Here is a 67,585-nt window from a genome sequence, read left to right as displayed (position 1 = left end):
ATGTAATCGCTAAAGTAGATGGTTAGATGTGACATGATCTCAATGAATTAGGGTATTTTGTTAAACTTTCATCTTCTTTTAAGGGTCACAATTTATTTTTCAGGGAATTTTTTTTGTCGATATCAAAATCTTTTATACACCATTTTGATTATATATAATTTCGTTTTGATATACGAGTGTAAACTAAATTTGTATGTATATTCAACTACGTAATATCATGTCAACAAAAATAATTATTATTTTTTATCGTGTGAATAGTCATTTAAAAAAAATATAATTGAATAAATATATAAAATATTTTATATTGTCCGTAAACTAAAATTAAACATATATATTGTGTATTGTTATATTTTATTCCTAAGGCATATTTGTGGAGAGGATCACGAGAGTTGAACTAAAAAAATACAACATTCTAGACTTGAATAAAATGTGTCATTCACATAGAATTATATAAATTATTACCTTATTTAATTGAGTACATTATTATTATTGATAATTCAAACTATTTGGATAGGAAAAAATAAATTTTCATCACTTCTTTTAGGCTCGTCTTTTAATATTTTTTATTAAGTAAAAAGTGTTACGTTTTTTATTAACTAAATAAATTTTAGTTTTTTTATTATATTTTATATGATCGGTTGAAATTGAAATAGTAACCTACTAATAAGATGAACTGTATATTTTTTTAAATGGACTGTACATATTGTTTTACAAAAAAAAAAAAAAAACACTAAAATGTTTAACATACCATATATTTATTATCTCTAATAATATATTATTTTTTAAAAAAAATATTGTATTCGTTACTTTAATTTACGCGAAGCATATTAATATTTGCCATCATCATATCTTATATTGTATTACATAAAGGGTTAAACACCATCTTAAATTAGTGAAAACCATTGTTAAAAATGTGATTTTAACAACCTTTTATATATTTCTTTTATTTTTTAAAGTATGTTATATATACAAAGTGTTTTATATAAATATGCGTAGGCTTTAATAATACACATTGTAGCATGAAAAAATGCAATGTCATAGGTATATAATGAATATTCCCTTCCATAAGAATGAAACAAATGCATGGAGGTTCAAACAGTAGAAACTAGAAAGCCACTTTTCAAGGCTTTAATTTTCCATATAATGAGTGTGTTATACGTTTTAGAATGCATCCAAAACTCGTTTCATTTTGTCACAATCAATTAAAGTGGATAGTAGTCTTTCAACGTGGAAAATTTTTTTTCTAGTGTAATAATGACATTCTCAATAATTTGACATTTTATTTTAAATGCAATTATTATGTGTGTTATTCAAATTCAATGGTAGTTGGCTAGTTGCAATTGCATTCGAAGCAGAGGGGCCTTTGGTAATGTATTTCATATAACATTAAGTTTCTTAATCAATAATCATACATATATACCTTAATTAGCTTCTTTTTATACGTGAAGAATTAGGGTATTATATTAAATTCAAGAAATAGATTAATTCATTTGAAGGGGGGGGGGGGGGGATAATTGTTAAATACGAAATCTAATTTTTAAAGAGAGAAATAATGTCGAACATTAAATTAAATTTCTAACCTCATCTGTCATCATACTTTATTATATATTTTGTCATACATTATTATTATTATTATTATTATTATTATTATTATTATTATTATTATTATTATTATTATTAAATATGTAAAAAACTAAAAATATATGATTAGTTAAAATAGTAAATACCTAACATTCTAATTCAAAAGTCTTAAATAAATCTTAATATTTTAAAAATATTTTTTACAAATATATATAATAAATAGTACTTTAAAAATAAAAATTTGAATACCAAATTAAATAAATTTTTATCGCAAGTCATATTATAAAAACATATAAAATAAAAGCGTAAGAGATAATTTAAATATCACTCTCTTTTTATAATTGTTAATGATGGAGTAATTTCATATGCCATAGTCACCAAAAGAAAAGTTCTATATATACCGTAATAGTAAAGAAAAAAGATTTACTAAAACTGAAGAATTGGAAATAGAAGGAAAAAAAATCCATCCGTTAGAATAGATATATTATAACCTTAAGACATTTTAGATTAAAATATTCACCTTCTTAGTATTATAACATCCCTTTTCTATTTATATTATTTTCAATAATATGTATATTATCTAGTTCTATTTTTAATACTTAGACTTAGTCAAATAATGATACTCAGTTACTCACTACATCAATACTTATCTCTATTTATAATATTCTTTATAGTAGCTATTATTTAACTTCGTTATCCATTTCTATTCCTATATATTGGCTTAACTAAATTATACTCGTTACATATACCCTACTATAGTATAGTGGATACTCTAATAAAAATTATATACTATTTTTATGTGAGTATACTTTTTTATTTTTAGTTATTAGATAATAAATTATAAAATTTGATTTTAATAGATTATAAAAATATTATTTTTATTTAAAGTGTGGCTAAAATAAATAAATTATATTTTTATAAAAAATATTTTGGACAACTTTATTAGAATAAATAATTTATTTTCCTAAAAAAACGTGATTTATGGTATTTGATAAATTTAAAGGCTATTGAAGAGTCGTACGCATTTGTCAATCTTAGGTGTGACAATAACGAGGTTTTTGCAAAGGATAAAGTTTGCATTTTCCTACTACTCTCACTGAATCTGCCACGTTTGGTTGTACCACAAATCTTATCTTTTTAAAAAATGTTATGTAGTATATATTTCCGTGCCCAAATTTGATTATATTTTTATTTGTGCACTTCAATTCCATCCACATAGTTAAGGACATATGTTAAAAGGAGGAAATGACTTTGAAATCCGAAGTCTTTGTGATACATATTATGGGTTAATGTTCAAATTCGTCCCTGAAAGATCACGCGATCTTCATTTTCGTCTCCGAATGATTTTTTTAATCAAATTAGTCCCTGAAAGATAAGCTGTTAGTCAAATTAGTCCTTCCGTCAATTGGATGATGACGTATCACGTTAAGTGCCACATGGCATGATGACGTGACACGCCACGTGGCAGGTCAGTAACACGTGGCACGCCACGTTACAGGTCAGTGACACGTGGCATGCCACGTGTCACTTGACATATAAAAAAGTTTTTTATTAGTCAAAATAGTTCTTGAAAGTTCAGACGTAAGTCATTTTCATCCCTCAAATTTCAAAAATTAGTCAAACCAGTCCTTATATAATTTTTTTTTATTTTTTCTTCATAAAAATATCCCTCTCTTTAATTCTTCTCAAAATCTCTCTTATTCTAAAATATTTTTCTTACATTACTACATTTTGCTGGAATATATATATATACTCAAAATTGAAATGTATGTATTTATTAACCTAAACAAAATTATATGCTCAAAATCAAAATTTATGTATGTTAACCTAAACAAAGTTATACCACTATTTTTTTTTACTACATCTTTTTTTTTTCATTACAATATTACTTATATATAGGATGTAATGGTAGTGATACTTAGAGTCAAAATTCAAGAAGATCCAGAAATTTTGCTTCAATTCCAAACTTTACAAAATATTGAAAATTTGTTGGTTAATTATTATTATTATTATTATTATTATTATTATTATTATTATTATTATTATTATTATTATTATTATTATTATTAGAAACGAATTGCTTCTTAAGAGTAATACATGTAAACATCATAATAAATTTTTGTGTGTTTCATATGTTTGAGATAGATTATATAATTTTTCTTTTAATTTCACAAATCAATGAGATAAAATGAAATAGGAAATATTATACCTATGCATAACACAGCTACTCCGCACTAGTACATTATATAAATAGATATGCTTCGTATTAAAATAAAATTCCTTTTGTTTTAAATGAAATATTTAAAAAATTATATTAGAATATTAAGATTTAAAAAGTGATTCCATAAACCCTTTTTTTCAATTATTGAGTTTTACTATATAAATTAAATAATAATAAAAGTTATAATTTTAAAAAATTTAAAAAATTTAAAATTTAAAATAATTACTATATTATTTAGTAAAATTTAAAATATTAAATTTTTAAATATATAATCAACAATAATTTGATAAACTCATTTAAATAAAAAAATTCACATAAAAAATTACAATTTGAAAATGTAAAATTTTAAAATACAAATGACAAAATAATTTTATAAAAATTTAATTATTTTTATTATTTTATGTAAAGAGAATTTTGTTTATTAAGGTTTAAAAAATAATATTAAAATTAGTAGTATAAAAAATATTATAAATTCAATATTATAAAAAATTATATAAGGACTAGTTTGACTAATTTTTAAAATTTGAGGGATGAAAATGACTTACGTCTGGACTTTTAAGAACTATTTTGACTAATAAAAAACTTTTTTATATGTCAAGTGACACGTGGCATGCCACGTGTCACTGACCTGTTACCTAGCGTGCCACATGTTACTGACCTGCCACGTGGCGTGTCACGTCATCATGCCACGTGGCACTTAACGTGACACGTCATCATCCAATTGACGGAAGGACTAATTTGACTAACAGCTTATCTTTCAGGGACTAATTTGATTAAAAAAATCATTCGGGGACGAAAATGAAGATCGCGTGATCTTTCAGGGACGAATTTGAACATTAACCCTACATATTATATTAACTCATACTCTTGTAGTCTTGTTCTTAGCTTTAACCTAACGACACAAAAATTCCTCTGATCTTTATTAGGACATTAATATTATTTATCATAGCTAATAATAATAACAATATAGTGGCACGAAGCTCGCTAGCAAAAAATTCTTACTAATCGTTCTATTTCATATTAAGTATTTATTTTTATTTTTATTACAAATTAGGTATTGTTTTTGTTAAAAATAAGAAATTAAATTGGAGAAAGGATTTGTATATTATTGAGTGTATTCAAATTGTTTATTCAAGTTGTCTATTCAAGTTGTCTGAAATGATACAATATAAAAGAGTATTTATAGGTACTAAGAGAATCGAAATAATAAAGACGTAATCTCCTATAATAAATATTCAAATATACTAAATAATACTAATTGATCATAATTATATTCTAACATCCCACTCAAATTGAAACTTATTTAAAACAACGAAATAAAGAGGAAAAAAAACTGCATAAACTCTCTAAAACGGGTGCCCGAAAGGAAACGCAGACGGAACTGCCGCTTATCTTAAGGAAGCGCAGACGAAACTGCCGCTAGTCTGAAGGAAGCGCAGACGGAACTGCTACTTGTATGAAGGAAGTGCAGACGAAACTGCTAGAAAGAAACACAGACGGAACTGCCACAAGGAAACACAGACAAAACGCAGACGGAACTGCCACGAGAAAACACAGACGGAACTGCCACGAGAAAACGCAAACGGAACTGCTACGAGAGAACACAAACGGAACTACCACGAGAGAACGCAGACGGAACTGCCGAAAGAGAGCGAAAACTATATGATTTCTTCATGAAAATAGGTAAGCAGCGGATGACAATGTTGTTTGATCATTCGACTCGGAAGAAAACACAAGATAGAGAAGATAGGCTAGTCGGTGACGTAAAAAAAGCATCAAAGGAGTGACAAAAGAGAAATAAGAATGACATAGAAAAAAAATGCAAAAACTACGGTGATTTCACCGCAAGGAAAACAACATATCCTCTTCAAGGAGAATACCATGACTCTGATACCATGTTAGAAACAAGAGACTAAATTGGAGAATGGATTTGTGTATTATTAAGTATATTTAAATTGTCTATTCAAGTTGTCTATTTAAGTTGTCTAAAATGATACAATATAAAAGGATATTTATAGGTAGTAAGGCAGCGTTTGGTTTGAAAGACATAGTCACTGAGACATATAGACACAGTAGTACACGTTCATTGTTTGTTTACTGAGACATGGATTCTTAGTAGACACGGAAGGACACGCAAATACACAAATACACAAAATTTGTGTACTGGACCAAATGGTGGAACACAAATTTTTAGACACGGACACAATTTTTTTCCATTTTTTTTTAGTTTTGTCCTTTACAGATCTTCTTTCTCCTTCTTCCATTTTTCACGTTATCCCTCTCTCTGCATCAGTTCTTCTTCCTTTTCTTCCTCGTACCCAAACCACCATCTTCACCTTTCTCCTCCCTTTCTCCAACCAAACAACCATTGTCTTTCTTCCTTCCCTCCTTCTTCTCTCTTTTTTCTTTTATTCTTCGCTTCTATTCCATCACCGCTGTCGTCGCCTTTTGCCATGGTTGCCTTTAGATCTGTTTTTCATGTTATCCCCAGATTCATTATTATTCTTCTCCCTCTTTGAGTCTGCCACTTTCGCTTCTCCCGTGCATCCTCTCCATTGCCGCATCTCTCCTACTCTTCCTTTTTGTCCACTCTTTTTTTGATTTGTTTTAATTTTTCTTCTTAAAGAAAATCAATTGTTGAGTTAATTATCAAATAGAGTTCTTGCTGCCATTAATGATTAAATTTATGGTTAAAATTATTGAAATTTTTTGTTATTTATTTTTTTGGGTTGACGAAGAATCTGGTAAGCAGTAATGGTGGTGGTGAAGGTAGATGATGAGGATATTATAGTCTTTTCAATAATTTCTGTGTCTTATGTGTTTGTGTTCCAAACATAAAATATGTATGAAAAAATATAGGGAGCCAATTGAGTATCTATACAATGTGTACAACGGGTGTATAGGGATGTTCGATTCAGTAGGATATCAGATGTTTATTATCCCTGGTACCCGAATGGTTATTCTGGATAGTATGGATGTATTGTGTTTGAGAAATTAGTAGTATTTTACCTTGGATGTTCATTTTTTAATTCATATTGGGCCAAATAAATAGCCCATTATACACATTATACAAATACTCCATTGGCTCCCTAGCGGGATTCAATATATATACATGTATTTTGTGTCTATGTCTTTTTTATTTATGTCTCCGTATCTATGTTCTTTGATATACACTAACCAAACGCAGTCTAAGAGAATCGAAATAATAAAGACGTAATCTCCTATAATAAATATTTAGATATACTAAATAATACTAATCGATCCTAATTATATTTTAACAGTTTTTTTTATTTTAAAAAGTTATTAATTAATTTTTTATTATGCCTTCTATTACTAAATATAAAAAAAAAGTTAGAAGATTAAATAATTGATGAAAAGAGAAAATAATTGAAATATTTTTGTTTTGTCTCTTTTATTAATTATATTTTCAATAAAATTTAATGTTTGTGTTAATACTTGTGTAAATCAAGAGACATGGAAGTATTACAGTGTGTTTGATTTATATTTATATTTTTTATTTTTTAAATTTATAAAAAATAAAATTAAGAAATAAGATTTTGTTATTGTTATTATTTTTATTTTTTTTATAAAATTTAAAAAATAAAAAATATTAAAAATAAAAACAAAAAATAAAAATACAAACCAAACCCATTCTAAATATTTTCAATATATAAAAGGTTTCAACTATAAACTATTATTCACTTTATTTTATGATTAAATGACTAATGACTAATATCTAAAGTTTTTTAAACTTTAATTCACTAATAAAATAATTTTATTAGGGTTGATATAATATGAAGATAAATTAAAGCTTTTCCTTATAGTAATTTAAAAGGTAGCACTATTCAAATAAAATGTGAGAGTATAGCATTACTAGAAGTTTTCTATAGACATGCATATACATAATTACATATACAAATAGTCTTTTTCATGTAGTTGCAAAACACATACTAATTTTTCAGTAGGATTGCACTATTTTAATTAACTAACATGTTCGGTTTAGGAAGATTTTTTTTTTTTTACCTTTTAAAATAATAAACATTTCATAAAATTGAATCATTTTACCATGATTAACCAGCTTTTCTGAATATAAATAAGCATCTAAAAATAAAATAATAATTTGATATAGTTAAGAATTATTACCAATATTATTATTATTATTAAAACCAGTAGCGTAGAAACAAAAATTTTATAAAGAGACCGAACTAAATACAAAATAAATTAAAATATAATTTATGACACATATATCAAATAAATAATTGCATTATATAAAAGTCAACATTCTATTACATATTTAAGATTTTGATATTTTAAATTTGTTCAACAATATTTAATAAAACTAAAATCATCAAGTATAATTTTATTTTGTTTGGGCCACCTTAATCTATAAATAGACTAGCTAGTTTATTATTTTTATTTTAGTCCAACCCACATAAATTACAAATTTAGTACATATTCAATTATTCATATTTATACTCTTTTATTTATTTATTTTTTTAAAAACACTAGCTACTTGCTGCTATTATACATAATACACATTAAGTTATTCACATATAGTTTTCTTTTTGTCTAATATACTAAGTTACTAACATATATATTTAATCCGTAATACACATTATATATAATAATACTACTACTACTAGTTTACTACTAAATTATTTTTAAAAAAATTAGAGAAAATCATAGTCACCTTAGGCCTCTGTATATAAATCTGCCATTCATTAAAACCATGATAATTAAATTTAGGGATAAATACTGTTTTGGTCCTTAACGTTGAGGGTCATAATCGAAACTGTCCCTGATATAATTTTTGACTTAAAATCGTCCTTTCTAATAAAATTTTTTAATTTATCCCTGCTCTAATAAAAAAAATTATAAAATTTATAAAAAAAAAAGAAAACGCGTTGGGGGAGAGGAAAAGGGTATACGAAGGGGGAGGGGAGGGAAAGGGGGGGAAGGGGAAGGGGGAGGGGGACGGCGCCGGCGACGAAGAGAGGGAGGAGGGGAAGTGAAAGAAGCCGGAGAAGAAAAGGAAGAAAATGAAAGGGACGCGGGTTAGTTCGAGGTGGGGGGAAGGGGAAAGGACGCGGGGTGGGGTGGGGGAAAAGGACGCGGGGTGTGGGTGGGGGGAAGGGGAGAGGGGGAGGGGGAGGGGGAGGGAGATGGGGAAAGGGGGGAGGGGGACGGCGGCGGCGGCAAAGCTTGGAGCCGCCATCGCCGTCGTCGTGGCCGTCGCTGTTGGGGATCGCAAGGGAGAGAGGAGATGTGAGTCACTGTCGCCGCCTCGCAACCTCGCCACCTCGCCGCCTCATTTGCATTGCTTTCTGCTTCTTTATCTTGCTTTTGCTTTCTTGCTTTCTGTTTCTACTTCTTGGTTTGTTGTTGTTTGGTGTTGTTGCTGTTGTTTGGTATTTTTGTTAGTGTTGGTGTTGGTGGTGGTGGTGGTCTTGCTTTTTGTTTCTGCTTTTTGGTTTGATGTTGTTGCTGATGTTTGGTGTTCTTGGTGGTGGTGGTGGTGGTGTTGGTGCTGGTTGTGGTGGTGGTGGTGATCTTGCTTTCTGTTTCTGCTTCTTGGTTTGGTGTTGTTTGGTGTTGTTGCTGATGTTTGGTGTTCTTAGTGGTGGTGGTGGTGGTGGTGTTGGTGTTGGTGTTGGTTGTGGTGGTGGTGCTGGTGTTGGTGCTGGTGTTGGTGGTAGTGTTGGTGTTGGTGGTGGTGGTGGTGGAGGAGGTAATTGTGCTGGTAGTAGTAAGGGTATTTTTGTCCAAAAAAAATTAAAAGGACGATTTAATACGAAAAAAACGTTAAGGATAATTCTAAATCGAAAATTACGTTGGGATGGTTTCAATTCTGACCCTCAACGTTAGGGACCAAAACAATACTTATCCCTTAAATTTACTTTCAATATACTGAATGTAAGATATTTCACATAATTATTTAATTATATTTTTATTTTTTTAGATAATTATAGGTGTAAAAAATAATTATTTTTATTTATATGAAAATACATAATCTAATAAAATAATATTATATATCTAAGTATTTTTGTTACTTAAATTTAATTAAATTAGTCTAACATAATAAACTAATATTATTTTAAGTCTTATTGTTTAATTTAATTAAATTTAATTCATAAAAAATTTAAATATGTAATATTACTCGATTTAATATACTCGTAATTTTTGTTATACAAAAAATATACCAAAAATAAATATAATTATTATCACCGTTATTCCATTTCTTTGCGTCAAAATTTTATGTTAATATCTCACATAATAAAAGTAAATATAAAAAAATAAAACTTTATGTACAGTTATTCATTAAAAATTATTAAATAATTTAATAAATTTAATTAAATTATAATTTTATTATTTTTAATTATTAATTTTATATAAATATAATTTTTAATTACTAAAAATAATAATAATAATAATAAAAAGGTTGATAGAAAGGAAAAAAGGCGCGTGACTTGACCATTATATTGTTAGTGCGCGTCAATGTCTGTAGTAAACGTCGTCGCTTGGACACATGTTGTGTTTTTCCTATGCTGACGTGGCCCATCTGCATTGGGACCCATACCGACACGTGGCTCCACTTGGACCACATTGTACGTTGTATTGTACCATCATAGTCATTGAATGATGAATTCCATGGCTCCAACCAATAACCAAAAAATTGTTCCTGTATTGTTCGTTTAGCAATCAATAACATCATCTCATCATATATCCAGTTATCCACCATAGTACTATGGACTACTATCTATACCTTATTTAATGGATAAATATAGCATAAATTATAGTATCTTACATTTCATTTCTCTGATTGAATTTACAATACTACTAATCTTTAGTTAATAATTTAAGGTAGTGTTTGTTTTGAGGTATTGAAATAGAGAATGAAAGATTGAAATTTAATATTATGTTTGTTGGTGTAAAAATTGGTATTAAATTTTTTGTATTTATCTCTAAAATTTCAGTATTTCAGTACTTCCAGAAAGCAGGGACATAGGAGACTAAAATTTTTAGAGATAAAGACTGAAACTTTAATAACATTTTATACCTAAAATATCCTCATTTCAATTAATTAATTCTAATTTTATCCTTTGTACAAATTAAATTAGAATTTTATTCTTATTTTAATTTCTGTCTTCCACTTTACACCAAACAGAATACTAAGATTTATTTCAATCTCTGTCTCTTAGTCTCAGTCTTTCAGTCTCAGTCTTTCCGTATCTGTCTCTCCACCAAACGCTACCTAAGTGCAATGTTTTTAAGTACTACATACATTTAATGTTGTTAATTTTTTTTAAATAAATATAAAAAAATAGATTTTAAATGTGTGATTTTTTTCAAATGTTAGAAGTGTAAGAAATTGTGTAAAATTTTCGTCGATTGATTTCTGTTCAGCAATAACTACCTAAATTGATATTGGGAGGACAAAAACAAATATACATGCAAAGAATTCTAACGATAAAATTAGTCATTATCCAAGAGGTATTAATATTAGCATAAATAACATTTTTTTTATAAGTATTTCTACCTTGTATATATATACGTGGCATATTTTGCTGAAGTTAACGAGATATCAATCTTTAAATACTTTGTGATCCAATTATGTTGCCATGTATATTTGGGTCGAATGGGTGCTTCAGATTCAAAATATTTTTTTTTAATTGGTTAAGACATTTTACTTCTACATGCCTATAAATACATTTAAAAACACTCATTTTTATACAAGATTTAAAATACACCAATGCACTAAGTAGTTAACTAATAATATTGTTGTGGCCTGTGATCCATTCATTAATTTCGGTAGCAAATGTTCATGACCACACGTTTTCACATTTAGACTTTAGAGATAATAATCATTTATTTTAGATGCAACTCAAAGGGACCCTAAGTATGCCCTAAGAAAAGAAAAGGTGTTTTTGAGTGTAGAAATTAGAGAAGTGATGAAGGCGACAGTGTGGACAATAAGAGCAAAAGATATCTACCAGCAATGAATGTGGGAAGAGTTAGAAGCACCACTATGAAAGTGACTTTTCTAAGTCTAATGTTTGATTCCATCCAAACCTAAACGAACTTCCCTCTTATACCCACCATGCATATCCACATTCCTTTTCCATCATCATCACCCATGGTTATGTTTCTTCATCCATATATGTAATAAACATATTTCATCTCATCAGTTTGATGAATTTATTATTAGGTTTAATTACAATATCGATCAGTTAGTTTTATCAAAATTTCAATTAAATTTTTAGTATAAATCCAAAGTTTTGTTTAGATAGAGATATAATTACAAAATTTGATATAATATATGAACCTAATTAAAAAAGAAAAAAAAAACATAAAGACCTACTTAAAAATTCGATAAAACTATAGATGTCGACAAAATAATTAAATCTTATTATTGTTGTTGAAGTTGATATATTTTATAACAAACTAACAATATGTAAGATTACAACAATAAAAAAGACAATATTAGATCTTATATAGTTACTATTATAGTTAAAATCCAATAAAAGTTCTCAGTTTAATTAAATAACTAAAAAAATATATATATTTTTATTGATTAAATTTTTAAAGTGATTTTTTAGATTCGATATGTGTACCAATTTAACTCCTGAAATTCAAATTGCATTAATTTAAACATCGAGATTGAACTCCAGACGACATACTAGTTCCTTAGTCTATTTTTTATGTGAGTCAATAGTCGGACTACTGATGTGGCATCATCACTCATCCCACATCGTCATCATCCTTTTTCTCATCCCTATCTCCATCCCTCTCTCCCTATTCTTCCCCCACCCCCCATCACCTCTCCTTCTTCTACCACTTTCTCTCTCATTCCCACCTTCCACCACCTCCTGCTGCAAGTCCCTTTGTCGCTGCACTATCCCCTCCAATCTCCTCCCCTTCCACCGACTCTGTCATCTCTTGAACCCCACACTGCCACACCTTTCTCGTCTCCGATATCACCTATTTCTCCCAAATTACTTCAAGCACAAACAACTTCTCTAGCTTCATCCGCCAGCTCAACATCTATGTATGTATCTCTTTAATTTGCTTTCAATTTATATTTGTTTTTTCTATTTTATTCGGTAATAGATAATTGTCAAATACGCATCGGAGATTCAGAAAAATTGATACAGACCGCTGAGAATTCACCAATGACAACTTTGTCAATGGTCAAAATAATTTGTTGGTCAATATTAAGAAAAAGAAACATCCGCATGGTGTAGATCATCAAAAACCACTGACCATGAAAAACAATTCTGATGAAGCACCAGCAAATGATAGCCTTTGGAAGGAAGTGGAGAATCTAAAATCTAACAAAAATTTTCTCATGCAGAAGTTGGTTAAACTCAAGCAGCATCAAGAATATGTCGAGAATAAGCTGCTACTCCTCACTTATCGCCTTCAAGGAATGGAGAAGCACCACCAGCAGTTGTTATCATTTTTTGTCATGGTTGCTCAAAGTCCCGGCTTCAAGGTTCAACTCCTTCAACCTAACAAAAACATTGTTGGAGGAAATGGGAGTGGCGACAGGTGTTATGGCAGTGGAAGGGGAGGAAGAGGGGAGAAAATTAGAGGAGATAGTATGGTGGTAGAAAGACTTGCAGCAGGAGGTGGTGGAGGGTGGGAAGGAGAGAGAAAGGAAAAGGAAAGGGAGAGGTGACGGAGGGCGGGGATGATAAACCGCTATTTTATGGTTTATTTTGTCTTGAATTGAGCAAATTTTATCAATTATTCTCACACTTATTTATTTAATTCGCATGTTTTACATTTTCCTTCCTAATTCCGTGCTTTGATTGAAAACATGTTTTTTGGCCTTAAATTACTAATTTTTAATCTTCTTTTATTACCATTCGATGCCGTGATATATTTGTTAAGTGATTTCAGGTTTTCCAGAGCAGGAATGGCTTAGAGGATGGAAAGGAAGCATGCAAAAGTGAAAAGAACACAAGAAATTGAAGTTTGGAGAAGCTGGTAGCGACGCGCACGCGTGGACGACGCGTACGCGTGATCAGCGCATCAGGAAATCGACGCGTACGCGTGATCAGGATTTTGTCAAGCGACAGGCTGTGCGTACGCGTGACAGAGCGTCACGTGCTGCAGATATCAGAAAACGCTGGGGGCGATTTCTGAGCTGTTTTTGGCCCAGTTCCAAGCCCGAAAACACAGATTAGAGGTTGTATAGATTCAATTTCCTTTTTAATGCAATTTGAGGTATTTCATGTTTATTGCTTCTTCTTTTATTTGTTATCATTGATTCCTTGCAATTGTTGGTTGTAGATTTTACATTCTCTTATTATTTTTCTATGCTTTTATTTTGTGCCTACCAAGTGTTTGATAAAATATTTGGTTGGATTTTAAATTAGATTTTTATGTTCTTAACTTGGATTGATCAATTAGAGACTCTTGAGTTATCAGAATTCTTTTGTTGATTGGTGATTGAGACTTGCTAGTTGGCTTAGGTTTCACTAAATCTAGTCTTTGATTAGGACTTGTGTACTTAAATTGATTTTTGCTCACTTGACTTTCCTTCATTGTTAGAGATTAACTAAGTGAAAGCAAAAGGCAATTACCATCGCAATTGATGGTGATAATAAGGATAGGAATTCCAATTCTCAATTCTTGTTAGGATTGTTCTTAGTTGTTATTTTATTTTCTTGTTATTTATATTACTTGTCTCTTATTACAAAATCCAAAAAGATACCTTTCCATAACCAATAGTAAAAAACACTTCCCTGCAATTCCTTGAGAGACGACCCGAGGTTTGAATACTTCAGTTTATTTTTATTGGATTTGCTTTAGTGACAAACAAATTAAATTTTGATTGAGATTTAATTGTTGGTTTAGACTATACTTGCAACGCGATAATTTTTGTGAAATCTTTACCGACATTTTTCCTCCGTCAGGGGAAGAAGAGGGATGGAGATAGGGATGAGAAAGAGGATGATGATGTGGGGTGAGTGATAATGCCACGTGGTAGTAGTGGTGCCACATCAATAGTCCCGCTGTTAACTCACATTGGAAATAGGCCGAGGGATTAATATGTCGCTCAGAGTTCAATTTCAAGGTTCAAATTAGTGCAATTAAAATTTTAAGGGTCAAATTGGTGCATGGATAAAATCTAGAAAGACCACTTTAGGGATTTAGTAAACTTTTATTATGGCTAGCTGACTAGCTCACTATGAATGGACTAGGGCCGCACCATGACCTAGTAAAGATTATGCTTCAAATACTAGAATCATGCAGCAAAGATATAAACTAAGTGATAAATAAGATTGCCTTTTAAACAAGCTGCACTAGGTTCAAATTTAAGTTAAGACTGAGATGAGGTATAAAAATTTCCAAAATATGAATGTATAAATGTGTGAGTAGTATAATGACAAAAAAAAAACTGTATTCTACTAAATTATAAAAAGATCTATTATAAGAGAATTTTCAGACTAAATCCCCATTTTGGTATCTGAGATTCACGCGATTATCTATTTTGGTCCCCGAAATTCAAAATTACCTATACTGGTCTTCCAGATTCAGATCCGGTCATCAAAGTGGTGCCTCGACTCTTTCCAGCGATGACTAGGCAAATGGAGTGCTGAGATGGCATCCTCCTTACCATGCTGGACGCTGCAACGGCTAGCTGACGTGGCGAGAGTTGTATTTATACCCAATTTAGTCCTTGAAACCCTAATTATCTTATTATTTATCTGAGTTAGATTCTTCTTCAAGCTTCTCCTCCTTCCTCTTGTCATTTTATTCCTCTTTATGTTCTTGTTATTGTTGCTCTTCTCCTTGTTAAAGATTTGTCATTCGTCGCTATTAGTTGAGGCACCATGATGGGTGGTCGAAGTACCGCATATAGAAGCTCGGTTCGCTCTCCTTCGAACAGTAACTAGGTCAGGTCGCAAAGACAGAACAAAAGTGCGAAGGTGCTGGAATGGTGTGGGTGTGGCAGCCGTCCAGTTCTGCAATGGTCTAGAACATAATCAAATCCAAACAAGCCATTTTTTGGATGTCTCAATTATAATGTAAGTTAAACATATGTGAATTTTGTTTGTTTGTTCGTTTGTTTCATTTCATCTTTGGTCGGTTGATTTCAGACAAGAGAAAAGACTCGGTGTGGTATGTTTGTTTGGGCTGATATTAGACAAGATGAAGGTGTTGAGATAGCAAATTCTAACAAAGTCAATGGTGAAATGAAGATGAACCTAGCAATGAGGGTTGGAAGTTTGAAAGCTAATGTAAGGAGTCAAAAATTCATGATCCATTTGTTGCTGGTAGCTGTGTTCATGATGGTGGTGTTTTTGTCATTGATTTGTTACAGATTTTGAAGTAAAAATGATGGAGAAGATTCATGTATAATGTGATGTAATGGAAGGTGTATTGTGTAATAAATATTTGAATTGAATTAATAGTTTAATTTGTATAACTTTTGTCACTCACACATGATTCAACAACAAAAAAGATACATAAACTAACAAAGCTAACCTATGTTTAAATAGGGTTGCATAAAGCAACTTAAACCAACCATCCTGAGTCATATTAAAGTAATTATTATAGTTGAACAAAAGAGATGCAAAAATAAGCATCATGAGTATTAGCATCAAAAGATCTAGTTAGATAACAAAACAACCATATCTTAAGAGGGCTAATCTAAGTAGCCATTGTCTAAATTGTCTAAATTTTAACAAAATACCAAAGATCTAGTGCCACATACTAATGTTCATAACTTTTCTAAATATATTTAATTAATTTCTTCAAATTTTCTTTCTCGGTGCCTTGAAACTGAGAGTAGGCACAAACTTCATGATACTTGTCATTCTTGATGTTGTTCCTGAGCTAGCACCCTGCAATGGATTGACTGTGGCAGAATTTGCTGGTGGAGAACTTCTTCTTATTGCCGGTAACTTTGCAGGCTTTATATTTCTAGTAACCTATATGATGTAAAAATATTCAGGTTTCGAAGTCAGCTTACAGTAACATGTTATGATATAATAATGTCATTTATATATTTACATGCTGAGAGTTCTATTGTTCAGAATAGGTGGGTTGAGACAATTGAATTTCGACTGGTTGGATATCACTGGCTGCTTCAGCAATAGGTGTTGCATCAGTAGGTGGCACATTTCCTTCTTCAGCTTCTTGGTTGGTTCCATCAGGGGCAGCAGCACATGTTTGATCAGCTGGTGGATCACTTTTTCCTTCCCCTTTTTTATTTTTTTCAGCAGTCTTAACCGTAGCAGCAGCAGCTGTAGTAACTGCATCAACCAATTTCTTCTTTTTGCAGTCTCTCTTGATGTGACCTTTATCACTAGTAACTGCAACTAAATTTTTTAAGCTGCCTTTTCAAATGAGTATTATCATTTTTCTTAGTGTCAAGTCTTGATCTCTTTCCACCTCCATATTTTTCATCAGAGTCCATTCTTCTTTTCATCTCCAATTTTCCTGGTAGCCTCTTAACCTTTGGTGTAAGTGGCTTATTGAACTCTAAAACTTTTCACAAAGGTTTTCCATGTATTGGATTTATGTGGTAGTTATATGTTGTCTTGTATGATTCCATTGTCACCAATGTATAACAAAAATCTTCTGGTGGCATGTTCACCCTAGAATGGCAGCACATGCATGTACACAAGAAATTCCTATAATAATCCAGCAAATATGAAAATATTGAGATAACAATACTAAAAGAAAAAGTAGTCCAAACACTATAAATATTACCTGTCAGCATCCAAAATTGGCATATACATAATTTTCTTTTCCAGATCAACAACATGGTTTGTGGGATATCCATGAACCTCAAATTTTTCATATCCATCATCTCCTGTCCATATAGGGTGCCAATCTTAGATTCCTTTCTCACTTTCTCCAACCTACTCTTGATAACTGGTGGTAGTTTTTCAATATGGTTGCTCAATTTGATTTTATTCCTTGCGATGGTTCTCATGACAAATATTCGGACCTCCTCCAAAAAAGTAATGATAGGCTTTGCTCTACTTCCTTAATTTTGGAGTTGAACACCTCACATGCATTGTTGCATATGCTGTTCAACTTTGGGTTATGACTAAATTGGCACTTAGTCCATGACTCTCTTAGCCACTTGTCTAGATATTTCCAAGCATCCTCATTAATCCTTTTGATCTTGTCTATGGTATCCCTAAACTTTTAGAATGTGGTAGCCCAAGCACATTCCCATAGTAAACCCCTTAATTTCATATCTTTCCAGTTCTTGTTGAAGTTTCTCCACAAATGCCAGACATAAAATCGATGATGCACTCCAGGCATCACCTCCTGCAATACAGGAATCAGACCCTGCCACAAAAATGAACAATGTAATCTCATATGCATAAGACTCGCCATTAGAAAAGTCCCTAATTAATATTATCGATCCCTATAACAGTCCCTCACTTTCAGTTATGGCTCAGACATTGAAATTATGGTTGAAAAGCTTATGTAAATGTTACCTTCTGCATGTCGGATATGAAGCATCATCTGTTGTCTTTGTAGTATCCTAAGCCTTGGTGAAGTAATGCGAGAAACTATTTCCAATTTTCTTTGTTTTCTACATCAACAACTGCCCAGGCTATCACATATATACGATGATTGGCATCCTGCCCAACCGCGGATAGAATTTGGCCACCAAATTGAGTCTTGAGGAAGGCACCATCCAACTCAATTAATGGCCTACATCTAGCTTTGAACCCATCCTTACAGCCACTTAAACATACCTACATTTTATCAAATATAACGGTTCCATCTGGTTGAGGAATGGTGCCAATCTGAATAGTTGATCCAGGATTGGCTTTTAGTAATGTCAGACCATAGTCTCGCACCATTATGTACTGTTTCTTTTCATCACCATACACGATACCTCTCGCATCATACAATGCCCTAGAAATTAAATTTTTATTCAAAGTAAGATCAAATCTTGTCTTGAAATATGTCATTGCCTCACAATGCTTGAAATTTGGGTACATTCTAACATTTTCACCAATTTACTACACACCCAATTATTATTGGCAGCCCTATTTCTATCCTCTCTAGCACAAGTGTGATCATTGTTGAATGTTTTTATTTGCCAACAAGTATCCTTAAGGTTTCTTGAGACATATACCGGCCATGGACATTCCTTTACTTTACACATAACCCTCACTCTTTTGCTATTATTTTTTTTTTAATCTAATCCTCTTTTCTTCCTGAATTGTGTGCTCTTTAACAGCCTCTTTGAACTCTCATTTGGTGGTAAATTTCATACCAACCTACAGCACTAACTCTCCAAACCTACCTTCCTCTCTAAACAATGAACAACCATCATCTAAGTCAACATCTGTTAGCTCCTCATCAGAGTTGGAAGGGGTCTTCATCTCTTCAGAATGTCACAAATTAGCCCCATCAGAATCAGCACCAGGATCAAGTCCAAAGTCTGCACCATCACTCGTATTACCAACAAAATCAATGTCAATTTTACCATCTGAGACATCTTCCACTATTCCATCATCTTCAATAACAATCTTTTCCTTAAATTTTGCAAATGTAGAGGCAGGAGCATGTTTATACTTAAGAGAATTTTTCTTACCTGTGACAGGCACAAACCCTTCATCTGAAGATGAAGAACTATCCTCCAAACTTGGCCTATATAATTCATCTTCTGCACTTTTATAAGAGTCAAAAGAATCATCATCATGAACTGAGGCTTGAGGAACATGTGCTACTCCTCTCTTGGAAGCAGACCTTGTGCAAGGCTTTCTGACTTGGGTGGACTTGGTGGAATTTTTTGCCCTTGTGGAGTTGGTGGACTTTTTTGGGTTAGAGGGCTTGGAGGATATTTTTGGGTTAGTGGACTTGGTGTATTTAGTTAGGCTTGTGAATTTGGTGATGTTGATAAGCATGGTGATCATGGAAGGTATAAGGGACTTGGTAGTGCTGTTGGATTTATTAAAAATATTGGTAGGCTTAGATGGTTGTGGTTTAGGTTTGGAGTTAGACTCTTGTTCATTTAGCTTAGAATTTGGAAAGGGAGCATCAACTAAAGTGAGTTTAGAATTGGAAATTGGAGCCTCATTTGGTCCTGTCCAACATCTTCGTCCAAGTAGATAACACTGGTATTACCTTCTAATACCTCAGGAAGTGAGACACTATACTCATAATATACTTCAACCAACCCTTTGTTTCTCTGAGCATGGTAACATATTTCCATAAGTTCATTATCGTTATCTAGATTCCTCAAACCAACTTCTAGGTTCCTCCTAGGCACAAGCCACCAGCACTTTTGTATCTCACCATAATCAAGTTCTTTATAGTAGTTTCTCACATAAAATATGTCCAGAGTGTCCACATCAAAATCACCCAAACAAGCTTTGTTATCTGGAGAATAAACCAGTCTGTCATCTTCATTTTTTTAGAAATTATCCCCGTGATGTATCATGATATCAATAAATTCAGTCATCTATACAATAAAAAAAGAGAGAATATAACCTTAGATTAAAATTATGTAACATTAACATCATGAGTCACAGACAAATAGTATACATTATACACTATTTTTTGCATACTTCTAAAAACTAAAATCCAAAACTCAGTTTAAAATTGCAGAACTCTAAAAAACAGAAAAAAATAAATAAAAATAAATAGAGATTTATATTTTCTTATAAAGTATCAAGTTCTCCACAAAGGTTTTAACATTTTAAGTACTCATTTGTATACTCATTTGTTGAAAATTGAATGTAATGTAATTAAGGTTTACATAAAATTGTAGATAAAATTTTATCCGACTTTTTTTAAGTACTTATTTGATACTCTTATTTTAAAAAAGTAAAATGCTTTAGAAATATAAATAATACAATTAAAACTTTTAAATTTTTGGACAAAATTAAATTTTAGATGAACATTGAAAACATCTAATATAATTTTCTAATATATATTGGTACAATTTCTATAGATTATTGCACATTAGTACTTAAAAAAATAAAATATTACTAAAATTCTAACATAAATTTGTACATAACTGTATTACTATCTCAATTTTCATCGTTCTTGGTATACACATAGTTTTCACTACTTAAAATATTTTTTTTTTCTTTTTCAGCATACATTTAGTTATTTTTTCTTAGTAGAACTGCCTCAAGTAGAAGAAGATACATATAATTTCAATTGGACAATATAGTAACATGCTTAGTTATGGATAAAATTATAGTAAAAATTTTTATAGATGAGTACATGCAGATTTTGGTTTTTTATCAAAATTTACTCCACCGAAGTATTACTACAGTAGTAACTGATCACAATAATCAATAATAATTTTCTTTTAAGATTTCAATTGCAATTATTTTCTTCAAAATGTCAGAGCATTTTTCAGTTTCTATTTTATAGACTTTTGTTAATAAATGCTCTCAGCAACATGTATATTCAGTGTAAGTTTTAAAACAACTCAAAGATGAAAACCAAAATTCAAAAACTAGTTTAAAATTGCATAGCACTAACCCCATCAATATCATCCCATGTTTCATTCATAAAAAATAGAGCACCCCTAATAACCCAACCCAACGTATAAGCAATTAAAGAAACCTTAGAAAAAATAGTAGCAACAAAACATAAAGGTTTTCTATTGACAAGAACACTAACAATATAGAATACAATCATACATGCATTTCAAAAATAAATTTAAAAAAATAAAATCACTAAACTCCAGCATTAACGATTATCTTGGTTAAGAACGAGAGGAGAGCAACCTCCTATTCCTTTGAAACACTGTGATTTTCACTCTAACCTAGCCATGCGTTAATTCAACCTGGATGATAAATGATTTTAGAAATCCTTCACTGACGCCATTGATTAGAGATAAAGAAGAATGATGGAAGTAGAGAAAATGATGAATACTTTATTTGGGTCAAAACCGTTTTTCTCCCTTCATATGCATTAACGACGACATTTTCTACTTATTTGGGCGCCAAAAGGTAAACGACGCCGTTTCTTCATCGTCTAGTGTGGTAGGAAGAGTGCCATCTCAGCACTCTGTTTGCCTAGTCATCGCCGGAAAGAATTGATGGACCATTTTGATATCCGGATCTAAATCTAGAGGATCAGTATAAATAATTTTAAATTTCAAAAACCAAAATAAATAATCGTGTAAATCTCAGGAACCAAAAGAAAAATTTAGTCAAATTTTCAATTGAAAAAAATGAAGAAAATTTATACTCCTACTATAAATACCAAACACGACTTACAAATATTTTTCTAACATAACAAAAATCTTAGAATTTTTTATTCTTGTATTAACTTGTTTGTCGAAATTCCTTGAAAATATAATTTTCCATCAGAAGGAGAGGCAACAACTGACGTAATTAAGATTCACATTCTTCTTTCCCCACATTCTCATTAGATATAATTCTACAGTTGAGCAACTTTTAAGTTTGTTAATAGAAGCCATAAAATCCTTATTTTGAGAATAATAGGTCGAGAATAAAGTTAAATTATTCAAAAATTTATTTTTTCATCTAAATTTTTTTTAAATTAATTCGTGATAACACACTTTCAATATATAATTATTAATAAATATGTTTGCTTTAATCATGTATTTTCTTAGATTTGATCTCAAAAAAATAATTTGAAATAAGTATTGTTCCGATGATTACTTAAAATTAGGTTATTTTTGGAACTGAATGTGAGGTTTAGACTTTTTTGGACAGCGTCTAACTTTTGTTGGTTCCGAGATTCTGCCGTCCAAGTTCTTCGTAAGAAGGAGAAGATGGTACCTACAAGGGATTCTAATTCTTAAATTAGCAAAAATTTTAAGTAGGTTTTTAGTAGATTGGGTTCTGAATATATCTAAGGGTGTCAGTGTATTATTTATAATAGAATCAATAACTACTTTTTAGAGTAGTTTTAATTTTTTATGGTGGATAACCGTTCCTTTTTGTTAGAGAAGTTGTTAAAATCTCATTTCTAGATTACTAGGAAATATCTTAGGAGTCAGTTACTTATTTAGATAAATAGGGCTAGTTCCATGTCGTCGTGTCCGACCTCCATGAGGTTGGGTAAATTTTTTTAAATTGAGTTTTATTCATTTTAGGGTTGGCTGTATTTTTTGGCCAAAATATGAACAAGTACTACATTTGATGTTATTATATATAGGGATAAGTATTATTTTGGTCCCTAACGTTGAGGGTCAGAATTGAAATCGTCTCCATCGTAATTTTTTATTTAAAATCATCCTTAATGTTTTTTTTCGTATTAAAATCGTTCTTTTAATTTTTTCTGGACAAAAATACCCTCCACCACTACCGGCACCTTTACCTCCACCACCAGCACCAGCACCAACACCAACAAGAATAACAATATCAGGCACAAAGCAGAAACAAATGCAGAAGCAGAAATTCAACAAATCAAAGAATCAGAAATTCAACAAATCAACACAAATTCAACAAATTCAATAACTAAATCAACACAAGTAGAAGCAAAAAGCAGAAAAAATCAACACAAACAAAAACAGATACAGAAAAAGAAGCAGATGCAGAAGAAGAAGCAGATGCAGAAGTCGAAGCAGGACCACCGGCAGCTCATGGACGACGGAGCGACGACATAGGTAGTACAGCAGTGGCAGGAGCATGCATGAACGGCGGCGACGCACTCCACGGCTGGGTAGATCGGCAGCTAGAGCTCCCCTTCCCGGCGACGGCAGAAGCATGCATGAACGGCGGCGACGTCTTCCTCTGTTCGCGGTTCTGGCTGCGGCTCGTGGGCGGACCGGCGACGATGCAAGTGTCGGATGGTGGCGGCGGCTATGACAACGGCCTCCTCCCCTCCACTGGTGCTCCCTCTCTCTTTCTCAGATCTCCTCTCTCGCTGCTCGTGCTCGATGGCAAAGGACCCAAAGGTGGCGGCAATGGCAAGAAACGACAGTGGAGACCTGCGATGAAGGCGATGGCCTCCTCCCCTCCCTCCTTCGTGTTTCCTTCCCCCCCAAACAAAAACACGTTTCCTTCCCTCCCCCTCCCCCCAAAACACGTTCTGTTTTTTATTTTTTTAAAATTTTATATTTTTTATTAAAATAAGAATAGTTTAGGAATAAAATTAAAAATTTTATTAAAAAAAACGATTTTAATACGAAAAAAAAATGTTAAAGATGATTTTAAATAAAAAATTACGATAGAAACAGTTTTAATTTTGACCCTCAACGTTAGGGATCAAAATAATACTTATTCCTTATATATATATATATTCTCTCATTTTATTTTAGTTGTTTTTTGTTTTAAAAAAAGAAAATGAAAAGATTGTTGAATCTTCCAAAGGCTCGGTGGAAAATAAAGAAGTTTCATATGAATGAATGATGGTGTGTGTGGGACTGTGGGGCATTAATGGAAGCACGTGCTTGGCATGTGTCCGAGACTTATGGTAATTAGATTCATCTTCACTCACATCACATGCTCATTCTTGGAATGGTAACATCCCTAACTCATATATTCACACTTTACATAGAAATTTAATTTGTATACAAATTTTATTTTTTTATTGACATTTTGGATCAACTTCTACGGGGAACATTATTTAAATTTGACGTGTATGTGTAAAATGTTTGGTATATAAATAGTACTATTGACTATCTTTCTCTTGACTTGTTTTATATATAAAAACTATTTGGAATAATATCTTAAATCAATCTCTAGATAATTTTTAATTAGACACTTTAATTCTTAATAAAATTTTTTCACTAAATCAGTTTTTAATTTTTATTTCATTATTAGATAAATTAATTTTTATATTCAATTTCAAAAAAATAGACAAATTAATCTCTATTATTATTTAATAAAAATATAATAGTCTCTAAAAATTTTTAAATTTTTTGTATTAATTCTTTTAATAGATAAAAAGTAATTCATTTAATGAATTAAGAATTTGACGACTGATTTAATTATTAAAATTTGTTAAAAACTAAAATATTTGACCAAAAATTTTTTGAATACAAATTTAGAATATTGTTAACTAGACACATTAATATATCAGTATTTACTTAAGAACACTAATTAATGTGATGATAGGCTAATATCTTTTATTTTATCAGGATAAAAATTTAAGCCTTGAAATAAATTAAAGATTTTGTGTAATTTTGATATAAATTATTTTAAATAATTTTTAATATTCTCATTATTTAAAAAATTATTCAAATATATAAAAGCTCCATATCTCAATGACTATATATATATATATATATATATATATATATATATATATATAATTACAAAATAGGATAAATAAGTGTCACTTTAAGGCTGTATTATTACATAAAAAATATTTTATCTAATCACTCATGGCTTTAAAGGTCATAGAAATATAAATATATTGGGTTAAATAATAGGGAGATGCTCCCATAAAGATACGTAAAATGTCTTTTTGTAAAGACATTTACGTATCGCATTATTATTAGACGTATTAATAAATCGGTTATTTTTGAATTTTTTAACAAATTAGAATAAAACCGATTTTTTTATAACAATAACAATAAATTCAATTTTTTTTAGGAATTTAATTGTATTTTTAAATATTTAGGGATTTAAATGTCTGAAAAACAAAAAATCAGGGATATAATTATATTTTTATCAAAAAATTTAAAGATATTCGATTTAGATGATATAATTCGATCGGATCAAATCGGGTCTAATAATTATAATGCAGACAATTGGATTTATTATTGTTGCTATAATAAATCGATTTTGTTCTAGTTTATAATAAAAAATAAATTATTAACCAATTTTAATAAGAATATCCAATAATAACATGACATGTATGAACGTCTTTAAAAAACGACATTTTTAGTATCTTTATGAAAGTGATTTTCTAAATAATATTATAAAATTATTCTTTCAAGCTAAGTACCCACAAACGAAACACATATATAAAACCTTTTCTCATTTTAAGTGTCCATTTCATATCCATCTTTTTATAGTAGTGATGTGACTTCTTTACTTGGTTCCATATGGTTGGTATCAAAGATGCAACTACCTTCAAAATACAAGAAAACAAGTGTATTTTATCCTCTATTTTCTTGTATTAATTAACAGCACACAACAAACAAACATACAATTATTTGGCTTCAAAACAATCATACACATACTCATTAGCAAATTAATTATTAATTTTAACCATTTACATCAAAACATAACATCTTCCTATTTAATTTTAATATACTAATAACATAAAATATTTTACATTATCGTTTATTTATATTTATTTTTTTAGATAATTATTTATACAGTTAATATAAAAAATAATTATTTATTATTATTATTATATGATATTATATAAGAATTTAATTTTATGTACTGTCAATATAAAATAATTTTACACGTGTATCTAATTATATAATAACATATTAGTAAAAATAACTATTTTTTATATTGACGGCATAAATAGTAATTTTAAAAAATGAATGTAATTGTACAACTGTGTAAAACTCATTAAATAATTATATATATATATATATATATATATATATATATATTAAAATTAAATTCATACAAATATAAAAAAATAGAAATATATAGAATATTAGGGAAACACATGAAAAAGGAAGAGACATGTTGTAGCAGTTAGTACGACAAGGGTGGAGGCGTATCTATCTGTATCAGCGTTGGTTGCTGTCAAATGTAAGAACTAAAGAACACGTGTAACAACACAACAAGAAACAATACACTTGAATCTCTTTTTCTGGATTTTCAGTGATGCAATGCATCATAACTTTCCCTATTCAAACTCATTCACCTCATGCAACTTCAAAAGTCACTATATATATATATACCATTTAGTTAATGAAAACAAATAAATAAAAAATAAAAGTTACGTGTACATATGCATATATTTTTTTAGACATTAATAAAATTTTGGTATAACACTCAATTATTAAATTTTATAATTTCATTTTAAATTTTTAAAAGATACCATAAAATTTAATAACTAAATGTTATACCAAAATTTTTCAATATCCAAAAAAATTAGGCGTAGATATGAACTGTGTTAAACAGACAAATTGATATCATTAACAAGTAGAAATAAGAAAAACACTAAATAGATATTGATATTTGTATTTCTGTTTTTCAAAAAATATCTTAATTATCTTTTTATATTTAAATTTTTATTTTTCTTATCGCTATGGTTATAATTAAATAAATATTCATATCTACTGTTTTCATATTTCTGTGGAAAAAGTGTGATTATGCAAAATTTTCATGTTGTTTCTATTTTTTCAATCAAAATTGTTTTATGAACTAAAAAAAATCAATCATTTAATCATTATACATATTATTTTATATATTTTTAATAAAAATAACTCATTGTAATAAAATAATTAAATGCATCATACAAGAATAATTAAATTTTTTAGACTAATATAATTTTTTATAAATATTAAATATATAAGAAATATATTATTTTAATTTTTTTTCTTTAATTATTTTGTTAAGTATGATCTTTCATTATACATTATTTAACTGAAACAAAAAAATCTAAACAAATATTAAATAATAAAAATTACACTTGATAAAATAATTAAAAAAATATATAGAAATCATTCCCAAATATATATTAACTAACGATAATTTTTTTAAAAAAATATCTATTCAACATGATTGTTTTATCAATATTATCTCAAAATAATAATAATAATAATAATTCTACGTACAGACTTGTACTATTTTACTAAATTTCGAATAATATATAAAAATAATATTTATAGATATTACACCTCATTCTAGTAATTCACATTTGCTTTCAATACCCCACCTTTATCTTTTTTTTTTTTTCTTCCTGATTTGGTCCCTTGTATTATTTTGTCACTCCTATTTTCTTTATTGTTGTTATTAATTTCTTTGGTGAATGGCACATGAAATGAATGATTGAATGGAAGCAGTAACAAGAGAAGAGAAGAGAAGAGAAAAGAATGGAAGAGAAGTGAAGTAGTAATGAGTAAATGAAGCATGCTCGTTGGTCGGTTCTATCAATGTTTTTTCTGTCTCTCTCATTTGTTTGTTTGCTTATACAAGCGGCAAAGTTAACTGCTACTCACACCAAAGAACCCCCCTCTCTCTTTCTCTCTCAATTCATTTTCTTTCTCTTTATTTTTTATATTTTCTTTTGTTTTCTCTCTCTAACAAATTCGGTTGAAGCTGCAAGGAAGAGACATCTTCTGCAGCTTTCACTGAGAGCAAGGAATTAGAACAAAAAAAATTCTAAACTTTGAAGGTTTCATTCAAGCTTTACTCCTTTAGCTGTGATTCTTGTGCACATGATCTAGGAGAGTTCTTTATTACTTCTATAGTTGGTATTTTGAATCTTGTTCAACCATTTTCTGGTGTCTCTTTCAGTGTTTCCAAGCTCATTTTCCCAAATCAAGCTGGTTCTTTCTTCTTTTCTTCTCTCTGTTTCTTCCCAAATTTGTGGACTTTACCCTATTTTAGGTAAAGGGGTTGGCCTATTTTCTTAAAGTTATTATCTTTTCTTTCAAAGAAGTAGGTGAGTGTGTTTGATTCTGAGGATATTTGTGTGATTTCTTGGGAGAATGCTTGATTTGTAGCTGAGGAAAAAAAAAGGAGAAGATGCCTGAAGGGATCATCACAAAAAAGAGGATACATTTCAGCAAACTATATTCATTTTCTTGTTTGAAATCTTCATTTGGAGATGGGCATTCCCAAATTGGTCAGAGAGGGTACTCAAGGATTGTGTATTGCAATGATCCTGATAACCCTGATGCAATTCAGCAGAATTATAGAGGGAACTATGTGTCAACCACAAAGTACACAGCTTTTAATTTCATCCCCAAGTCCCTTTTTGAACAGTTTAGGAGGGTTGCAAATATATATTTTCTTGTTGTTGCTTGTGTTTCATTTAGTCCATTGGCACCTTATACAGCTCTCAGTATTGTTGCACCATTGTTGCTTGTCATTGGAGCTACTATGGCCAAGGAAGCTGTGGAAGATTGGAGGAGGAGAAAGCAGGTAATCTTTTTCTTTTCTATTTTATTATTAATTATTATTTGATTTGATGCACTTTTTTATGCCTTTTTCATCATACACTGCCAATGTCACAAAACTTCTCTTCCAAAAGCTTAGGAATATGAATTGTTTTATATCTAAACCTCACCTTTATGCAAAAGCCTCTTTTTGAATTGAAATATGGAAAGTGTCTATCAATTAAGATCTGGTGTATGCTCATATGTTTAACATTAGAAATCTGATGTTAGATGACTTTTTCAATTCCATTATCTTACAATGCAGAGCTATTTACACATTGTTTCTGGAAACCTTTATGTTTCCCTACTTTGATTCATATAATATAATCTCTTCTTTCCAATTGGTGGCAGAAAGTTTTTGTCTTCCTGACCCCGAGAGATATAATTCAAAGAAACAACATTGTTTCATAATTGTTCTAGAATATAATCTAATGTTGCTTTTTTGCTTTGCTTTATGTTTTACTTAACTTGTTTGTCTTTTCTTTCTTTTTTTTCTTCAGATACTGTTGGTGATATGTTTTCTTAAGGTTTTCCTATCTAACTTTGGTTTATTTCTTCAGGATATAGAGGCAAACAACCGAAAGGTTCTGGTATATGGTAAAAATTATACATTTGTGGAGACTAGATGGAAAAAACTCCGAGTTGGTGATATTGTTAAGGTGTGTAAGGATGAATATTTTCCTGCTGATATTCTTCTGCTTTCGTCAAGCTACGGAGACGGGGTTTGCTATGTCGAGACAATGAATCTCGATGGAGAAACTAATCTAAAGTTAAAGCACGCCTTGGATGCAACGTCTCATCTTCAAGATGAAAAACCTATCCAGAGGTTCAGGGCTATGGTTAAATGTGAGGATCCTAATGAAAACTTATACTCATTTATTGGAAACTTGCACTATGAGGGTAAAGAATATCCTCTTTCCTTGCAGCAGATCCTTTTAAGAGACTCTAAGCTGAAGAACACTGATCATATCTTTGGTGTTGTAATCTTCACCGGCCACGATACAAAAGTGATGCAGAATTCCACTGATCCTCCATCCAAGAGAAGCAAAATTGAGAGAAAAATGGATAAGATTATATACATCCTCTTCAGTACCTTGATTTTCATATCCTTTATTGGTTCTGTCTATTTTGGTGTTGAGACTAAAAGGGATACCAGCGGTCGCAGGTATCGAAGATGGTATGTTCGTCCCGACAGTACAACGGTCTTTTATGATCCGAGAAGTGCTACACTTTCTGCTCTTCTCCACTTTTTAACTGCTCTTATGTTGTTTGGATATCTTATTCCTATATCACTTTATGTGTCCATAGAACTTGTGAAAGTTCTTCAGAGTGTTTTCATCAACCGAGATCAGGAAATGTATTATGAGGAAATGGATAGGCCGGCTCGTGCTCGCACCTCTAATTTGAATGAGGAACTTGGTCAGGTTGATACTATATTATCTGACAAAACCGGTACTTTGACATGTAACTCGATGGAGTTTGTCAAATGTTCCATAGGAGGCATTCGATATGGCCGAGGTATGACAGAAGTGGAGAAGGCACTTGCAAGGAGAGGGAAAAATGTGGAGTCTCAAGTTGATGAAGCATCATGCGATTTTTCGGGCCAGGATAGTGACGTGGAGGACTCTCGGCCGCCAGTTAAGGGCTTTAACTTTAGAGATGAACGAATAATGAATGGGAAATGGGTTAATGAACCACAATCAGACATCATACAGAAGTTCTTTCGAGTTTTAGCTATTTGTCATACTGCTATTCCAGATGTAGATCAAGGGTCAGGAGAAATTTCTTATGAAGCTGAGTCACCAGATGAGGCGGCTTTTGTCATAGCTGCGAAGGAACTTGGTTTCGAGCTTTTCGCTAGGACACAAACAAGCATATCATTGCATGAATTAAACTACAAAACTGGAAAAAAGGTTGACAGGTTGGCTAGCTTCTTTTACTAATTTCAATGGTCAAAATCATCACCTTAAGTTTGATCTGGTTTCTAATTAAAAATAAATTTATAATATGGCTTTTGAAGTTATAATGTATAACTATTCAAACTTTTTCTGGCACAATTTTGTTCTTTTTCAAAATTGTGTTTAACTTACTGTGCAATCATCTGATTTTGATGAGCAGAGTGTACCAGCTTCTGCATGTCCTAGAGTTCAGCAGTTCCCGCAAGAGAATGTCGGTGATAGTGAGGAATGAGGAAAATCAGTTGTTGCTCTTATGCAAGGGTGCAGACAGGTTTTTATCAATATCCTCTATTTTTTTATTATTATTATTGTTATTATTAGAGTTCTGGGTAGTAAGTTGCATGTGGTGATGCTAAATTTTGCATTTATCCTGCATGTATTCAGTGTAATGTTTGAAAGGCTGTCTGAAAAAGGAAGACAATATGAGGCCGAAACCAAAGAACATATCAAACAGTATGCCGAAGCAGGCTTAAGAACTCTGGTAATCACATACCGTGAACTTGATGAAGAAGAATATAAGTTATGGGAAGTAGAGTTTTCAAAGGCCAAAACATCTGTTGGAGCAGACCGAGATGCATTGGTCGATGCCGCTGCTGATAAGATGGAAAGAAATTTGATACTTCTTGGGTCTACAGCAGTTGAGGATAGACTGCAAAAGGGCGTAAGTATAGATTTCCAAACTTTCTTTAACCTTTATGGTGAAAACTCATATGCAGTTGTTTTCATGTGAAGTTGATAGTTGAAAACCATTAGATGGTTTACATATTTGACTAAATTGTCATCTAACAGTTTTGAAGACAACTGTATGTGAGTTTCCATCTTATCTTGTTCAAACTTACTTGGGAAATACTTCTTGGATCTACAGACGATGAAGTTCGCTTTGTCTATTTGGAAGTGCAGGTTCCTGAATGTATTGAAAGGCTTGCTAAGGCAGGAATCAAGTTATGGGTGTTGACTGGGGACAAGATGGAAACAGCAGTCAATATAGGGTATTATGAAATACTACTTTTCGATTTTGTTTATATCTTCGATGCATGAAGTTTACACTATTTTGTTTTCCTTTGAACAGATATGCCTGCGGGTTACTTAGGCAAGACATGAAGCAGATAGTGATCACTCTTGATTCACCTAATATTATAGCACTTGAAAAGCAAGGGGATAAGGATGCTCTTAAAAAGGTAAATGAGCTTGAAAGTTTTTCGCAGTTGATTTTTCTCTTAATGTTGTAGCTTTTTGTATGATTAGGAATCTCTTGAAAGCATTAAGAAGCAAATTGGAGAGGGAATAAAGCAAATCAAGTTTGTGAAAGAGAGTACTAGTACAGATAAAGAGAGTTCTTCTTCATTCGGATTGATAATTGATGGGAAGTCTTTGGATTATTCGCTTAACAAGAACTTGGAGAATTCCTTCTTTGAGTTGGCAACTAGTTGTGCTTCCGTCATATGTTGCCGATCATCACCCAAACAGAAAGCTCGTGTAAGTATTATGAACATGCAATTTGAATTTCCATGGCATGCAAATAATGTAGTCTAGTAAAGAGTTGTTGGTGTTTCGAGTTGTGAAACGTTATAATCACATGATCCGAAATAATGCAGGTTACAAAAATGGTAAAATTAGGAACTGGGCAGACAACATTATCCATCGGCGACGGGGCAAATGATGTCGGCATGCTTCAGGAGGCTGATATTGGAGTTGGCATTAATGGTGCTGAAGGGATGCAGGTCCAAATATACATTTGCTGACATACCAATGAATGTCTCATAATATAATGTTTAATCAATTTCTAATGAATGAATGAGAAACATTTTATTGTTTTCTACAGGCTGTAATGGCAAGTGATTTTGCAATAGCCCAATTCCGTTTTCTGGAGCGTTTGTTGTTGGTGCATGGCCACTGGTGTTATAGGCGAATATCAATGATGGTAAAACCATGCATCCATCTAACTATTGTTGTGAATGCATTTAACTGCGATGTCCAAACCAACTTGGATTGGTTGATTGGTTAGCTCACTCGTCCGCTTAAACAAGTGTTAGGAATTCGAATTCCGCTTGTATATGCAGCAATTCATTGACCATCTTAGATCTATAACAGATTAATCTTTAGTCTGACAGATAAAAAAGACTGATTCCTGTTGTTGGCATATGAACTTAGGAACCATCATTGACAAAAAGCTTCTTCCCTGATAACTTGTTTTCATTTGTTAAATGCAGATATGCTATTTCTTCTATAAAAATATTGCATTTGGATTCACCTTATTTTGGTTCGAGGCGTATGCTTCGTTCTCCGGCCAAGCTGCGTACAATGATTGGTACATGTCATTCTACAATGTCTTCTTCACTTCACTTCCAGTTATTGCTCTCGGTGTTTTCGATCAAGATGTTTCTGCTAAACTTTGCTTAAAGGTACCAAATTGTCATTCATTTAGTTCCTTATGTTCATATCAATGAGTGTATTTGCTGAAATCTTTTTCAATCAATGTTTAAAGAGACTATGATCTACCATGTATCTATGGTTCCTGACTTACTGGTTTCTTTTGTTGGGTCCAATTTAAAGAGACTAATTTTCATGCTCTAAATTTTACATTATCATTCAATAGGAATCAAAAGGAATTGCCAACATGGTCCATTTTTATGTAACTATCCGTCACGATATGGCGTCAATTCCCATGATTTCGATGTGTTAGTGAATGAAAATCAGTATCTTAGTTTAAGTTAGTTGATTCAGTTGGTAGTTAAGGAACCCTTTGCTAACCATCCTCTCAATCTCTTTCTTACAGTATCCTTTTCTATATCTAGAGGGAGTAGAGGACACCCTCTTCAGCTGGCCGCGCATTATCGGCTGGATGGTTAACGGAGTCCTTAGCTCCTTAGCCATATTCTTCTTGACTGCAAACTCTGTCATGACTCAGGCCTTCAGAAGGGATGGTCAAGTGGTCGATTTCGAGATACTCGGCGTCACGATGTACACGTGTGTAGTGTGGACCGTGAATTGCCAAATGGCGCTTTCCATCAATTACTTCACTTGGATCCAGCATTTTTTCATCTGGGGCAGCATTGCATTCTGGTACGTATTCGTGCTGGTTTACGGCTACCTCTCGCCGGAAATATCGACGACGGCTCACATGGTGTTTGTGGAAGCTTGTGCTCCAAGTTTGCTATATTGGCTAGTTACCCTTTTGGTGGTTGTGTGTGCTCTTCTACCTTATTTTTGCTATAGATCATTCCAAAGTAGGTTTCTACCAATGTATCATGATATTATTCAGAGAAAACAAGTTGAAGGTTCTGATATTGAGATATGTGATGAGGTTCCTAAACAAGTCCATGGAAAACTAATACATCTAAGAGAGAGATTGAAGCAAAGGGAACTATGAAATGGATTTAGTTTCTAAGCTCATGTTATTGTTGGAGCTTTTTTTTTCACTCATTTTTTCCTCCCTCTTTGAAATTCCTATTGTTTAAAAATTTGTATAGTGAGGATTTGTGTAGCAATCACAATCACCTGATGTAGATTAGTTATGTAAAGTATTGTATCATAGTCTTTTGTATTTGTTAATGGAATCAAACAAAACATGTTCTACGTTGTATTTTTTGGTGTATATGACTTACTATATTAACACAAGATATTGTTTATGTCTTGTTAGTTTGCCATGTTGATTGAAAGATGTAACAGAGAAAGTTTGCTGTCAACATATGCAAAAAGTCAACCATGATTATTCTCTATTATTTACTATCTTGCCATCAAGTTGGAAATATTAGGAAGTGTGATTTCTTAGAGTATATTTTTTAAACAAGACAAAAAAATGCGTGAAAAAATGTAGGTAGATTATAAAATTCTAACAATCCAATTTTTAGTATGTTTATTAGATCATATTGAAAACTGAGTGTTATTAACTTATTTTCTTAATTATTATTTATTATTTAATAAATATGAATCTGATCGAAGTTAATATGTTGTCGATTTACGGATAATTTTTTTTTTTTGTTTAAAAACGTTAAGTCATTAATATAGAAATATACATTACAAAGTTATAGAAGGCTAGCAAATAAAGCATATAATATCAATAATATAGTTAATCATCTCAATATATATAAGACTCAAGTTTACAATCATACGTCGTTAACATCGTATGGATCTAGTGAGAACACTCATAGCATAGCTCGATAATATTTATTTACATATGTACATATGACATCCCAGATATTCACCTGTCCAAAAAATTTTTAAATTGATACCCAAGCTAGCCTAATTCTTTCTATAATCATAGTCTCTTCTAAGATCACAAAAATTAGTGAAAGACAGTTTAGGTCTTCAAATATGATTACATAGGGTGTTGACAAAACAACAGCAACTATATAGTCCTTCTTTTGGTCCTTCTCTCTGACGGGTCGTGGAGTATATACACGCGGTTGAGATCGGGGTCTTTGTAAGCAAAAACTTCTAGTACATCATAGAAAGGTTCTCCTGTCTCCATCTATAACGTGGAAAGATGGGGTAAAAACTGAAGAGTCCTTAGTAGGTTTGGGGTAGTTAATTAGGTTCATTTTATGTTATATTTAACCAACAGCAATAAACCGCATAATACAAAAAATTTTAACAAACCAAAAATACAGAGAACAATCAATCAGAAAGTACACATGCACAGTCACAACAAACCACCGAATACAGATAAATCATGTGAGAATACAAGAAGGCTAAGAGCAAACTTTGGGAGTAAAATAAGGTTTGCAAGGAGTTTTAATAGGAGAGAACTTGTAGAAAATTTTCATAGGAGGATTTTATTCTTGTTCATTGAAACTATAGTATAGATGATGCTATATATATTTCTATAGCATTGTAATTAAAACATCATCAAAAAATAAGAAAGAAAATTAATTCACATCATATTTTCTTATATTGGCTTTGTTATAGTTAGTGCATTATTGTGGGTAGTGTTCAATTTCATATTACTTTGTATCTATTAGAAGTCCAAATTCCGATGCAAACTCAACGATTGATATCAAGAGCCAATATTATATTATTCATTATTTGAGTGGTAAAATTCAAGTTTGAATACAATGACTTCTACTGACTAAAACCCCAAAGTGGTTCCTGAGATTAGGCGAGTTAACCATAATTGTCCTTGACTTTCAAAATTTTCTAATAGTATCCCTCACATTCAGCTCCGGGACCCATAGTTGTCCTGCGACCCTTTCCGGCGCACAGTCAGCAAACGGAGTAATGATCTGGCACCTCCCATGCCATGCTGGAGCCAGCAACGGCTAGCTGACGTGGCAAATCTTAATTTTCTATCCAGCACAGTCAGCTAGCCGTTGTTGGCTCCAGCATGGGATGGGAGGTGCCAGATCATTACTCCGTTTGCTAACTGTGCGCCGGAAAGGGTCGCAGGACAACTATGGGTCCCAGAGCTGAATGTGAGGGATACTATTAGGGAATTTTAAAAGTCAAGGACGATTATGGGTAACTCGCCCAATCTCAGGGACCACTTTGGGGTTTTAGTCAACTTCTACTAGTAAAAATGTCAAGGTAGGCAAATGTGAAATCAAGAAGTTTAATGGAAAAATGATTTTTCTATTGGAGGATGCAGATGAAAAATATGCTTATATAACAGAAATTGCACAAGGCACTGGCGAAAAAAGAGAAAAAGTAGAGAATATGAAGGATGAGAATTAGGAAGAATTAGATATTAAAGCGTGGGCTGCGATAATCTTATGCTTTGAGAGGGATGCTGCTTTCTTGGAAGAAGCAATTGCAGCAGGCGTCTGATTAAAGTTAGAGAGTAACTTCATCACAAAGACTCTAACTAACAGGATCTACTTAAAATCCAAATTGTATACATGCAAGATGGAGGAAGGCACCTCAATCCAAGAATATATCAATAAGTTTGATAAGATTATATCAAACTTAAAGGATATAGATGTGAAGATTGATGATGAGGATCAAGCACTCATATTATTACTTTCATTACCGAAGTCCTATGAAAATCTGGTGCAGACTTTGATGCTGGTGGGTGACACTCTAGCCATGAATGAGACGAGGGCATCACTTTTAGCGGATAATCTACGTAAGGTTGCTACGAGTGTAATGTCGTCTTCAAATGGAAGAGAGTATAATGATCAAGCACAAGGATTATTTGCAGCTAGAGGGAGGAGTAATGAAAGAGGAAAAGGTAAGCGTGGAAAGTCTAGGCTAAAATCTATACCTCACGCGGAGAGAACATGCTTTAAATATGGTGAGTCTGGACATTTTAAAGCAAATTGCCCAAATAAGAAGATAAATTCCAAGAAACAGAACAATGACAACTCAAAAGAAAAACAAGAAGCAAGTTATGTCTCAAATGATGATGAAGATTGTTACTGTGTAATAGATGATTCTTACGAGATATCCGGTAAGTGGATGCTTGATTCTGGAGCTTCTCACCATATGTGTCCAAATAGGAAGTGGTTTACTACCTATCAATGGTGGCATAGTTTTGATGGGCAACAATCATGCTTGCAAAATTGTAGGGGTAGATACTATAAGAATCAAGATGCATGATTGAGTTATAAGAACCTTGAAGGATGTGAAATATATTCCTGACTTGTGAAAAAATTTGATCTCTATAGGTTTGTTAGAGAAAAATGGTTGCAAAATTGTTGCTGAAAATGGGATTTTAAAAATTGTTCGTGGTTCTTTAGTAATGATGAAGGGGGTTCGTCATGGTAATCTTTATCCTCTTTTGGGGACAACTGTTACAGGTGAGCTAGCAGTTGGAATCTGTGGAAGTAAAGACTAAACAGACTGCATGAGGATTTGACACATGAGGCTTGGGCATATGTCGAGAAAGGGTCTATTATTGCTTAGCGGAAGAGGTTTGCTGAAAAATATGAAGAAACCATAAATTGAGTTTTGTGAACACTGTGTATATGGAAAGGCACACAGGGTGAAGTTTTCTACAAGCAAACACAAAAGCAGAGGATTGTTAGACTATGTGCATACTGATGTTTGGAGTCCGGCTAAAGTTACTTCAATTCCAAGTGTGGTTTCAGGTACTTTGTTACGTTTGTTGATGATTATGCAAGGTATGCTTGGGTTTACTTCCTCAAGCATAAGAATGAGATATTTCGATACTTTAAGCGGTGGAGAGCAATGGTTGAAAACAGAACAAGTGGGAAGCTAAAAACTCTGCGATCTGATAATGGCACAGAGTATACGGATGGAGCTTTCAAGGAGTTCTGTGATCAGGAAGACATTGTGAGACACTGGACAGTTAGAGACACACCACAACATAATGGAGTCGTGGAAAGACTGAATCGTACACTACTTGAGAAGGCAAGGTGTATGCGCTCTAATTTTGGGTTAGGCAGAGAATGATGGGCTGAGTCAGTTGCTACAGCATGCTACATAGTGAATCGATCTCCACATTCTTCTTTAGATGGAGACACACCTCATAAGGTGTGATTAGGGGAACATACAGATTACGAGAAACTCAGAGTCTTTAGATGCACGACTTATTATCATGTCAAAAACAATAAATTTGATGAAAGAGCTAAGAAGGTAATCTTTTTGGAGTATCCAAGAGGGGTTTAAGACTATCGTCTTTGGAGCGTAAGTGATTCTAAGTTTGTAATCAGTAGGAATGTGACCTTTAATGAAAGATCCATGGTAGCTTTGTCTAAAGTTATGACGCCAGATGATGGTGATGTTGGAAAAACTATAAACACTCAAGTGATGGAGATAGAGTCTAAAAACCAATCAATAGACTCTAGTCCTGTTCAGGTGGAGCATCTTAATGCTACTCATGAAGATGAGGAGGACGATGAACTTGATCATGAAGAGATTCAGCGAAAAAATACACATGTATTACAATAACAACAACAGAATTCTTTGGCATTCATTAGGCCAAAGAGGAATTACAAACTCGTACAGAAGCTTAGGCCAGACAAGCCTCTGAGGCATTATCGACAGTTAAATTTGGTAGAGTATGCACTCTCGGTGGAGGATGATGAGCCAGTCACCTTCAAACAAGCTATCATGAACAAGGATAGTGAGACCTGGTTAGTTGCTATGGAAGAAGAGATGCAGTCTCTTCATAAAAATAAGACATGGGAGGTGGTCACATTCCCCGTGAAAAAGACTGCTATTCGTTGTAAGTGGGTGTATAAAAAAAAGAAGATCTTACTAAATCGGAATGGTACAAGATTCAAGGCTAGGTTAGTGACCAAAGGATTCATACAGAAAGAAGGAGTTGAGTATAATGAGATATTTTCTCCTGTGGTTAAACACACTTCCATTCGGATGCTTTTAAGTCTTGTAGCTCATGGCGATCTTGAGTTAGAACAACTAGATATGAAGACATCGTTCTTACACGGTGATTTAGAGGACGAAATTTACATGTATCAACCTGAGGGTTTCAAGGTTGAGGGTAAAGAAGGTCAAGTTTGTCGCTTGAGAAAGTTGCTTTATGGATTAAAACAATCTCCTCGGCAGTGGTACATGTGATTTGATTTCTTTATTTTAAAACAAGGTTTCTTTAGAAGTAACTATGATTGTTGTGTATACATTCGTAAGCTTCCTAGAGGTAATTATATCTATCTTTTATTGTATGTGGATGAGATGCTCATTACTTCCAAGAGTAAGGTGGAGATAGATAAGTTAAAGTTTCAACTTGGTGAAGAGTTTGAAACAAAAGATTTGGGTGCTACGAGAAAAATTTTAGGCATGGAAATTAGAAGAGAGAGATCAAGTCGAAAATTGTTCCTAAGTCAAAAAAACTACATTGAACGGGTTATCGAAAGGTTTGGGATGAAAAATGCTAAGTCGGTGGTGACTCCATTGGCTCCACATTTTAGGCTCTCAGGTAAACAATCTCCTACAACAGCAGAAGATAAGGCTTACATGGACAATGTACCTTACGCAAGTGCTGTAGGCAGCCTAATGTACGCTATAGCATGCACATGCCTAGACATTTCACAAGCAGTCAGTGTTGTTAGCAGGTTTATGACAAACCCAGAAAAGACACACTGAAAAGCAGTCAAGTGGATATTAAGATACTTGAAGGGTACCATTGGCATAGGTTTATGCTTTGGTGGTAAATCATCATGTCAAATTAGCAGTTTTGTTGATTCTGATTATGCTGGTGATCTAGACCGACGATGATCTACAACTAGTTATGTATATAAAATATATGGTGCTCCGGTTAGTTGACGATCGATGTTACAAGATACAGTGACACTATCTACTACAGAGGCTGAGTACATGACAATAGCAGAAGGGGTGAAGGAGGCATTGTGGTTAAGGAGTCTTCTAGATGATTTGAGTCTTAAGCAAGATTGTGTGAATCTTAGTTATGATAGTCAAAGTGCGATTCATTTGGCTAAAATCAGGTTCATCATGCTCGTACTAAGCATATTGATATTAGGTATCACTTTGTGCGTGATGTTATAGAGAAAGGTGACATTTCTCTCGTGAAGGTACACACAAATGAAAACCCATCAAACATGTTGACTAAAGTAGTGTTGGGAAACAAATTCTAGCATTGCTTGGATTTGCTCAACATTATTCCATGTTAAGTATTGCATGGCGAATAAAGGAACTACGTTTCGTTTGATCCTAGTAAAGGGTATGTAGGCAGTCATTGTTAAGATGATGCAACCGGATACGACTACTACAATTTGTTCGTTTAAAATTTGAATCAGTTTTTTAAATTGTGCCTGAGGTAGAGAATTGTGAGAATAAAAGAAGGCTAAGAGCAAACTTAGGGAGTAAAATAAGGTTTGCAAAGAATTTTAATAGGAGAGAACTTATAGGGAGTTTTCATAGAAGGATTTTATTCTTGTTCATTGAAATTATAACATAGATGATACTATATATATATTTTTTATAACATTGTAATTGAAACATCATTAAAAAATAAGAAAGAAAATTAATTCACATCATATTATATAGAGTAATCACATCATATTTTCTCATATTGGCTTGGTTATAGTTAGTGCATTATTGTGGACAGTGTTCAATTTCATATTACTTTGTGTCTATTAGAAGTCCAGATTCCGCTGTAGACTCAACAAAACACAAGTCAAGAAGCACACACACAATCACAGAAATACATATCACAGAGAAGTATGCGCAAACAAGTATGATGCATGTTTGTTCTATGTAGGCCATGAGTTCGTGTGTCGATTTACATCCCACAACCTGACATTACCTGAGAACAAGTCCCAGATATGACTTTCCATTGCGTACTGTACCTGCATATGTGTCGATATGGTTAAGAACACCATCAGTACGTGACCACCAGGCACCAGCAATCGTCGCAAAACTAGACGCCATAATATACGCATAATGGAAAACAGAAATCAACAGTGGGCGTCCCCCAGTTCAATAATAAATCATTACGTGAGTTTTTTCGATTTCGACAATCAATCAGTACGTGGATTTTTCCGAATTCAACAATCAATTAGTACTTGTACTAGTAGGGCTGGCAATGGGTAGGGTCAAACCCTAACCCTACCCGCATGTTAAAAATTTCATTAAAACTCTACCCTACCCTACCCGTACCCTAAATTCTAAATCCTACCCTACCCTACCCTACCCTATCCGCAGAAATATTAATTTTTTCAAAGTAAATATAAAATTCAATCATTCCAAATTTCATACATATTAATAATAAAAAAAAAAACTAATGCTCTAAATTACTAAGTTAACTAACTAGTTTAGTGATTACTTATGTATTACAAGTCATTACATAAAAGAGGTTGTGGGTTCAACTCTCACTTCTTTCTCTATATTTAATTTTTATAAAACATGTGTTATATATGGGGGCAGGTAGGGTAGGATAGGGTACACCCTAAACCCGTACCCTATCCTATCCGCAGGCATATCCGGACCAAGCTCTACCCTACCCGCAGTGGGTCGGGTAGCCTACCCTATCTGAATGGGTTGGGCCGGATTGAATACATGCGGATAGAGTATATATTGCCAGCCCTATGTACTGGAATATATATTTTTTTCATTATTTAAAACTCTTCTTTATCTTTCACCTCTTTCAATGTCTTACATACTCTTATGTCTTCTCTCGTACTTTTTTTTTATATGTTTTATGAAGAGGATTCAAAGATTCTAAGATTAGGTTGGTCTTTATAAAGTTTTTAAGAAAGATTATTGTTTACCATTTTCAGTCATATTATAATTTTTATTATAACATTACTTGAGAAAATTTTCAGCCATGTGATGATGAAATTTTTAATTAATGTCTTATGTGCATTAGGCTAAGCTTGGTGCATTATACAATATAGTCTTTAAAATACTTTTTATATGAATAATGCACTAAATTTGAAATTAGGTTCCCCTAAATGTATGATGAACTGGCTATTTGTTTATCTAACTTTGTGCAGCATAGCTATGTCCTTTCAATTAAGAGGGTAAAAAAATATTCAAGTATTTATTTATTTTTGTTAAAGTCAAGATAGTAAAGTTAGAAATATAGTTTGAGTGTTTATTTGAAATAGAGGAGAGAGATGAGAGTTCAATAGCAGATTTCAAACTCAAATCAAATATGCAAATAATTAACTACTAAACTATAGGCTTAACAACAAGAGTCTTAAAATATTTGCCTATAACCTTGGGATATTTTTATATATCTCTAGAATTTTGTAACCATTCATTTTTTATTTTTGTTTTTATTTTTTTAAATATTGTACATTATCTACTTTTATAAATTATTCATCTTTGAACACAAAAAAGGTTTGGTCCAAACAACTTGTGTCTGGGCTTAATAAATTATAGATCGTAGATCTAATCATAATTTACTAATTATCTGATTATTTATTTTGTGGATCTTCTATTTTTGGTCTGAAATTAATCCTATTACGGGAAATTTAAAAAGTTTAACTTAATCTTAACGAGTCGGGCCGGCCCATTACTGAAGTATCTACAAATTTGGGCCCTATGAACCCACAACCGAACCAAGATCCAGATATGGATCCGATCCTGATTGAACCGGGTTCAGAGATTCAGTAGTCCAGAGACAGTGACACTGGTTTTCCGTCTTCAAAATCGCGTGGGTTTCTCAGAGATACGATACGCGAAAATGGAAATTGGCGGATTCAGCGTCAAGCGTCAATGGCAGCTCCAACTCGCTCTCTCTGCTCTTCTCGTAACCATCTCTATTCTCAACTCACCGATTTTATGTTACTTGCTTCTTTTTTTTATTTTTTTGATTTCGGTTCATGTGATTGAAAAGGAAATCAAAATTGAAGTGATTATTATTATTATTTTCGAATACTTGAGCAAAAATATCGACACGGAATCTTAGAGATGTTCACGGTTAAGTATGATCATTTCAATTTAACTGTTGACTGAGCTGAGCTAATTGTGCGGCATTCTTAATGTGTGTGTTCATTGTTGAATTAACGTTCTTGATGATGAATTTTAACTAATGAATAATGATAAATTTCCGTTTTTTTTATTTATTTATTGATATTGATTATTATCCATTTATCTAGCATTGGTGCTTACATTCAGCTTTATTTGTAGTACCCTTGATCCTTCTGCATCATGATGATGATGATTATTATTATTATTGATTTATTATTTTTGGTGATTTCATCACATATGATGATTATTGTTTTATTCTTCATTCACATTTCTAGTGCATGTGCTTATATTCACCAATCACCGTCCCTTTTCATGTGTTCGTGATTTTTGTTAGACATTCACCACCTTTATGTTTGCTGTGGCTTGCTATTTTTTTTCGCTTTTCATTTTCTTTCTTTTTTTTGGTATTTTTCAGTTCTTAGCAGTTAGTTCACCTGGATTTTCATATGAAACTCGGAAAAGTGGCAGATCATCTGTGTTCTCACTATTTAACCTCAAAGAAAAGAGCCGATTTTGGAGTGAGAATGTTATACATAGTGGTATGTCTTGATATGTTATTTGAATGACTGCGTCAATATTCATTCTCTGTGGTTTTGGTTTCTTTTGATTGTCTAAATATGTTGGTTCTTCAGATTTTGACGATTTGACGTCTTCAAGCCCTGACAAAGCAAGCGCATTGAACTACACGATTGCTGGTACATGTTTCATGACTCTTAAAACTAGCTTTGTATCTTTGATATTGTGCTTTTCTATTTTTCCTTTTTTTCCTCTGGGTTAACTGACCTTGGTATACTTTTAAAATATTTCTTGTATCTTGTAAATATTTGTTATATCCTAAACAAGTTTGCGGTATGCTCCTTGTTGAATTCTTTCTACATTACTATCTGGATTTGGAGAATTCTGTTATCTGTCCTCCATGTTTGTTGTAATTTCCTTCTCTTCTTATGAGTAATTTTCTTCTTTCATATAAAAAGGCACCTAAAATAGTAATCATAATTATTAGTATTGTTTTCAATTTTTGTTGCATTTCAGGTAATATTGCAAACTATCTAAAGCTTCAGGAAGTTGATGCCATCCACCTTCCGGTTCCTGTGAATTTTATATTTATAGGATTTGAAGGGAAGGGACACCAAGGTACATACTTGGAAGACTGATGAATCATTTGTACTGTTATGTCAATTTATTGGTATTGTGGATTTTGGAGAGTTTTTCTTTTTATGTCCTACAGAATTCAAGCTTCTCCCAGAAGAAATTGAGCGCTGGTTTACAAAAATTGATCACATCTTTGAACATACACGGATTCGACATGAAGAAGTGCTGACCCCATTTTACAAAACCAGTATAAATAAAATGCAATTGCACCACCTTCCTCTTGTCAGTCACATAAATTACAAGTAATGCTTTCTATCTAAACCTCTAATTGAAAAAAAATAAAACATTTCATTTTGCTTCCAATCTGTCTCTTCTTAAATATAAAAATGATTTATGTTATTCTTTTCCATTGATAAATTTGCTAGACTACTATGGCAGCATTTGATCAATATAACCAATCCCACCTAATGGAACAATGCTTAGTTTTTGTTGTAGTATGTTCATCTAAAGTGTACGCCTTAACATAAACTTTTATGGCTAAATTTAATTTCTTAGTATCTAGAGGTGTTTATCTCTTTTTGTAATCACTGTGGTATTGCCTGGTCACATAGTCTTCCTCATCTAGGTGGGAGAAGGCTTTGGTTGTCTCCTTTCTATGTATAGAGGAGTTTGTGGGAAATAGATTGATTTGGTTGTCTTCCTCATTCTGTAGCGTATCTTTGATTTGTATATATCTTTTTAACAATTGAGTTGATAAGCAGAGTGAAGAGAATTAATAGAAGGAGGACAAAGTGTTATTCTAAATGAACTCTAACTAAGTGAGGTTACTGACTCAAGTTTTTTACCAGCCCTTTGCAAATCCATAAGAGAAACTCTATTAAAGTGACTTTTTCCTTTGGCTTTTTCTTTGGGTGTTGAACCTATATAATGTTGCTCGTGCAAAGTAGATCTGATATTGTGAGTTTCCTTGTAGTGAGAAAATGTGTACTATTTCTTGCTTTTGATGGTGGACATTTTGGTGCAGCTTTTCTGTCCATGCTATTGAAATGGGAGAGAAGGTCACTTCTATATTGGAGCGTGCCATAAACGTTTTCGGTCGCAAAGTTGATCCAGCTGGCAGTGGGTAAATTATGTTTAATATTTTATTTGTTTAGATAAGAACTTATAAGTCCTCTTTGAACATTTATGCTTATCACTACAAGCTCTCTTTCCTTTTTGATTAATGAATCCTTTCATATTTTCCATTCTCCAGCATCATTTCTCGTTTCTTGATGACATATGGTGTTGAAGTTTATTAACCCTATTAGTTTTATTATGGGTTGCGCATCCTAGATTGCACTACTTTCACTTCATTGTTGGTGCAGTGATCGATACTGATTTCTAAAATTCTAGAAGTATACGAGAGACTAGAGTGAAGGAAGAGAGAGAGGTAGCTCAAAGATGGGAGGATGCTGGCTCCCAATGCTTGAATGGAGATGGAGTGCGTGCAATTGCTGCTTGGAGTTAAGTATTGCGAATAAAACGGGGAAGGAGGTTGAAGTGCTAGTGGGAAATGAGAACAAAAAATTCATTTATGTCTAAAAGAAAGTTGAATAAAAAAAAAACTTAATCTAGGACCTTGACTCTAATCAAAATGCATAGTTTGGGATCAGAAAAGAAGAAAAAATTAGCATAGGGTAATTATGGGGTTAAAAAAAATTGATTTCTAAATGTATACAAAGATTGTTAATTGAAAAAATTCGGAGCAACATAAGAAAGAGGAATACGTGTGTGTGATTCATTCAAAGATTTTTAATACTTCGTTAGCAAATCATAACATACCCACCGACACCTTGCCTCATGTTTGTTTTCTAATGTTCAATGTCATTCTTGTAATCCCTCACATACCAAACCTCTCAAGATCCAAGTAACTATCTATCAAACAACTTGGTATATCTTGCACTCAAGCAAAGTCCAAATACTGCACTTCATCAAGTGGGCAAGCAAGATGACCAGCCAATCGTGAGAAACATAAGAAAGTGACTTCTACTGCACTAGCTCATAGTTTTTACGGGAAAATCTTAACCTAGTTGGAAATGAGATTTTAAATGAATATATGATTCATGAAAAGGATCTCCTAAACTTGCAAATAGGTCTTCAATTCCAACAGTTTCTTTGTTTCTTCTCTTTATGCTTGACAACACAATGTGACTTCTTTTGTTTTGTTTTTATACATGGCTTGGTTTCTTATTCTTTCAAATCCTCTTTTGCAGGGATAATGGTGGTGTTTTGCAAGTAGATTTAGACATGATAGATGGCCTTTTTGCTAGCCTTGTTGAATACCTTCAACTTGAAAATGCATATAATATTTTCATTCTGAATCCTAAGCGTGATGGGAAGACACCCAAATATGGGTATAGGTAATGAACTGATGGTACTTGTCAAATGTTGTTATTCACTATATATCTATCTTGTAGTATGGATATAATTCTAAGTTTTAAATGGATTACTTATACAAGATATTTAGCATGTGAGGATATGGTCGATGCAGTATGCTCTGGCCAATGGAAGTTAATTTCATTTGCATTCTTCATTCCATTTTTTTGTTGCTAAATGCATTGTGTTTGCTCCAGAATTGTTTCTCCCTTGTACAAGAAGAGTCCGTGCTGTTAGATTTGTTCAATGTACATTAATAATTGTTCGTCATTTTAGGCCTTTGTTTTGGGTTGTGGATGCGCATGTTTATATTATCTGACTAGCTTGATTTTTGTTCATTTACAAAATATTTCAGGAGAGGTTTATCACAGCCCGAAATAAACTTGCTACAAGAGGTATATGGAACTTACTTTCTTTTCTCCGTAGAACTAACTTCCTGGATGTAATGTTATTGCTCCTTTTGAAAAATGGATCCATATTATGATTGGCATTCCTTTGCAGTGTTTCTGGAAAATTTTCTTGCAAAAGTTGTGATTGACAATGATTTCCGTTTGTTCTAATTATGTTGTTAGAGCCAGCACTAATAGCTTCCATATCATGCAGAATAAGAGTTTGCAAACGAAAATCCTTCAGTCAGAAGGCATTCCCGAGAATATTCTTGGTATGAAATTTCTCCAACCTGAAGCTTTTCAAACACAACCCTAAAAATCATCATCAACATTGTTACATATTTCTACATCTTTTCCTAAAGGAAACTATCTTAATGAATGCAATGCTTCTTAACATTTTAACTCTTTATTCTCTGGACCCCTCATTCAGTAGAGAAATTGTTTTGCAGCTCTTAGTAAGATTCAGCGACCATTATACGCAAAGCACCCAATGACGAAATTTGCATGGACAAGAACTGAGGACACTGATATTGTTAGTATTTCTCTCCTCTTTATGGCATCAGTGCTTATGTTGTGTCTTAGATGCATTAATATCTACGGTGATGCATAGAATTCATCAGTGTTGCTCTGCACCATAAGTGCTCTGCCAATCTTTACATGATTCAATGAGCTTGTGAAAAAGGTAGATTTTACTAGGAAGAGAATAGAAATGGAGAGAAGGTTACAATTACAAATGATGATAAGGCATCCTCAAAAAGAAAGAAAATGTTAACAAACTAAATGATGCCAATTGAATACTATTAAACTGGCTGAGTGGAGCTCCACATTGTATGTCAGAGCAAATTGATGCACCATAGAACTAGTTGATACTGCTGACTTACCTACACAGTGATTTACCTAGTTTATTGGACTATCTTGCCACAGAATTCCCAATATTATGCTGGGGAACTTTCATTTTTTCTTGTAAAGTAGCTTGCAAGTGGTTGGGTGGGTACCCAAAATCTTAAGCAGAACCTATTGCACTATTTTTAAGCCAAATATTTGGGAAGACCCATATACTTTCTACGAATATGAGACTACTCGATTTACTGCAGGTTTTGCCATTTGTCTGGGGGAATCATGCCCTGGATAAAGGAAAGAGGCATGCTTGATTATCAACCTAGTAATACTCCACTGTATCCCCTCTTTTCTCTATAATGGTGTATCTCTATTCCAAAAAGATGTGTTTGTAGAAACCAAAAGAAGACTTGCTTTTCAATCATAGTTGTTTGCTCTCCTTTGTTTCTGGTTTGGTGCCTTTTCTTGATTTCATGGAAGAGGTAGTGTTCATTTTTGTTGGTTTGTTGTTTTGTGACAACCTAATGCAGGCAGAATGGTATAATATTTGGTTGGATGTGCTAAATAATGTTGGAAGCTTGTATCAAGGGAGAGATGCAGCTGGTATCATTGAAGTCAAAACATTACAGGTATCTGCTCATTGGATATGTTTCCAAACAAAATATTTAAGGAATCTAGAGTTAATTACAGATTTTCCCCTCTCTTCTACACGTTTCTTACCTGAACATTTTTTATATCGTTTTTTTTTTGTTCAAGTTTCTAAAAGGGAAGGATCAAGACCAGAAGATCCGTTATGAAAGAGTATTAAAATCTGGGGACTTTAGTGGCCTTCAAGCAGAATGTCTCACAGACACTTGGATTGGAAAGGACAGGTGCAAGTTCTGTCACATCACACCATTCTAAGTTTTCTTTCTTTCTTTCTTTCTGTTTACAGTATTCATGTTTGTATCAGATGGGCATTTATTGACTTAAGTGCAGGTCCCTTTTCATGGGGACCTGCTGTTGGTGGAGAAGGTGTGCGTACAGAAGCAAGTTTACCAAATGTGGACAAGACAATTGGTGCAACTTCAGGTATTAAATTTATGAGAAAAGAGAATGTATAAAAGACGATGAGAAATCCTTGGAGATACAAAAGATATGGTTAACACCTAGCTAAGTTGTATCTTGTTTATTTGATTCATCTTGCATGGTTATCATGCCTTTAATAATGTATTACTGTTTTGACAGTTTTCTCTTTGCTGATTGCAGAAATTTCAGAAGCAGAAGCTGAAGACCGGTTGCAAGATGCTATTCAGGAAAAATTTGCTGTATTTGGTGATGTATGTGCATATATTGGCTGACAACAGTTTGCATATTCCATTTTGTGCTTCTAAGAACAGGTTTTCAGTAAGTTGTTGCAATACCAGATTGTAATCATTTAGCAGATCAGAATCCTTCCTCATGAACCCTAACTATTAAGGGGGAAAAAGTATAGCACTATGTAGTTGTTGTGGGAGCTGTTGCTTTCTTTGTTTGGCAATTAAGAGGGCTCGATGAAATACAATTTTGTGGCTCAATAAATAATTGATATATGCTAAAAAAATTGTTAACATAATGTGTAAACAGTTTTACTATAGACATAATACATGATAGGGCTCACTGGCACCATTGGATCCATGTAGCCGATCCCATATAGTGGATATAGGCTTTATTGTTTTTTTGTTTGTAAAGTTTAGTCATACCGATATTTATTGAAGTTTACAGGGATCTTTTGCAGTGTTTGGAATTTAATTAGGAAGTGGAGAGGAATGTGCCTGAATACTTGTTTAAGAAAAGTCCCTTCTTACGCTACTCATTTTTCTTGTTGGAGTTTCAAAGTGGGTCATTGTTGTTTTCAATGCTGCAGAAAGAGCACCAGGCCATTGATATTCTTCTAGCTGAGATTGATATATATGAGCTTTTCGCATTTAAACATTGCAAAGGAAGGAAAGTTAAACTTGCTCTTTGCGAAGGTAACCTCATTATTTAGTATGTTCTGTCTTGGTAGCTTTTGGACCTTGTTTTCTGGATTCAGCTCAATTTGTTTAATGCCTTTTCTCCCTCACTTTTATTTACTTTTTTGGTACAATGCCCTGTTTTATTTCTGTTAAAAAAATGTTTTCATGCCAGTTGAAACTTGTTTTTCCAATAGGTTAGCTAACCTATCAGCATAGCATTATTTCGCATTGGCATTTGAGCTAAAACATGTGTAATGCTGGATGAGGGTTCAAAATTGGCGTGGGACATGGACTAATCTTGAAACATATAGGACACAGCATAGATAGACTACATTTTATGTAAAAAAAATAAATAAAATAATGAAATGCAAATTTTTATTGAAATTTAAAATATAAATACAAATCCAAACATGAGCACATATGTTTTAAATATAACAATCACTACCTGATAACTCCTAGTATAAATTTTAAGGAACAAAAGAAAAGAAATGAAATGGGACTTTAATATTTCACAATTATATCAGTATATTCCACCTACATTAATGTAATAACTCAAAGAATAATAGTAAAGATCTGTAATATAGATTAGGATCATTGTATAGATGCCTGAGGACTATCCAACATGACACATGACTGGTGCCATTATGTCCATCATGTGGAAGTTTCTGTGCTTCCTGCCATATGGGATTTTCTTATCAAGTCTTTCCTTGATTTTTGCGAAGTACATTTTTGTTCTCTTTATTTCTTTTTGTTTTAACTATCAAATCCTGCACATTTGCATCTCAGTGCTTAAAAAAATTCCATATCCACAGGAATTTTATTGCAGTTTTAGTTTTAAAAAATATATATATTTTAAAATATTGAGGTATGGCCATTTCAGAACTAGATGAGAGAATGCGGGATTTGAGAAATGAGCTACAGTCATTTGAAGGTGAAGAATATGATGAAAATCATAAGCAAAAGGCCATGGAAGCATTAAAGAGGATGGAGAGCTGGAATTTATTTAGTGACACACAGGAGGTAAGCCAAATGTGTTAATTTACTGGATTCTTCTAATTAATTTTAAGCCTGCCATATTAGTTGGTAGTTTGAAAGTCTGGTTATACCACAATTTTTAGCTTTATTGTTGGTGTTGCCCCTGTGCAGGAGTTCCACAATTACACTGTTGCACGTGATACTTTCCTTGCACATCTTGGTGCGACACTCTGGGGGTCTATGAGACATATCATATCACCTTCTATTGCAGATGGTGCCTTCCATTATTATGAGAAGATATCCTTTCAATTATTTTTCATAACACAGGAGGTAAGATGCCTGGCTAATCATTTGAGTAGGTTTGCAAATAATAAAATATTTATGTTTGCATTGCAATTATATTTGCAGAAAGTTAGACACATTAAATATCTCCCTGTGGATTTGAAGTCTATAATGGAGGGATTTTCCTCATTGCTGGTTCCATCTCAGAAACCAATTTTCAGTCAGCAAATGTATGATACATGTTTAATTCCCTGTTGTTTGACTTCTGGTTTTTCTTCTTTCTTACTTTTCTACTGACATAGCTAAGGTTATCAGGTTAGCATTATCAGATGACCCTGCTTTAGCAATGGCCTTCTCAGTAGCACGACGAGCAGCTGCGGTCCCTCTATTGCTTGTCAATGGAACCTATCGAAAGACAGTTCGAACCTATCTTGATTCTGCCATTCTTCAGTATCAGTTACAAAGGCTGAATGAACATGGTTCTCTTAAAGGTACATCTTATGTCCTCAAATTCTCATTTGTTTTAGACTTCGGTTTATAGGTACGTGGAAAAAGAATAGGTTTTGCAATCATTTCGAATTTGAAAGAAAACCATAAGCAAAATTATTTATCCGATTGCCTGTTATATATTATAGTCTGACAGAAAATGATAGAGTATTTAAATTTGTTATTTTTATGGTTACCTTGAGCAAGCCAATAAGGTGATAAGCATTGACATAGGTTTCGACATTTAGCCTGTGTAGGAACTGCCTTTGGTCATTAGACATAGTTTGTTACATGAGATCTTTTAGATCCCTGCATTTTAAAATCGATTCGAGAATTAAAAAATGTTGTCTCTCTTTTGTTGCTTGATATTCTGGGAAGTCAGTAAGATAATAAATTAGGATGATGCAGGTGGGCATGCACATTCCAGGTCCACACTGGAGGTCCCAGTCTTTTGGTTCATTTACAATGAACCGCTATTACTGGACAAGCATTTTCAGGCAACATCACTTTCTGACATGATTATCGTCGTCCAATCAGAACAGTCTTCCTGGGAAAGCCATCTACATTGTAATGGGCACTCACTTCTACTTAATTTAAGGTAAGATTCAGAAACATTCCCCGTTCTTTTCAAAGTGGCTTATGTGCCAGGCCTTTAAAGCAGTTATAAACTTATTATCAAATTAGCTCTAGGGGACATTGTATTGATGATGGATCTAAAGAACTCAGGATGTTGGTGGATGTTAATTATCTCCATCATAGGCTTCAAATTTTCAATTTTAAGGGGAAGGGAAAGAAGTGAACTTCTCGGTAAAATTTTATTTGTCTAAAGTCATACAATGTTACAATATTATTCAAATATCACTTGGCTGATGATGGGCATCAACAATTTTGAACCCTATTTTCAATAATTCTGATAAGATTCTTTTTTATTGAACCAAAGCCTTTATCAAATAATTATGTATTTCTTATTATTTAATTGTTTATCTCGAATAAAGAGAGCCTGTAAAAGCTGCTGTGGCTGCTACTGCTGAGCACCTTGCGGGATTGCTTCCCCTCCATCTTGTTTATAGTCAGACCCACGAGAGTGCAACTGAGGTACAATTTTTATGTCTAACCTCTTTCTATATGTAGTGTTTTTAAGTCAAGCAATCCAGATACCTGCCATTTGTTTAGGGATTTCAATTCTTGTGCAGAAACTGTAGGTAGCCATACATGTCTACTTTTGGTCATACATTAGCCTTTTAAAATGACAAAAAGAAAATGACATTCACATATGAAATGGATGCGTAGTAAGCTGGCCAACTTTTTCAGTTTTTTTCGAACCATATGCTTAATGCCTTAGTTGACTACGTATATTTTTATTTTTAGAGACTTTGCATTCTGTGTTTCCCTGTCCAGGTTCCTAGAATAGTTAATGTGCTAAATGTACTGCATTATCTGGCCTAATTGAATTACTGTGTCTTAAGATTTATTTCTGAATATGACAGGACTGGATATGGTCAGTAGGATGCAACCCTTTCTCCATTACATCACAAGGATGGCACATTTCACAGTTCCAGTCTGATTCAATTGCTCGGAGTTATATCATCACAACTCTTGAAGAATCAATACAACTAGTTAATTCAGCTATTCACCTTCTAATGGTGGAGCGTACTAGTATCCTTTCTGTTGAGTAGGGTGGCTGTTAATGACACAAATTTCATTTTCGTGAAGACATTTATGACTTAATTCTTGGAATGTGCCCCATCCACTATTTCTATCATATCTTTCCTCTCTAAATAGTTATTCTTTTTGTCAATAACATACAAAAACCAGATATTTATCAGGCATAACAGAGTTATATAAGCTTGTCTGAAAATAGTTGTTTTAAGGGGCAATTTTTCAGCCTTGAGTTATGTTTTTTCTGCAATATGCCACTGATTAATGTACAATTTTTCTTGGTCCATCCACCCGAAAGTTTAAGCTCATGTGATGATTGGTTCTTTAGCAGACATGATATGAAAGCATTCTGTGACCAAATGATTGTGGCACTAATCTCCGGCCTTCTAAGGTGATTGTTGGATAAGACTCTGTAGACCACTCATTCATCTGAGAGTGTATTACCTTCTCTGGTTGAGTAATATTTTTCTTTGCATTAAAGCATAATGGGTTATTCTTTCAGATTGATTTCTTTATTATCAGATAGTATTTGTGGGTGCTTAAGATTAATGAATAAGGTGTTTGTTATTGAGTAAAATAATGGGAATCCAATCCTGTAGGTTTTTTATCTTATGAATATTGTACTGCTTTTGTTTTTGTTGTGATATGAGATGAATAATCTGTTCATGGATACTTAACCAAATACAGCCAAAAAAACTTTCACATTTTTCCAGTCCCAGGAGCATGAGCTTGTAAATAAGTACAACTATATTGTTAGTCTTTGGAAAAGGGTGAGTACTAGTAATTTGTAGCTTCTATCAAATTTATAATAATCTTATGCTTAAACAGTTGATGCCGTTAAATGGGTTATATTGTGTCTTTTCAGTTATCGACTGTAACTGGGGAATTGCGTTATGGTGATGCGTTGAGGCTGCTAATCACCTTGGAGGATGCATCCAAAAGGTTAGGAACCTAAACCATTCTGCAACATGCATTTTTATAATTCAATGAAGTTATTGGTTCCTTTGTGGTTCTTGGTTAATTTTAATGGGATGTATTTGACCGTTGTAGATCAGTAGTCCCTATTACATTGGTGTCCCTTTTTTTTCTTCTCTATATTATCATTCATATATAGTAGCACAGAAGTTTATTCCCAGCGTGTAGAGGAGTGGAAGCAAAACTGTATTCTATTTTGTTCTTCATTGAATGAGCTTGCCCATTTGTGTTCCCATGTCGGCCTCTTCAATGAAGAGACTGCACTCTTATTATTTTTCTGTCTCTATCAAAGGCAATTTAAATTTCAATTTTCCTGTATATCTGGTTCATTTTGTCTTAACAATATCCCTCAGGTTTGTTGAACAAGTTGATGCAACTCTTGCTCTTCTCCATCCAATTAACTGCACAAAAGAGAGAAAAGTACACATGGTCTTCGATATGACGACAATCCCTGCGTTCTTGATCGTTCTAGGGTGCCTTTATATGGTATTGAGGCCAAGGCGACCAAAACCAAAGATTAATTAAGGTTTCAAGATACTATAATGAATTTTGATTATAGCAGGTTACTAACAAGAGTACAAGGCTTTGTGGAAAGATATATCTTTGGACCGGAAAGGATTTTTTTTTACTATGTCTTTTTGATAGAAGTACATAATCTTTTCTATTTGGGGTTACATAGACGTACATAATTTTGTAGTTTGATTGTAAAATTTTCTGCTATGAGAATGATGCCGCAGCAATTTGTAAGTTTATTTAAACTTTAGTTTAGCTAGCACTTTGATGCAGTACTTTTTTTTTCCTGTCTTAATGTTAAGCTCTATAAAACTCTAATTTATTAGTTTCTTTCAGCACATTATTCTCACCTATCTTATGTTAATATAAGGGGAAAACTTGAAAAAAAGTGGGGTCGTCATAAGATTGGTGGTTTTTTTTCCTTTTTGGTCATTATACTTTGTTTTAAGAATAGTTGTCTAATGATCTTTTTGCTGAAGGAAAATGCTGTTTTATTATGCAATGTTTGGTTTGAAGCACATGCAATGTAATGTGGTTATGTGCTAAGCTGCTAGGCATATGCAAGTTTCAATCATAGTTTTAGTTATTCCAAGGTGTCAAAGTGCAGTGAATCGTTTTGACTTTTGAATTTCCTAATCACGTATTGGGAAAAACGATGATGGTGTTGAGCAAAGATTAATCAAAATATTATGCAAGCAAAGAACTATTCAGAATCAAATAGTCTACAAGATCGATGAAGCTTTAGTCATCCTTACTACGGTTAAGAGAGCATCTGTTTTTTTCAGAAATGGATCCTCCCTATTTTTTTTAACGAATAAATGATCATTTGTACCTATGATAGATGAAAACGCTGATATTTGTACCTATGATATCTTGAAACTAAAGTTATACCCATAATAGATGCCTTTCGTGTGACAAAAATGTCCTGACTTGGATCTGAGCTTGGTTCGTGGGAATCCGATCCTAGGTGACACTCCCTCCCTTATCTTTAACCTCTCTCTCTTTCACTCTCACACACACACTCTCTCTCTCTTCACTCTCCAATATCCACTCTGACCCCTTCTTCCTAAACACTCCGCTCCCTCTCGGAGGCGACATTGCCGTCACAGGCGTGACGGCGCTTCCTCGACGGGGATCTGTTGTTGTTGTTGTTCCCTCCCTGATGCTTCTTTTGCTAGTTACTTCTCTCTTCTCCGTAACTGTGGTAGCGGTGGAGAAGCTTCCGCTGATGCTGCATAGTTCTTCTGAAAGCTGAGACACTACCTCTGAGACTTCACCTTCTTTTTTGTTGATGATAATGGGGTTTGGAATGGGATGTGGGTTCTTTGATTCGATTTTGTCATCAGGGTTTTGAAGAGGAGGCAGAAGGGTGTCCGATTCTGGCTTCAAAATTAGAACTTGATTTCGTTTGGCAATGGGTGTTTCTGATATGACCTCTTTCACAAACTCTTCCTCCAACACTGGTGGTGGTTGCAGCTGTGGTATTTGTTGGTTAAGGTTTGAGTTGGGGAGAGAGGGTGTAAGGTATTGTTGGGGGGTTTGATTATTTTGGTGATATGGATTTTGATTTTGGGTCTGGGATTTGCTGATCTACTGTTAAATTCAACCTTTTTCTTGTTCCAATTATCAGAATTTGCGCCGCCGCTAGAATTCCTAAACCCACCGTTCCGCCTCGGCTCGTCAGAAACCCTAGAGGAACCCCACCTCGAATTGGAGGAATCATCACCACCATCGGAGCTTCTGTTGGCGCGGTCACCGCCGTAGTTCCTGAAGCCGCCGCCAAGACGGTTGCTGTCACGGTCGAGCTCCTCGGCAATGCGCTGGCACGGAACGGTGGGGAGCACGATGGGATTTTAGTAGTCGGTTTTGGCGGCAGTGAACTCAGCAAGGGAAAAGGTCTGGCCTTTCTTCTTCTTGGGTACTGGGGAGTGGAGAGAGAGAGAGAGTGGGAGTGAGAGAGAGGAGGGTTGAAGATAAGGGAGGAAGTGCCACTTAGGATCGGATTCCTACAAACCAAGTTCAGATCTAAGTCAGGGCACTTTTGTCACACGAAGGGCATCTATCATAGATATAACTTTAGTTTCAGGCTATCATAGGTCTAAATGTTAGTGTTTTCATCTATCATGGATACAAATGATCATTTATTCTTTTTTTTAACACTTGAAAATATAAAGTGTAATTTTTCATCTTTAATTTTATAAGTGGGATCAAAAATAAATAAAAAAAAGAGAACAATAAAAGATGAAATTAAGCACTGGACACCATCTATTTTTATTTTTTTCATTAGATAGGATCTACTTCTATTTTTTTCTTGCATTTTTCCACTTTGTTTGTAGTACATAGATAGATAGATAGATAGATAGATTGATTGTCAACCACTGGATTTATAGAATTTAATTTTGTTAAAGAAACGTGAAAAACATAATTTAATTTTAAATTTTTAACATATAATTTAATAGCCAAATTTCACTTGCAACACCGACTTCATATGTTAATCACTTTTATGTTTTTACTTATAAGACTTTTGGTTTTTACGTTAATTAAGAATAGGTGGAGACTTACTTATTGTAATTATTTTCATGTGAAATTGATAGTTAACAAATATTAGATAAAAATTTAGTCAAATTTATTAAATTATTTAACGATTTTTACTGTCAACTTTACATAAAAATAACTATAAGTAAATTTCTACCTTTTGAATAATATATGCACCAAAACTGTGCAACTTGTTATTACACTGAACATAGAACACAACAAAGACAGATTTAACGTTGATAAGAAAAAAAATTGATGAATATGATAAAGTTTTTGTTTTCTACATTAGTAATGATAGCATTATAACTATAGTGATATTAATGCTAACCAACTTGGATTGGTTTAGCCGTTTAGTCGTTAGTTTATTAATATGCTCATATAAATATCAAGAATTCGAATCCTGTTTTGTGCATGTAGTAATTTATTGGCTATTGACAAACTCTTAAATAAAACTCAGATCCATGACAAATTAATTTTTGTGTTAGATTAGAGGATACCGTGAAAAACAAAAAATAGCGATATTAGTGATTGTCTTTTAAATTAATAAACGGTTTTTATTTTTTTCTATTCAATTAATTAATTAGATATATATGTGTTTTTTATTCCATAATATATATCAATAACTCGATAACAATGTTCATTACAAAATAGCCAAGAAGTAATAGTTCAAATGACATAGTCTCTCCATATTCAATTAAGAAATTGCGGGTTCGAGTCTCTATATATTCGGTAAAAAAAAAAATGTTCATTACAAAATAGTCACGTGCATGTGCATGACACGGTTATTACAGTTGTAGTTACTAGTTAGTTAAATTTTGACGAACCCTAAACGGCTAAACCCAAACAATAACATAAGAAGCTGCACGGTAATTCGGTGAATCCTGCTCCTTCTCCGACCTTGTGGAAACTTCCCGAACATCAAACTACCAATTTAATTAAATAATTAAAATTAAAATAATAAAAAATATATAAAAAACATGTTTTCGCGTGTTTCCCATTTTGTATAGTTCAAGTTTGACGGCCATTTGTCTCCTTCCACACTTCTCGGTCTTCTTCTCTATTCTTCATTTCAGCTCAACTTTTCTTCCGTTTCGTTTCGTTCCCGTTTCGCTCTCCATTCTCGCGTTTCGTTTTTTTTTTTTTTGGGAGCGAAATGACGGAGGCTGTGGTGTCTTCTTCTTCGGAGAAGGAAGAACAAAAGGGAGCTTCTTACACTTATTGGGTTCGCAAGATTACCGAAGACGCTGCTCCTTTGCCTGTTCCTCACAAGCTTTCTCCTCAAGATCCCCAATCTCAACCTAATTCTGCAACCCTTGGTTCTGCTTGGAATCGCGTAATTTCACATCTCTTCTCCTCTTCGTTTTTTTGTTCTCTGATTTTCTCAAATTTGTTTCTTATTGGTCAATTAAATCTGAATGTGTACTCTTTTATTTTTGAATAAAGGCTGGAACTTGGGAAGAGAAAAGCCTCAACAATTGGGCAACTCCAAGAATTAAGGTATGTATATTGGGGATGTTTTAAATTTTCCAGGGTACTGGTATTTCTTAATAGATCTTGTTAATATTTAGTGATATGTCCCACCTTTTAAAAAAAGAAAAAAATGAAGTTAGTGAGTGTAGTATGTTAAATGTTATTGCTCATTAGCTAAGGATAGTAACCTAACTAGTAATCACTATCTAAGGGTACCTAAGGAATCTCATATTTTGGGTTATTTATTTACTCATTCTTAATTTGAAGTTGTGTTATTTTTATGTTTTGGTTGCAGGAGTTGCTTGTTTCAGTGGGCTCCATTAAGTTATCCTCTGGCACAGCAAAAGTAGAAGAAGTTACCAAATGTATTGGGGATGTAAGTGTGTTATTATGTAATTTACTTCTATTCTATGGTGTTGTATTCTATTCATACTGACATATGCATGTTCAACTTTGGCTCAGTTGATGCCCACCTTAAAGTGGGTGACAAGTTTTGGACCAAGAAGTTTATGAAAAACTAAATCCTACTTCAAGTTTTCATTTTTCATCCCCCCAAGTCTTGCAAGGGTACCAAACTGGCTCCCTGGAGTTTCCATGTCTTGGATTTGTTACTATGGTTTTTCTTTTTATTGTCATAACATTGGAAGTAGGCTTATATTCACATTCACCTATTATTTGTTTTTTATGATGTTAATGATGTGCTTGGGTGATGGAGCCTAGAGAATCTGGATTATTTGTTCTGTTAGGTTGGAAGTTTGAAACAATAGGGAACTTAATTCTTTATGTCCAATACATTTATTGGTGAAGATACCCAATAGTCTTTCCAAAGTGGATTGCCTGTTACTCAAAAGACAATACACAAGAATGAATGCAGTGGTTGTGGGTGATTTAAACTGTGGAGTCTGTGAATGAGATTTTGACAAAATGAAAATTTCTCTTGTTAAGAACATTTTTGCCAGTTTTTGGTCTATTCCTTGATTTGTGCTCTTAGCCTCTTTTTTCTACTGAAGTTATATGCTGTATGCAAGTTTTTGGTCTATCTGTTGATTTAGTTCTTTGTGATTGTTCTTAGGCATTCTTGGTGATAGTTCGGAATAAAAAACGAGTTGGTTACACATATGAGTTGACTTTAAAGGTCAAAGGTAAGTCACTATCAATCATTTTTGGTTCAGGACTTCAATCTAACTGTTAATTTTTAGTGTGCATTTCAACTACTTGCCTTTTTGAATCGCATACTGATTTGCAAAATTGAAACAGGGGAATTGAATTTGAGAGGAGAGAAGAAGGCGGTTGGAGGCCATATAGATGTCCCAGAATTCTCGTTTGGCGAGTTGGATGACTTGCAGGTACTTGTTATGTTAATATTTATTTGAACACTTTTGAAGCACTGATAAATTGAAAAAGGGCTTACTTCTATGTGTAGCTTTTAGATTTGTTTTTTGTATCCATCATTTATATTGTAATTTGTCCTTTTGCATTTGGTCACTGACTTGATGGTCTTCCTAGAATTAGTTATTCATTATGACATAGCAAGTTGGACAGCAACCCTTTCTCATGAGGTGCATTAGGAATTTCCCAATACATGACATGCCTAATTGTTTTTGCATGCCTTAAAACTTTGCCAACTAGTTCTGTCTTCCTGGGACTAGATTGAATAGTGTGGGATCCCAAACCAGAATTATTTCTGACGGTGTGTGTCTATTTGTAATGCTCTTCCATTTCTACTTTTCTGTCTACATTTCTCTTCATAAGGAAGTGCTCTCTCATTTTCTATATTCTCTGTTTTCCTTATTTAGCATTCCTATGTCACTTTTGAATTCTTCTTTCACAAGATTGTCCAAATGCGAGTAGAGGAAGATGATAAAATGAGCTTGCTCTAAATGAACCTACATGGCAAATTCTGTTTTTCCATAGAGCCTATTGTAGTTTCATCATCATATGATCTATATGGCTGACCCCCACCTTGAAGGATGAACTGATGAAGTGTAATTTTTGTTTTTTATATATTTGCAACAATCAATGCACGACCTTGCTGGAATGGTTAAACTTAAACGGTTGCTCTACCTTGAGCATTGAGTATGATGGGCAAATTGAAAGTGTTGGATTTTGCTGCCTGCAATGAGTTTTATGTTATTTTAATTATTTCTTCTCAGCTCATATTCTCTTCTTTCTAGATTTAGGCTATGCATTGTGCTGAACTGACTACTGTGGTTAATATCATTATCAATTTATCTAACCTGTCAAAAACCTATTATCCATCCACACCTTGAACCCAAATTCTGCAAGGACAGATTCCGGGTGTAAATTATCATTGACTGATCCTTAAGAACACATTATTTTGATTTTTTAACTCCTCAAGCTTCTTTTTTTACCAATATTAACCTGTAATCTTACCAAGAAGTCTTAATTCGGTCCCCCTCTATTTCTTTGAAGGACAACACATCCACTAAGAAAAAAAAAAAAAAAAAACGGCCCCTAACCCGCATTATGTGTCCCTTCCATGAAGTCCATTGTGAATTGTTAATAGAATTTGTCTAGCTGGCACTTAACGGCCATGTCATCACAATGACATCATTGACATGTCAGCAAGTTCCATTAACAGTTTAAGGTGGATTTCATGTAGGGGCCGTGTTGTCTCACAAGTCGCAACAAATGTAATGTAATGTCGCTGGCTATCATTATAATCTTTCCGATTACTTATCTAAGCATTTAGGTGGTTGAGACTTTCAATTTCTATGGAAAGCATCTTGTTCTTCTTCCTCTTTGAATTATTGTATGGTACTAGTCACATTCCTTTAAACATGTCAGTAGCAAAGTCAATGTAGAATGAAAAATCAAGGGGATTCACATATAATATCACCAAAACTCTAATTGACCCCAACTAAAACTACCGCCAGTGATAGACTTTGATGCTTGTTTCTTTTTGCGGCAAATGATTTTTGTGCAGATGCAAGTGAAACTAAATGAAGATAAGGATATGTTGCCTCAAGATAAGACAGAGATATGCAACGACTTGAAGAAGCTATTTTTAGAGCCTGTTCGAGAAAAGTTGCTTCAATTTGAGCAAGAACTCAAGGATAGATAGGAAAGGCATTTTTTTTCTTTGTTTACAAAAGCCATGTATTAGTTTCACTTTTCATTGCTAATATTCTACTGGGGACATGTGATTTCTATTTACTGTCTCCAGAAGTAGTGGTGTTTTTAATGTTATTTTTAAAGTGTTATGAACTGCATGATTAAGCATTGTTATCATACATTTTAATATGATACATGTGGTGTGTTCAAGAGTAAATTGCATACTAGTTTCAACTTTCATGCAATTAGGCTCCGTTTGGTTGATGTATAGGATGAGACATAGACACAAAGATACAGACATTAAAGACATAGACATAAAATATTTGTGTCTATGTATTGTGTTTGGTAAAAATAATGAACAAGACACAAATATTTGAAAAAGACTAAATTACCCTTCATTTAACCACAATTTTATCAACATCACTGAACACTTATCACCTCAAATGCTACATATCATTATCATTAAATTTTTATTTCTTTTCATATTTTTTTTCTTCTAATATCATCTTAAATTATCATTCAAATATTAAATATACAGTTTTTTTGAAAAAAAAATAGAAAACCAAAGCCTAAAATTTATCAAAGATTAATTAAAATTTAAATAAATAAAAAATTAAATGTATAATTTTTTTTTGAAAAAAATGGGAGAACAAATTTGGTTGTAAAATCTAAAAGAGGAAGTAAAAAAAAGAAATATTTGAAGAGATAAGAGGACAAATTTTGAAAATTAAAAAATTGAATAAGGGTAAAAGAGTAAAAAATTAGTGTCTCACAAGTTGTGTCTCAGTGTCTCATCAAATTGGAGGTACACAAATTTAGTGTCTCCGTGTCCATCCGTGTCCTCCCGTGTCCATCAAAATTCTGTGTCTCACCAAACCAAACAGCAGACATGTGTCACCGTGTCCATGTTTCAATGAGACATGGACATCAACCAAACACTACCTTAATTAATTCGAGGGATCCAACCATGTTAGCATTTGTCTCCGGAATATCCAAAATCTAAAGAGGTTCCTGCAAGCTGCATTATGAACCCAACCACAGATGCCCATTGCCAAAAAGTGAGGTAGGCATGAGGAATTGCAATCCAACGTGTGCATTACGAAGAAGTTATCTGTGAATTGTGCATTGCCAAATAGTAATTTATATAATTTATATGCACTTTTGGTATAAAAATATTAATTATATTAAAAATGAGTCATTAATTAATCTCCATATATAAATAACAGTAACAGTTACTTATATAAAAAATGCTAACATAACATAAAAAGACAACACATTCAAATGATAATGATAATGACGGAGGATGAGAAAGAAAAAAGGGTAAAGTATTAAATTGGTTAGGGTAAAGTATTAAATTGGTTTCTTACGTTTGACCGTAATTCTATTTTGGTCCTTAAGGTTTAAACTATCTTATTTGAATCCAAAAATGTTTCATTTAACTTTAATATAGTCTCACCATAAGGTTAAAATTAAATAATTAATGAAATGTCTTACAAAACAACAGTACAAAAACAGGTTGATAATATGGAGAACAAGTACAAGTTTTAGAGGTACAAAATTAACTGTACATGCATCAATACATTTAATTAAGTTATATCAAATCAACCTCAAATAAAAAGATTCTAATACCTCAAGTTTTCTCCCCAATTAAGTTTTGATTTGAGATAATTTCATAAATTTATCATACTAATAGTCAATTAAGACTCCAATGTATATGTTGTAGTATCACTTAACGTATCATATTAACAAATTTTGATATCGTCAATAAAAAAAATGACAGAAAAATTAACGCGATTAATTTAAAATATTTGAAGAATGAATCTAATTAAAAATTTTTTTGGATTAATTTAAAACACCAATGATGTTTCAGAACGAATTTGACTATTTATTATTTTACCTGTAATAATAATAATAATAATAATAATAATAATAATAATAATAATAATAATAATAATAATAATAATAATAATAATAATAATAATAATAATAATAATAATAATAATAATAATAATAAAGGACAAATTAGTCCCTGAGGTTTTAAATCGTGGACAAATCGATCCCTTAAGATCTAAAAATACTAAAACGCCTCTTACTATTCAAATCGTGTGACGGATCGATCCTTCCGTGCAAAATGATGTGCCAGACGTAACGGAGAGGGGTGATCTGTCGCTTAGTTGGCGTGTGTTGGGCCTAGGTGGCAAGACGGGACCGTTGAGGAAGCTTGGTGTGTCCATTGGGAAAAAGTCTTGGACAAATAGGTCCCTATGATTGAAAACGGCAACGTTTTGAGAACGTTGGCTGTAGTCACAATTTCAAAGAAGCCCATATCAATGACACACAATTCCGAAGAAGCCCTAGCACACATATGTATGATCTTTTCCCTAAAAAAAAACGATTGATCTTCTTCCCGTCGTGGTGTTCGTGTAAGGTTGCGCTAGTGAAGCTTCGTTGGTGGAGTTGCGGGTGTCATCGGTAGTGGTAAGTACCCTTAATGCGAAACTGAATGTGACTGTTACTTTCGAACGTTATCTGTTGTGCATGTCGTGGGTTGGGGTTTAGGTGTAATGTAGTGTTGGGAGGGGCATGGAAGATGAGTTGTGTGTGGTTTATGGTTAAGGTAGTTGTTTATTTGCTAATGCTTAGTGGTAATCGTTGAGTCAAACAATGATTCAGATGGTAGATATTTTCGTGATTCCTGTTTTTCATCACGGGGGCTACTTTCAACGAGCTCCGAATGGTGAGTTAGTTTATCTCGATGGTAAGGTTGAGAGGTTCCCCCCCCCCCCCCATGGACCTTGATTTTGTAAATTTTGGTGATTTGATAACACTGTTCAAAGGATTGGGATATCAATCATACAAGGAGGCATACTGGTATGATCCAAAGAGCAAGGATATAGAGTCAGGGTTGCATGTTCTGAGGGGAGATGCAGGCATCAACCAGATGCGGCAAGCAAAGATGACAAACAAAGATACTGATGAGTTCTATATATTCTTTGATCATCCTATTGATGACCCAGAACCTGTAGACTGTGCTGGAAAGGAAAACGTTGAGGCAGAGGAAGATGATGGTCTCGAGGTGGATGAATTGGGTGAGTCGTCGACGGAGCACGATAGTTACGAGAGCGCAGAGGATCAGCCGTATGCACCTCCACCTCTCGGTAATGAAAGTAACAGTGATAGTGGGAAGATGTTGTCAGTGGGTCTGTGTCTGGCAGAGGAAACAGGAAACAAGTGCCTCATTCCTCTAAGAGAACCCCTCAGCCAAGTAAGCAACCCAGGAAGCAAGCGCGACGTGTGTCTCAAAGAACAAGGTCTGCTGCAAGAAAGAAAAGGGCCTGTCCATGAGCCCGAGGCAGGTGGGCCTGGTGGACAACCCAGTGGATGTAGGCCTGCAAGGGAGCCCAATATATCTAGGCCTGCAACGGAGCCCAATAGGGCCAGAGGACCAAGGCCAGCACTAGTAGACTACGTGAGTGATGTAGACACGGATGGTGATGATATTGTATGGGAGTATGAATCTGAGGAGCTGCATACACCTGTCTCTTCTGATGATGAGGGAAACAAACATCATTGGCCTGAGTTCAATGACCAATATAGTTTCGGAGAGGGAAGATTTGAGCTTGAAACAAGGTTTGCAACAATTGAGAGGTTCAAAGAGGTGGTAAAGGACACCTTTATTGCTGAAGGCCGAGAGTTGGTGTGGATAAAGAATGATAGGGAAAGAGTGAGGGTTGGATGCAAGGACGAAGAGTGTGGTTGGATTGCCCACTTGTCTTACAATCGGCAACTACAATGCTTCCAAGTGAAGACATATAGAAACGAGCACACTTGTGCAAGAGACCTTGGAAGCAATGCTGCTGATCAACACTGGATCAGTAAAAATGTGGAGAAGAGGATGGCAACGCACCTGCATATGACAACCCATGAAGCCATTGATTTTCTAAGAGAGGACTTTGACCTTACTGTACACCCAAAGATGGTGTATAGAGCTGTGAAGGAGGCAAGGGAGAGGATGATGGGTAACAAAAGGCAACAGTATGGTAAATTGAGAGATTACTTATTAGAGATACATAGAAGTAACCCTGGGTCTTCTGCATTGTTAGACCTGATCCCTCAGCCTCAAGCTGCCCCTATGTTTGACAAGTTATATGTTTGTTTTGAGGCCTGCAAGCAGGGATTCAAGAGTGGCTGTAGACCATTGATCCACCTAGATGGAGCATTTCTTAAAACATACCATGGGGGACAACTACTTTCTGCCATTGCACAGGATGCCAACAACCAGTTTTACGTGGTTGCATACGCAGTTGCAAGATCCGAGAACAAAGAATCTTGGAAGTGGTTCCTAACATGCTTACAGGAGGACATTGGTGATGTAGGCAACCACGGTTGGAATTTTATGTCGGATCAACAGAAGGTTAGTTTCTTTTTTGTCATTTCGTGTTTGTTGTCTTAGTCATTTACTGTATTATATATTGTTGTAAACATGGCTTCATGCCTTCATTGTTGTTAGGGACTGCTACCTGCACTGAAGGAGGTAATGTCTGGTGCACATGTTAGAAACTGCGTCATGCATATGTAAAAAAATTTCATAAACCGATTCAATGATCTGTATATAAGAGAAATTGTGTGGGAATGTGCTAGATGCACAACCATCTCAGAGTTCAAGACAACCATGGAAAGACTGAAAGTAGTGAACATGGATGCTTGGGCCTATCTCATGAAATTTGAACCTGCTACCTGGGTTAGAGCATACTTTAGCCATGGTCCCAAGGTTGACAACCTAACAAACAACATGTGCGAGTCGTTTAACGCAAAGGTGGTGAAGTACAGAAGCAAGCCCATACTTACAATGTGCGAGGAGTTACGGTGCTACGTGATGCGGCGAATGGTTCAACACAAGAAACTTCTGGGGACTCATGAGGGAAAACTGGCACCAGTGCAAGAGAAAAGGCTACAGAGGCTTATCAAACCAAGCAACAAATGGACAGCGAATTGGATTGGTGATAATGAGCACAAACGGTTTGAAGTCACTCACAAGGGATCCAAAGTTGATGTGGATCTGATCAAACACAGCTGCTCGTGTAACAAATGGCAACTCACAGGTTAGTCATGTTCCTGAATTTCAATCTAACCATGCTGTGTATTTTTTTAATTTAAGCCTGCTGTGAATTCATAGTTGATGTGAATTTCAATTTTACTCATAGATGATGTTAACCATGCTGTGAATTTGGACATGCTTGGTGTGAATCTAATTAACATGCTGTGATTGTGTTGATATTAACTATGCTGTGATTGTGTTGCTATTAACTATGCTGTGAACCTGTTAGCCATGCTGTGAATTTATATTAGTTCATTCAACTTTTAGTCATGTTTATGCCATTTTGTTGTTGTGAAACCGCTGTCCTGCTGTGAAGGGATGCCGTGCATTCATGCTATAGCAGCAATAAGAAAACGGCATGATAATCCCGACGATTATGTTCATCCATGGCTATGTATGGAATCCATTAGAAAGACATACGAGCACTTCATCCAGCCGGTAACGAGTGAGGAATACTGGACAAGATCTGAGTTTACTAAGCCTGCTCCACCTGTGTTAAAAAGGCCAATTGGACGTCCCAAGGTACATAACAAACAGAAAGACCCACCTGAGGCTGTTATTGATGGGGACAAATTGAAGAGGAGTTTCTATGTCACATGTAGCAAGTGCGGTGAGAGGAGACACAACTACAAGACGTGCAAAGGAGCCCCATCCAACCCAAACTGGAAGCCAAAGACGAAAAAACCAAGAA

At 33.4% G+C, this 67,585-nt stretch overlaps 3 protein-coding genes across 6 annotated transcripts; all 3 read left to right on the top strand.

The window, feature by feature from the left end:
- The first annotated feature begins 27,545 nt into the window (after positions 1-27,545).
- LOC112751386 (probable phospholipid-transporting ATPase 8) lies at positions 27,546-34,392 on the top strand. Of its 2 annotated transcripts, XM_025800510.3 has the most exons (12): positions 27,654-28,791; positions 29,366-29,651; positions 29,735-30,726; positions 30,924-31,034; positions 31,148-31,424; positions 31,664-31,752; positions 31,833-31,941; positions 32,009-32,239; positions 32,359-32,484; positions 32,586-32,684; positions 32,974-33,165; positions 33,540-34,392. In XM_025800510.3, the coding sequence occupies exons 2-12, from the start codon at positions 29,592-29,594 to the stop codon at positions 34,131-34,133; spliced, it is 2,880 nt and encodes a 959-aa protein (XP_025656295.1). In that variant the 5' UTR covers positions 27,654-28,791; positions 29,366-29,591; the 3' UTR covers positions 34,134-34,392. The 2 variants fall into 2 exon arrangements, with proteins under 2 accessions (XP_025656291.1, XP_025656295.1); XM_025800506.3 differs by having other exon boundaries at positions 27,546-28,791; positions 29,366-30,726.
- An 8,269-nt stretch (positions 34,393-42,661) lies between these two features.
- On the top strand, positions 42,662-54,988 carry LOC112751385 (uncharacterized). 3 transcript variants are annotated; one of them, XR_011872557.1, is made up of 25 exons: positions 42,662-42,896; positions 43,533-43,656; positions 43,750-43,812; positions 44,150-44,251; positions 44,346-44,511; positions 45,234-45,332; positions 46,462-46,608; positions 46,980-47,019; positions 47,228-47,285; positions 47,463-47,545; positions 48,381-48,479; positions 48,607-48,722; positions 48,803-48,921; positions 49,099-49,169; positions 49,736-49,841; positions 50,707-50,846; positions 50,973-51,131; positions 51,210-51,313; positions 51,399-51,574; positions 51,978-52,167; positions 52,565-52,664; positions 53,057-53,619; positions 53,942-53,998; positions 54,094-54,170; positions 54,557-54,988. XR_011872557.1 is itself a non-coding variant. In XM_025800504.3 (25 exons), the coding sequence occupies exons 1-25, from the start codon at positions 42,831-42,833 to the stop codon at positions 54,726-54,728; spliced, it is 2,829 nt and encodes a 942-aa protein (XP_025656289.1). In that variant the 5' UTR covers positions 42,662-42,830; the 3' UTR covers positions 54,729-54,988. The 3 variants fall into 3 exon arrangements, 2 of the variants coding, with proteins under 2 accessions (XP_025656289.1, XP_025656290.1); XM_025800504.3 differs by having other exon boundaries at positions 53,057-53,225; positions 53,916-53,998; XM_025800505.3 differs by having other exon boundaries at positions 42,779-42,896; positions 45,234-45,711; positions 53,057-53,225; positions 53,916-53,998.
- A 3,104-nt stretch (positions 54,989-58,092) lies between these two features.
- LOC112751384 (uncharacterized) lies at positions 58,093-62,013 on the top strand. The gene is made up of 6 exons (XM_025800503.3): positions 58,093-58,584; positions 58,695-58,748; positions 59,017-59,097; positions 59,794-59,863; positions 59,979-60,067; positions 61,669-62,013. The coding sequence occupies exons 1-6, from the start codon at positions 58,405-58,407 to the stop codon at positions 61,804-61,806; spliced, it is 612 nt and encodes a 203-aa protein (XP_025656288.1). The 5' UTR covers positions 58,093-58,404; the 3' UTR covers positions 61,807-62,013.
- The last annotated feature ends 5,572 nt before the right edge of the window (positions 62,014-67,585 follow it).

This window comes from Arachis hypogaea, chromosome 15 (genome assembly GCF_003086295.3).
Source record: "Arachis hypogaea cultivar Tifrunner chromosome 15, arahy.Tifrunner.gnm2.J5K5, whole genome shotgun sequence".
Taxonomy (NCBI): domain Eukaryota; kingdom Viridiplantae; phylum Streptophyta; class Magnoliopsida; order Fabales; family Fabaceae; genus Arachis; species Arachis hypogaea.
The sequence above is the reverse complement of the archived record's forward strand: the minus strand, read 5'-3'. Positions and strand labels throughout refer to the sequence as shown.

Coding starts and splice junctions, on each gene's coding strand:
- LOC112751384 (XM_025800503.3), top strand. CDS start 58,405: ATGACGGAGGCTGTGGTGTCTTCTTCTTCGGAGAAGGAAGAACAAAAG. Junction 59,864..59,978: donor GTTGACTTTAAAGGTCAAAG/GTAAGTCACTAT, acceptor AAATTGAAACAG/GGGAATTGAATTTGAGAGGA. Junction 60,068..61,668: donor GCGAGTTGGATGACTTGCAG/GTACTTGTTATG, acceptor ATTTTTGTGCAG/ATGCAAGTGAAACTAAATGA.
- LOC112751386 (XM_025800506.3), top strand. CDS start 28,393: ATGCCTGAAGGGATCATCACAAAAAAGAGGATACATTTCAGCAAACTA. Junction 31,035..31,147: donor TTATGCAAGGGTGCAGACAG/GTTTTTATCAAT, acceptor GCATGTATTCAG/TGTAATGTTTGAAAGGCTGT. Junction 32,685..32,973: donor ATAGGCGAATATCAATGATG/GTAAAACCATGC, acceptor TGTTAAATGCAG/ATATGCTATTTCTTCTATAA.
- LOC112751385 (XM_025800504.3), top strand. CDS start 42,831: ATGGAAATTGGCGGATTCAGCGTCAAGCGTCAATGGCAGCTCCAACTC. Junction 48,922..49,098: donor GACAATTGGTGCAACTTCAG/GTATTAAATTTA, acceptor TGCTGATTGCAG/AAATTTCAGAAGCAGAAGCT. Junction 51,575..51,977: donor TGAACATGGTTCTCTTAAAG/GTACATCTTATG, acceptor AGGATGATGCAG/GTGGGCATGCACATTCCAGG.